Genomic DNA, 67500 nt, shown 5'->3' on the forward strand with positions numbered 1-67500 from the left:
AGTCTCAAGACGCTGAGTGGGAATGTCAACACGCTGAGTGGCAATGTCGAATCCATTGGTTCCGACCTGTCCAAAGTTGCTGATCGCGTATCGACTTTGGAAACTTCGGCACGGAGTGCCAACGTATCACCAGCGCGGAGCGCCTCCTGTATGTCCACGGCACGGAGTGCCAGCAGCTCGTTTGTGTCCCTCCCCGGCGATCTTGCGGAGCAAGACGATGATGCCGGTTCAGAAAGGGAGGATGATGATTTGGACGAAAAGCCTTGTGGCAAAGGTTACAAAATAACTGCCAAGACTGCCGATTTTCTACATGAGGCCTTCACCAGCTGCGCTCCGAACTCAGTTCAACGCCAATGGCGTGAGTGCTTTGGGCATCCAAGCTCAGATTTCACCATGGCTCCGTTCATGGATAAGCTGGTCAAAGGACGGCTTTTGGCGGGGACAAAGTCCCGCGGTCGCCAATTATCAAAGGGCCAAGCCCTTTTTCTTGACGCTACGGGACCTCTCGTACATGTCTTGGAGGAAGCCGTACGGGGTACGCTGACAATGGAATCGTCAGTTGCTGCTTGCCAGCAAGCCCTGCGTTTTTTGGGTAATGCAAGCGCCCATATCAATCGAGAGCATCGGAGAAACGCAACTCTCGATATGAACAAGGGTCTCGCCGACATGGCAGATGATGATGCCATTTTCCGGTCGGCTCCACCATCATTGTTTGGTGACGGGTTTTCCAAGAAAGCCAAGGAGAGAAGCGACGAGCTCAAATGTCTCTCGCAAGCCTCCGGAAGCAGTTCGAAGCCAGAGCGTCAGAACTCATTTTTTCGGCAGAGCCGACCCCAAAACGGCAACAATGCTCCGAGGGGCAGCTATTCAGGTCGGAGTCGACGCGGAGGAGGCTTCAAGCCATACCACCTATCAAATCCCTTCCGGCAACAGAAGTCCAGCAGCAACAGCAAGGACACCAAACAATAAACCCGCCAGCTGCAATAAAGTGCCCGCTTTCCAACTACCTGAAGTGTTCTGTTGTGAAAGTGTTGATGCAAATGGGCGTCAGAGACCTGACACAAAGTGTCTCGACCCAGTGCATGGTTGCGGGCAGAATTGGTCTATTCCTGGAGAACTGGAAAATGTTGACAACAGACCAATGGGTGCTGGATTGTGTTCAGGGTTACAAAATTCACTTTGTGCAAGAACCCTTTCAAACCGTCTCCCCAAGGGAGATTGTATTTCAAGAGGACGAAACGAAGAAGATCTCCTCAGAAGTTGTCGCAATGCAAAGCAAACATGCGATTTCCGAAGTAATGCATGCAGACCAAACGAACAATCAGCTTGTGTCTCAACTCTTCGCTGTCCCGAAGAAAGACGGAGCGATACGACCGATTATCAATCTGAAAGCTCTGAACCGATTTGTGGAAGTGTCCCATTTCAAAATGGAGGGCATACACATGTTGAAAGATCTGCTGAGACCAGGCGATTTCATGACGAAAGTCGACCTGGAAGATGCGTACTTCATGATTCCCATTGCCGCAGACCAGCAAAAGTTCCTGCGTTTTGCATGGCAGGGAAAGATGTATCAGTTCAATTGTCTGCCGTTCGAACTATTTTTACCAAGACCTCAAGGGCGGTGATAATCACACTCAGGTCCCTAGGACTGAGGGTGATCATTTATATCGACAATATCCTGATCATGGCGGAGAACGAGACAAAAGCAAACGACCACACGTTGATATGTTCGACATCACATTCTTCATATAATCCAGAATAGCTGGCAACCACTGCGTGGTCTGAGCCATTCTGTAATTTGTTCTGAAATATTTTTTTAACTGAACTTTTCCAACCCAGGCTTTTCTGAAGGAGAGTAATAACCAACTGAAAGGTAAACCATAAAATATACTGCATGCATTGAACTTACCTTCCGATGTGCAACTCTAAGCCCTGCATATGCTTCTCCGCATTAGGCAAGTCAAACTCCAGGCGAACTACAAGGTCTTCGATGACTACTTGAAGTTTGTCAAAAGCTGGATCGATGGAAATACAAACAGACATACAAGAAACTCGACTCTTCAAAGAGAAAGAGAGGGAGGAGGGGGAGAGAGAGAAAGAGAGTGAGAGAGAGAGAAGCAAAGGTGCACAAAAAATAAGACGGAGATGGAAGCAGAGATAGAGAAGAACTTGGAAGAGCTTGAGAAAAAAGGCATGTTTCCCGCACAAACAGGACTGGATTGCTGCACTGTATTTACGGCAGAAGACAGAACCTAAAAGAGGCTGATTAGCCATGAGAATAATGCAGTGTCTGCTACAGGGCTAGGTCGTCCGGGTCAGCGACTGGCTTGAGGATACTCAGGTCCATTGGAAAAAAAACTAAGATCTGGTTTCGGAATACTAAAGTGTGCGAAATCCTGATAAATCGAATCCCAAATTAATAATAATAATAATAATGACAGTTCGCATATCACTCATTGCATGAGGTCAACACATCTGTTAACAATTTCGAGCCAAGCAGCTCTATCAGAAGCAGATTGCACAGCATCCAGAAGCGACAGATTAATGCATTGTAAGTCTTTCTTGACAACGTCGATCCATCTCAGACGTGGTCGTCCTCGGGGTCGTCGTATGTCTGTTGTGTTGATTGCCATTAGGAAGGCTTGGAAAGAGGACGATTCTTCGCCTTCCCTCACTACATGGCTGAACCACAGCTGTATGGCACCGGAAGAAACTACGTACCATCATTGGTATCACGTACCCACAACGAATCTCGAACACAGCGCGGTATGCCAGAATCCCAAATTACCAGCGAAAAATGTCTAATTATCCAAACATGCAACCACAGCACCATATGTTTGTCAAAATGCTTGCATTGTCACCCAGCATTGCGATACACACGGTAGAGTATAGACACAGATTTAGAGCATCCTGAGCTGGCCAGCACAGCCTGCTCACGCCCACTGAACTTTGAATTACGCCTTGAGGACTTCGAATTACCAGCAGGAACCCCACACATTTTCTATGGAAGCGGATTTCGTGGGACTTCTAACTAGGTGTACTTGCTCAGTTCAAAGTTCGGATTATCAGACAATTACAGGTGGGAATCGTATTGACTGAAACTGGTCCAGGAAGATATTTCTAATACAGTCAAACCTCGTTAGGACGAACACTGATACGGCGAACTTTCCATTAGTACGAACTATGGCCCATCCTATGGTTGGCCAGGCATCATATCCAGTCAAAATTATTCGTTTACGACGAACTCCTGGATGGCGAACTTTCGCGAAGACGAACTATTTTCAAGTGTAATTTGAATAAAATCAGCGCGTAGTACGAACTTTGGGTGCGTGCGCGTGCGCTGGCTGTCTTTTTTTCTTTCTTTTTTCGATAGCCGGGTCCATACATACATTGATTGTACGTACATAGATCTACGTATTGAATCGTAGTAGACGCACTGACGTGCGTGCTTTCTAGGCCAAGCTTCAGCGTACACTGTTCGCGTCGTTGATCGCGTGAGGCAAAGGTGACTTTTATTCCGTTTATTTTCACAACAACGATGTTGTCCCTGCCAGTACCAGTGTTCGACGTGAGTTGTGAAGTGTTTTGTGAAGCAAAGAGCGTTGATCCGTAGAGGGTGGTGGCGTTCCTGCGGATGCGGAAAACTCGGCCTCCACTGGCTCCGACCGAGTCTCACACGAACCATGAACTTTTTTGTAAAGTGTGGATGTTGAGATGCTGTGCCTCACATGCACACTCGTAATCACTCATATTCAATCTATGGTTTATCGTAATGTATTTGTTTGTATATGGAAGCACAGTCACGAATTGTAGCACATTGCCTGTTTCTGGCTTATGCTGAGAATAAATGCTTCCCATTTACCACAGTATGCACCTTCACGTAAATACAATCCATATGATATGCATATCGATTTTTTTGTCAGATCTGGATAAGAAAAACTTCCGATAAAAAAATTTACGGTTCGCGTGAGACTTGGCTGGAAGCCCAGTTTTCTGCATCCGTCGTGGGAACGCCACCACCCTCTAGGATCAAAGGCGCAGATGCAGCGCCTAAACGGTGGGAGGTGAGTAGATCAGACCCACCACCAAGTGGTCAAAGACCGAAATCCCATTCGCTGCATCCATGATAACTCCCGATAAGACAAACAAATTTGTTCAGCCCCTTGAAGTTCGTCCTAACGAGGTTTGACTGTATATTCAAATTATCAGAATTCCACCTATGGTACACTTCATGCACTGGAAGGTATGCGTGAATAAACAGTACACAGACTACACACAGTGCACGCACGCACACGCATCACCAGGTGCACAAGTGCATGTGTATCCAGCTCCAGCCTGCTTGAAAGGGTTTGGCCAGACACCCGCAAACCCTGCTGGGTTTGACTCCTACAGCAGCAGACACTGAAAGCAGCATGACAACTCACCTGCTTGCAAGATGTTATCCATTTCGACTTTACCCGACGGCTCCTCAGACCCATGGCTACTGTCCTGCTGCATGATCTCGTCCAAAATGTTGAGATTATCCAAGCTGCGAACAAGACTGCAGGCACCAAACACACACGCACGTGCACACACACACACACACACACACTGAGACTCAGACAGGATCTCCTCGGCAGCGATAGTGAAGCCGTCTTGGAGCAAGCGGGCAAAGAGCTTCCCCAACAACATTCAATAGGCTAATGCCACGCCAGCTGTCACAATGATGACGGTTTCCTCGCCTAGGTATTGGGACTAATAACGCATTGCGCCAGTCATCCACAACGCCTCCCTCCTTCCAGACCAACGGCATGATATAGAGCCAACATGCATGTAGGTCGGCACTACCATGAATTGTCACCTCTGGTAGAATGCCTGATGGTCTGCCAGCTTTACTGGTCTTACGGCTACATAGGGTATTGGCGAACTCTTCTGGACCAGGTGGACGGTCCAGATCTAAACGCAGTGGCTGCTCTTGAACGGTTTCAATAACACACAAACAAAATTGGACAAGTCAACCATCACTTTCTTCTCACGCACATTAGATCTCAGCTTGCATGCGTACCAGAAAGCCATCCCAAGTTCTCATCTACACTGGAACTCCGTAACTTACTTGTCAGCCACGACTTCAATAACCGATTCCTTCAAGTCACCTGAGCAAAGACACACATATTGCAACAGTAAGAGAAACACAATCATCAGCAATACATGCAGCAACACATACGCAGGCAAGAGTAAAATAAGCAAGCAACGGAACAGCAGAACTATCCTTATCCGGGTACTGGCTGTGACTTAGGACATAATAACTATTTGCAATTTGCATGATGCAAGTAAACACTTTATATGCTGATCAATATTGTTTTACTCACAAGCTGGAGGGAATGAAAGGGGAAAAATATTGCATTACGCACATACAGAAATGCAATCGCACTCGAGAAGAGAACAACCTTCAGGCTCCTCACAATCAACATTTCCAATCTATCCCACTAGTACTTTCAATGCCTCCTCATCAGGTGGAATACAAGCAAAAAGAAACTGAACTAGCGCAATAAGTTATATACAGCAGAGATGTGATAGAAACAGTGCAAAGAAGAGTTGCCAGAAACAACATGGCAACGTGTGTAACCTCATACGCATAGCAGGAATGGCAAAAAGGTGCAAGTATGAAGCAAGCAAACAAGCGTGTGTTGTGTTGTGACAACAATAGACAACCAATGGATAAAACTAACGAGTTGTTGATGACCTACCACACAGCCTAAGAGTGAATTTACTGTTTCTGTTTACAAAGGTTACACTTGAGGAGCCTGTTCATTTCTTCTTTTCTTGGGTGCAATTAGATTTGGTGCCGTTGTTTTGGTTTTGTTGGAAAGGAAATTTTCATGACTCAATATGGGTCAGAAGGGAGTCCGACAAAGGGGAGTGCCCGTTTCTGGGCTCCGGATAAAGGGAGCTTTACACCTTCTTAGGGAAGAAAGGGAATATTTAACCTACTTTGAAGTATTTTCAAGCAATTGCAGAACAACAAAGCAAAATGTACATAAAAAAATTTTGTAAGCAGAAGAAACATGTACAGTCCATTCAGAAAAAAATGAACTTCTAGCTTTGGGCCATAAATGGGTCAAACGTTGAGTTTTTTTAGAATTTTTTTCTGCAATCCCATATGGAATCCTCTTCCAATTATGTTTCTGAAGTTTTTTTGTCCAAAAAGCAAGCCATAGCAAGAATAGGATTTCGGCCAGGTTTTGCCCCAAAAGCACTGAATTGGGAAAAACCATCAAAATCCAGGCCGTTTGACCCCGCCTGCAACAGTGCATTCTGCGGTTCGAACCCCAGTTCAGGCACCCTTTTTGGACCCTTTTTCATATTTCAAAGTTCGCAGCACTGCACTGTGTACGATGAAATCACGAAAAATCGCCAAATACGGGAGCTCGCCAGAGCCAGGACCCATCTTTTTATGAATGGACTGTAGTTGCGTTAAGATTGTTTTCGTAGGTGCACAGCATGATTGTTTGTCTCACTACACAGTTCTAGCGTTGCAATTAGTTCCTCACCCCTGTTGCACTTAGCTCTCACTTTACATAAAATTATAATTTTAAAAACGAACTCCTGGAAGCTTCAGGGGTACACGTGTATTTGACTAGTCAGCGTGTGCTGTGGCATGTTCCTAGCACATACAGTAGCCTACTACACAGTGCTGCCTCATGATAACAGCATATTCACCTGCTTGCGGCGGTGGAGGCTGTATGGGCCGAGGCCTGGCCGTCACGTGGACGTGAGATAGCTTGATGGTGATGGCGTCCGTACTGAGTGCTGCGTCCGTGTTGAGTGCCGCTCGAGGCATGACCACCTCAACAGAGCCGATGTGACTCTTGACCAGCCTCAGAGGCACAAGATATTTCTCGAACGTCTCATTGATGTTCTAGATTGGCGTAGACCAAATAACCCCAAAGGCAGACACAAAAAAAAGGGTACATCAGGGACTCATGAAACCATGACCTAATGAGAGTACATCAGGTACACATGATACCAGGGCCTAATGCGTTGGAACTGACCTTGCCTAGTACTGAAGTACACAACGTAAACATACACAATGGACAAAAATCTCACCATGAATCAAGCAACAGCAGTAGAGTGCTGGCATGCTGCTGCTCTACACATGACACTACCAAAACCAAGACTAAGAGGCTGCACATACACAGTGAAACTTCAGTGTAGCAGAGCATCGATTATCCACACACCGATTATCCACACATCGGTTATCCACACACCAGTTATCCACACATTCCACACATCAACTATCCACACATTGATTATGGACATTATAGGGGATTCACACTCACGGGGAAACCTGAGGTCACGGGACAAGGTAAAAGTTCAGACCTTTGGTCAACGGAGTGGGGCAGTTCACACCCGTGGTCAGTTTTCCCTTGGCCGCATGTTTGCCCATGAATTTGTGCGGGGGAATTTAAAAATATATCTGTACTGCATGTTTGTAGTACATTCTGTACTGTGTTTTGCATTCGCCAGACTCGATTTTCCAATGGGCTCTGTCTGATAATGCAGGGTGCGATGCACTCGTACAACTAGGGTTCAGAGTTCTCGCCAAAGGCAGGATCTACGCATGCGCGTCTTATAGCAATGGGATGTTTCCCTTGACAAATGCCCTGAGGCCCACGGCTACGGTTTTGCCAATTTTTTCCCGAGAGGTTCTTCCTTTCCCCCAGTACCATGGTTTCCATAACAATTTTCCCACAACCATGGTTTACCCGTGTGTGTGTGAATCCCCTATTAACCAAGACGTTTCTGTTCTGGGTTCACTTACGGCCTCGTTCAAGGAGAGATTCCTCAAGTAACCCTGGCCATTGGCCAGGCTCACGCCCAAATCTTCAGCTGAAAACTTGTCATCTGCGAGCTTGATGTACTTTCCCAGTACCCTCTCGATCATAAATTTGAAAACTCGCCTCGTCGGCGCCTCTATCTTACTGGGAAAAGCAGAGGACAGTACTCCACCCATGGTGTTGGTTGGAAACACTGCAACAGCTGCAGCAGGATGAAAGCAGGAAAAAAAACAATCAAGAACAAGGTGTACATAGATCTACACAAACACACGCAGAACAAAACAATCTACACGGGCCACTCCAAGAGAGCACTGAAAAACCTCTACACACCTGGACTTGGTAGGGAACTCAGTGAAACTGAAATGGGAATTGACCAAATACCAGCATCCAGTCGTTGTCTTCATTGATTTCAAGGAGGAAAACGTCTTGCGATGACGAATGTTCGCGAGCTGAGAAAGATGGCATATCAGGTCAGAATGGCTTCCAAATAAGCGTAAAAGCTGTTGCGTTCACCATGCACGCTCTAGAACACTGCGGGTGGCCCCATGGCCACGCGTTCTGTTGGAAATGTTCTGGCTCTTTGCACTTTTGATGATTTTGATCTATGATGCACGATGATCGATGAAGACGACGTCTGAAGTCCAACTCAAAGACCAGTTTGAACTGCGAAGTAGTTTCACGAGGAAACGTCATAGATGTAATGGTGACATCATCAAATGAGGTATTATGAATCATAAAATTAAAATCCAGGGAGTTTGACTTGCATGATTCAAGACTCAAGTACGTTCGTACCCGGTATGGTATGTTTTTCGATTTCGACAGCATGTAACAATAATAATTGTTACAAGGCGAGGAGGACGCATAGATTAGTGCTCCTCCTGACTAGTCGACTGCAACCATAACCCGGTTGTAGTCAGGAGCACTATGCGTCCTCCCTCGGCGGCCTTGTAACATGCTGTATATGAGATTATACCATGATTCAAGTAGTTTGTATTGTATTCGTTGAATGAACCTCGTGCTCCTCGTGAAGTATGGATCCCGTTTGTCAGTACATGGCCGATTTTCTTCAGACTGTAAGTGACAATACACCGAAAGAATGCATATTCAGTAATTATGTACAGTCATACACATACAGTCATGTAGGCTAGTACTATTGGTAGTAGTAGTAGTAGGCTCATAGCCCCTATTCGTGTACCTATCAACTAGTGTGGAAGTCGGTGAGTTCATACTGCATCAGTGCATGTACATTGTCATCTATACCATTACAAGCAAGAGTATTTAGTTACAAGTAACTAAGGGGCCTATTATATGTGCAACTCCAGCCCGGGCTGGAGCGAGCGGGCCAGCCCGCAAAAGGTGTTTACATGTGCAAGGCCGGGCTGGTCGCCAGCCCGCAGTGAGTTTGTATGCGCTGAGCACACGCCAGCCCGTTGTGAGTATGCAGCGAACACACTACGGCTGTAGTGTGCTGCCCCGGGCTGAAACGCAGGGCTGCAAGCCATACTCAGGTTATAAACCTAAAAACTTTTTTTCTCACACAATGTATTCTTCTGCTGATTTCTTTCCGCGCTGTGGCACATGCTTGGTGTGTTTTATCACCTCGTTTCTTTTTCCTGTTTTTCACATTTTTAGCTGTCCATATCAAAGTATTTTGCAAGTAGTTCCCCTTCTATTTTAATATAAATCATGCATGTCGACAAATAAACAGTGCTCACTGCACGTCCTTCTTGTTGCTGTACAAAAAGCTTCATAGATTTTCAAGACAATATCGGGAATCCTCTTTATAACTTCCCTTAAAAGGCAAAAGTACCTATTTTGTAGTATGAACGCAGTGTCGACACCATAATAATACAACTCTGGCCCGGGCTGATCTGTTTATATGTGCTTTTTCTGGCCCGCCTAGCCGGGATCCCGCCTCGCCGGGCCAGCCCGCTTGCCATGTAAACGCACCACGGGTTTTGTGTGGATTTGTGTACAACCCCGAGATCCCGTTGCAGGCGGGCTGGCCCGCCTGTCGACCAGCCCGGGCTGGAGCTGCACATATAATCACCCCCTAAAATAGTTACAACTGTTACTTAGGCTGTGTTTACATGAGGCGTTTCAACCCGGGTTGAGTTCGACCCGGGTCAGATTTCAACCCGCCATGTGCACAAAATGAATGGCGCGTTTGCATGACGCATTGCGCTTGACCCGGGTTGAAATTTCGCCCCGGGTTGATTTCAACCCTCCCCCCCCAAGGGGAGGGTTGAAATCAACCCGGGTCAAGAAAATCGTACAAACGTACGTCTGTGCGTATCTCGCGCCAGGTTTGAACAGCACTGCAGATGCAAATTTCGCGCGAACGGATTCACGTGACCACACAAGACTGTAGAAGTGAACTTTTGGCGGCATATCAGTATTTGACCCGGGTCAACTGTCTTCATGTAAACGCTCACCTCTTTTGTCTATCGTACAGACTTTCAACCCGGGCTGAACTCGACCCGGGTTGAAATTTCTCATGTAAACACAGCCTTACAGGCCTAGGCCATGTTCGAGTAATATGTATATAATACAACCCAACAGTACGCTTGTACGTGAAATATATGGTTTATATTTCACGTACTAGTGGGATGTACATATGTATTCTACTTATGCTGACCTTCATACAAACTGACAGTCAACTTCTTCCTGTTTCTATGGTGGTGGTCTATATGGGGTTTGTATGAGGTATGAGGTTTATATGCCCTGTATAAACCGCCAGCATGATGGGCAAGTTGACTGGAAGTTTGTATGAAGGGTCAGCATAAGGCCGTCATTTTTAATATCTATGTTTCGCGTCAGTTCAACTTCCAGAATCATATGCGAGAGGTGGAAAAAAATAAAAAAGTTGCAAAATAATAAAAAAGGCATTAATATCAGAGGTGTACAGTACCAATGCTTCGCTGGATTATTATTGTACTCCGACTTCAGTAGCGGTGCAAAGAGCTCCGGAACGACGCATCCTCTCAGCTTGAGGCGATCGATGCGGTCTGGTGTAAGTTCATAGAATACTGCTCGCAGATGCGGAACAAACGATTTACCAACGCTGGCCTAGAGGCCATTTCTGAATCCCAGCTTTGCCGCGCGCATGCAACCAGTCCGCACTGATGACTCCCACGATCGTTCACTCAGTCTGTGCATGTTCAATTTTTTATTTTTCTCAGAAAAAAATCAAAACGTATGCGTGCGGACGACGCGAAACACAGATATAAAAAACGATGGCCTAAGGATAATTTATTTTAAATTATATTTAATATTTATAATTAGGGTTCTACCCCAGGAAGAAAATTGGGGGGGGGGCAGAGGAACCATCAGTTACTGAGTACCCACCATGATGTTCCTGCCTCACCACCAGGGAGTCGTGCTGGCCACATATAAATGCAAAGCATGGGTGAGCACCCCAAACGATCGATTTGTGGCTGCCTTTTTTGTTGTGTAAGCTGAAAACATACACAAAAATTGAATAGAGTAGGGAGGAGGCTGCGTCACCCAGCCCACCCACCCACCTTTGGCTAGAGTATGAGTATGTGCCTCTCACAGTGGCCCAGGGGGGGGGGGGGGGGGGAGGAGAAGTCTGTTGCTGTGTTGGTGAGCCGGGACTGCACGGGGATCAGTCTCAGTCAGCCCTCCCAGGCTCGGGTGATCCGCTGTACGAGCAGGACCGCGGGAAGCAGTTTTTGATTGGTCCGGTATGATCATGATGGCCCTGTACATGTACACTACTATGAGGTACAGGTGAAATCCTGATAATTCAAACCTCAAAATGCCAGGAAAAAACTTCTAATTATCCAAACATGAACCCACAACTCAATATGTATGTCAAAATGCTCTGATGGTCACGCAGAGTTGCGCTATGGACCTTAGACACAAATTTTACGGACACTGAACTGACCGGCACAGCCTGCTCATGCAAACTGAACTGACCAGTACAGTGTACAGTGAACTAATTAGTAGTAGTACCGGTAGTAGTAGTAGTAGAATTTATTATTTTGATAGGGAAGGCCTTAAGGCCCTACAGACGTTGCCGTCTTGTTACTGGGAACCCTAATTACTTCGAATTATCAACACAAATCCCACACATTTTCTATGTAATTGTAAGTGGAATCTGTGAAACTTCTAATTAACCGTACATGTCCAGTTCGAGGTTCGAATTATCAGAATTTTTATGTGGGAATCGTTCGAATTAAGCCATATTCGAATTATCAGGATTCCACCTGTATAGTAATAGAGAGGTTCCGGAGTACGATTTTTCGTGCCAAATCCGTAGAGGCGCTGCGGATTTTTTATACGTTGTTTTCGAGCAGTGAAATGTTCCGGAGTACGGAACTTATGTGTTTGCCATCATTGCGTAGGTTACGATCGTAAACACGTCGCATTCCCGAGCTATGCCTTGTTATTTTGAAAATTTGTACCGAAATCAAAACTTCCCGTGGAAAATCAATGTTTCTCCTACCAAATTTGTACGCGAAAAATCTTTCTGCACCCGATGACGCAAAATCTGCATACGAAACATGATTCGTATGAAAGCCAGTCCACACGCGAAAGTCCTACCCAGTCCACACGGATTCTCCATGCCGAAAAATCGTATGGAGCACGCCTAAAAAATCTGTAGCGCCCATACGGATGTTGGCACGGAAAATCGAACCCTTGAGGAGAGCAATGCCCTCTCCACGCCGGTGCCTCAGGATGTATCCTGAGGCACCGGCATGAAGAGGGCATTGCTCTCCTGACATCAGGTACGCCGGTCCTAGTGTCATGGGTGGGAGTCCAGTGACAACAAATGTGATTGCTGTGATTGTAGAAGAAAAGCAGTGCAATTCTCACCAGGAAAGAAGGCGTTGAATGAGTATGATGTGTTAGTCAGAGGAGCCGGGAAATGTCCCCGGCAATGATCATGCAGTCATCATTGTTGTGATCAATAACAACATAAATACTATCGATAAATAGCATCGGTATGTTCATGTGCGAATGTGTGGTTTGTGCTGCTGCTGCTGCAGAAATCTAAAAAAGCCTACAAATGGTTTCATCTCCGATAAAAACTTTTAAAAAAACTTAAAAAATTTACATGACAGGAGGAATGTGTGAGCTAGTGCGTAGCCCAGAATTTCCTCTGTTAACAATGTCCAAAATTTAAAAAAAATTAAAAGAAGAAGACTAAAAAAGAACCAGTCATGGGCTGGCACTGAAGGGTTAAAATTTCGCGGCTGGATAGGTCAGAAAGCAATAGGCTATGTTACATCTATGGATTCCCGGTATGAAAGTGAGAACTCCGAATTGTGACTGGGTCCAAGGATCCCACATAAGAAACAGCCGCGGAAACTATTATAGTTTTCAGGTGACGGAAATACGCACTTGTGGGCATTGCACAGCTGCAACAGCAGCCGCCGCTCTTGAAGTAGCAGTCATCTCACCGAATAGAGCACAGTATATCTTACAAGGCATGTGATGATAGCAATGGGAAGGTATTCTATGGCCAGCGGGCCATAGCCTCGTAGCGTGCTGGTAAGGACGACATGTCGAGATCTTGGAAGTAGCTATGCATCAGTGCTGCTTTAGCAGTAATCCGACGGGATGGGTCGTACTGCAACATTTGCTGTGAGCAAGAGAGAGAGAGAGAGAGAGAGAGAGAGAGAGAGAGAGAGAGAGAGAGAGAGAGAGAGAGAGAGAATGAAGGAAAGTGGCTGAGTTGGCAATGTTTCACCAGCATGTGCTATACTTCAAGTAATACTAAAGCATGATCACAGTTCATATGCTGTGTGCTTGCCCAACTCAACGCATCGAGATACATCCACCTTTTCATAGTCCCTAATATAGTGAGCGTTGCTCGCCCTCTTTCCACAACTTTCTGAAACTGTGCTGTCCCCTTGGAAAGATGCAGACAGAAATTTCGCTGGGCGGCAGAAAGAGGGATTATTCTGCTGTATACTGACAAATCTTCGGCCCTGTTGGCTGATCAGAGAGAGAGAGAGAGAGAGAGAGAGAGAGAGAGAGAGAGAGAGAGAGAGAGAGAGAGAGAGAGAGAGAGAGAGAGAGAGAGAGAGAGAGAGATACAGAGAGACCGCACATGTATGCTGCCTACATACATGTAGGTGCATGATTGCCGATCAAGCATGACCAGAGGACACTAGTATTCACTATTCAGTAGCCGCTCTCCTACCTGAAGAAGATCGATGGCATCCTCCTTGAGTGCTGGAACCGTCTTGCTGTATGGTTGCGGCTTCCACCTGGGGAAGGTTGGCTTGTAGTCGGGCAGTTTTGTCACTCCAGGCCAGTCTTCCTCTGTTGGTGTACCCAATGTTCTGCATTGACAGTGGAACACGCACAACAAGACCAGTGGCAGTGGTTGCTGGTATAGCTCAACTTCACTCGCATGGCAATACGTGCGCAGCTTGTCAAGCAAGATAATAATGAAGTGTGCGTGTACAGTGCATACTGCCTGTAGCCTAGTAGGGTTGGCGGCTATTGTGATCACAATGGTACGCTATAGGCGCTACACACTGTGTATAAAGAAGATATCCACTAGGACGATCACCACTCTTAGCACATCTTGGTGCACTAGCTCTGCTGTTCTTGTGTGTTTAGCGGTCTGAACCAATCTTGTGAATCAATACCTCTGGGTATTTATGTGGAGCAGAGAAGGAAATCCAGACAACCAACTCACCTGAATATTCTAAAAAGCTGGTCAATTTCCGAATCGCCGTGAAAGAACGGCTTCTTCTGAACAATTTCCACAAAGATCGTGCCAATGCTCCAGATGTCCATCGGGCATGCATAGCGCTGTGAGCCAAGGAGAATCTCGGGTGCTCGGTACCACAATGTCACCACCTGCCAGGAACAGAATGGCATCAATATAAAAACTAAAGCAGGGGCTACTGTGGACATCTGTGCAGAAGTGGAGACTCTATACGCAGATATGGTGAACCTCAGTATAAAGGACCCCGCTCATAACATACAAGTATTTGAACTTGGATGTCGGAATTTGTCCTTTCGTTTAATCCATGGTTCTAACATACCATGGGATATAAAGTACTTTTGTTTAGAACCTTGCAATAGTGTGCCGTACCTTTCATTTGACCTTGGCTATAGGGTACAGACTACCATAGACCTTGGAGGTATGTTATACTGAACAGCTTTACAGTAAAACACTTCCTAAGGTGCGCAAGCTCCACCGCAGCCACTTCATTGCATGAAAAGCCCTACACACACAATCCTCAAATCAAGTGGTCGCTGTGCTGCAAATTACAATTATCTCCATCAAATTTCGGTCAGGAGCCATCTTCAGGATTGAGAAAAACGAGTGAGGTGGACCTATATCATGCAACACAAAGTGGAATGAAACTACACCACACGTGATAAAAGTGCACCATCCTTTGGGCACAGGCACCCCCCCCCCCCCACACACACACACACTCGCACCCACACTCCGGTAACTTGTTCTACACACGGCGAAAACACACACACTACAAACAACGTCGCCAGGACATACATGTACGTTTTCGTTGAATCATACGGAACTAATCACTGGATTCAAAAGACATACACCTTCAATTCATAGTACGCACCTCGTGTGTGTAGACCCGGACTGGAATACCGAACGCTCTCGCCAGGCCGAAATCAGCGAGCTTGATGACACCGTTGTTTCCTACCAACAGGTTCTGTGGCTTCAAATCGCGATGCAGCACCCGATGAGAATGGCAGTAGACGATGCCAAGGCAGATTTGATAGAGAAAACTCTAGAAAGTGAGCATAAATAGCAAAGAACATGATGTGACGTCAACAGCACATTAGGAGCAAGAGCGCACACTCTATTCACGTCAGTTAGGCCGTAATCATCGGGCACTTTCTTTCCCTTGCAAAGAAACGGTACTGTACTGTCCTAGGCAAGCTGAGCAAGTTTGGCCATGATCACTTCCATGCAAGTACAGTGGCGTTAGGTGAACTCCTACTTCACGAGCATTATAGATGGTGCAGGACACAGCCCTGCATATGTCAATGCGTGAACAACTCCATAAGCACAGGAAACACGGCGCAAAAGGCAAGCATGGGGACTAGGTTTAGAGGGTTCAAAGGTCATAGGTTCATGAGTTCACATGCGAAACATGCACCGTGCTGCTCATTAAAATCTGATCGCATGAGTCAAGTTTGCACATGGCACTGTTGCGCAGCCCAGTGTTCACAGGTCTAGGGCTGCACAGCGACCGACACATATTTGACTCACGAGATCAGATTTCATCGAGCCGCGGCACTGCTCTATTTGTCTCGACCTCTAGAGTTGAGGGTTTGTACAGGGGGTTCGACCGTGATTTATTTACCTTGATAGTAGCAGTGGGAAGAAAGCCATCATGGCGGTCCAGGTAATTCTTCAGGTCCGTGTTGAGGAATTCAAAAATAAGGTACAGTTTAGTATCCTGGTGGAGAACATCCTTTAGTCTGCAAGAAACACACACACATACATACGCAGGTACACAGACCATGAGACTGGGTATGAGGGGCTGTGGTGCACAGGTGCAGCAATGTACATAGACTGTATGTACTAAAGCAATTCAACAACAAAACTACCAAGATCTCATTTGCAGCTCGGAGTTTCATGCATTATGCAATCATCAGGCAAAATCTACAATGGAGCTACAGCACAGCATTTGGGCTTATAAGATGAAGGTGCCTCTGTGGAAGGTGTGGGTCCTAGCAGGTTCTAAATGCTACAGTGATAGACTGTATGTATGCATTGGAACACAACAACAGAAAATGGGAGTAAATGCAGCTGCCAATATCACTTTGTTCGAGTTACACACAATGTGCTCTAGACTTGGCCGACCCACACCACTTGCACACCACCGCCGTAGCGAGGACAGTTCTGTTGATATCGTGATATTGTAGCTCCTCCAAACAGCTGTTTTGCTGCCACGGAGCTCATCAGCAGAGGCTATCGATAATGATATTATAACGATGCAAGTAATCATGTAACTGCTTGGAGGATCTGCAATATCAAGATACCAACGGAATTGTCCTCACCATGGCGATACTGTGCCTATGGAACGGGCTGTCCGAGCGCACATTGTGGAGTGACTGGACGCATTGACTGAGTGTGTCGCTAGTTTCTCTTTTCTCACGTCTTCACACATGGGTGAAGTGTGCACGAACACTTCACACGTACCAAGGGCACTGAATTAATCCAGGCTTTCATAACCCACCTTCGACAACAGCAAATTCTGGCTCTAATAGTGTGATCACCCCACAGTGCAAGAAAAACAAGCATGCATCCCACAAGCAGCACATCTGATATCAATGCACCTGCTTTTTGGTAAACGACCACCGGGCACGTGTGTTCTTTTTGTTTGTTTGAAAACCCCACGGGTACGTGTTCTAGGCCGCGTCACTGGACTTGCAAACAGTGCCCCGTACGAGCATGCAAGACTGGCAAAGTGCAGGGCCCACTTGGTTTGGCTGCTGCCCGGGCATGCTATACAAAGCTAGTACAATCATGTACCCTCAAAACTGTATGGGTGACAAATGAGATGAATTTGACAGCACCCGTTCAGCGTCCTTGTGTTCATACCATACTCTCTTCCAGGTCATCCAAGTAAATGGAGGTCACAGCTACATTGTACTTTGCACTTCAGCTAGCTTTGCAAAATGATCGCCGCCAGTTTGTGTTTTGTGCAACAGCAGCAGCGCAGTGACAGAGTTTTCTCCCACACACCTCACCGTCCTGGGAAAGGAATGGTGAGCGGGAAGAATCATGCAGAGCCCCTTAGCTGTATGCAGCATATAGGCGATTCACACGGCTGGCAAATCTACGTGTACGGCAGGATCCCAATAGTGATCAGGCCCGCCGGAACGGGTCCGGTCAGGCTATCACCGGACCAACCTCATGGCCACCAACACAATCATGTTTACTGCTGTGGAGGGCATGTGTACTCCCCATTATCATACACAAACTGTATGAAACTACTGGAATAATCAAAAACTACTTCCGGCGGTCATGGTGATATACATGTAAGAGAAACAAACCTGCCCGTCATGGACAGCCTTGTTTGTGGCTGAGCTGAGAATTTGAAATGGACTGAACTGTTCACTCTTCTTTCTTTTCTTGCTCAGCTCTTGATGTTTGTGATGTTTTCAAATTGGAATGCGGAATTTCCCTCAGCCGCACCTACCGGCCGGCATGCCTGGTCCAATTGCCGATTGTGTGTCCTGCCCAGGGGGCAAGATTTCCTCTAAGTGTGAATTCAGTGGCTAAATGTACCCATGACTAGACTTTCTCATTATGTGAACTGTCATGTCTACTACAATCTACACACTACACCACTGCTGTTACCAGTCAGCCAGCACTCACTAATTGACGAAAGGGAAAAGAAAAAAAACACATTTTAGTGGCAATACAACATAACATGCCAAATGTTTGTGGGTCAAAAGCGATCCGTGAAACTTAGCCCGCGCCTCGTCGCGCTCCACAGAGCACAGGCGAACAAGCAAACAAAAATCACGAACAAAGCTTGGACGGACTGTCCTACTTACTGCACAATGTTCGGATGGTGGAGTTCCTTCAAAATAGAGATTTCTCTGATTGCAGTGCTTGGAACACCTTCATTAGCCGACGTCAATCGGATTTTCTTCATGGCCACAATCTCCCCTGTGACGGCATGCTGGGCTTTGTAGACGATACCATAAGCACCTTCTCCCAACTTGCCAATTTTGATGTAGTCATTGAGCGTGCTCCTTCCCATTGGCCCAGCCATGTTTTGCCGCACTTCCACACAAACACTGACTGAGACCGGAATGAAAGAAAACAGGATTCGAGGAAACTAAAACCGCTGACCAGACCTCATGCTTCTGAACGTCGACGAAGCAAAAAGGGTCGTGGCAAGACCTTTCGAGCTGTGGCAAAGTGGAGTTGAAAGGCCGCGTTCCTCTGCAACGTCTGGCGTCTGCCTAAACTGAAGGACTTTCACCAGACACAGATCGGCAGAGCTCAGTGATCAGGCAGTTGTCGCTGCGTGAAAACTGCGTGTGGCAACGTCGGTACACGTTGTGCATGCAACGCAAACCTTTCGACTTTTCGAAAAGACCTCCAAAATGATAATCGGCAAAATAAAAATATAAAAATAAGTGAACCACTTGCGGCTTGCGCTGGCTTGGCGCCTAGGCTAGCTACGGCCTTTTCAAGCTCTGTGGTGCAGTGATCATCCCTCACAGCGATGACCGTCCTTTGCTACGAGCTCGTACAGAGTCAGTACAGAGTCGTAGCAAGAGTCCATAACCCTGGGTTATGGACTCTTGCCTTGGTCGTGGGTGAATCATAGTTCATACATGTCACGTGCCTGTTGTCAGGTCGTTGCTAGCATTTGGCCAATCAGAGCAGCACCGTACCAGGGCATTATCAGACGATAATGCCTTTTTTTGAACTCCCATGCCCATTAGGAATGACCCCAGGCGTACTACGTACGCTGGTGCACTGCCAAATATGCACCAAGCCATGCCTTTTGGGCAGTGACCTGGTACATAATTGGCAGCACACCAGCGCACATAGAACACGTGGGACCATTCCTAAGGACACCACATGCACTCGCACACACCACACAAAACGAAACTACTTTACAATACGTGCACCGTCCAAAACAATTATATTTTACTAGCAATGTCGACATAGGAGAAGTAATTTATAACAACGTGACAATAACACACAGCATGTCATTATCATGCATTACTAAATTCAAGTCAATTGAGACGACCAAGTCGACAGGTGAACATGCATCACAAAGTTACCTATCTGGAAGAGATCAGATTGTATCTCGAACTCCTACAAAATATACAGTTACATCTACATGTACATGTACTTCAAATGTACCTAGCTACATGATTGTCCAGTGTACATAATGGACCTCAAGTAAACTGAAAGCAATGCGAACAAAATCTCAGATGTACATTTGTGTGAAAAAGTATCATTGTTCCGAATAAGAACACTTACAATGTACTCTCAAAGCTAGTCTATTTACTAATGCCACTTGGTCAAGGATGTTTGCGGCCAATGTTAACTCCAAAGCAGCAGCGAATCGGCTAACGTTCGTACCGCCCAACAGGCAACACTAACACCAAGATGCAAAGACATATTCCTGGAACTGCAAGTAAATCTGACACAAACCGTTCTATCATTCCACGGAGAAAGCTCCTTCCGATCTTGTTCGACCCTTCATACATATGACAGCTGATTGGAACCTTCCTCCTCCCTTGACCATGTTTACCTTATTTGTCTACAACTAGGTACGTGGCATGTATGAACTATAATAAACACATGGTGCGTCGTGCATTATGGCTGATTGTATGCCCTAGTGCGTAGCCCTCGGTCGTGCACCGTAGCCCGCGGGCCTGCGGCCCTTGGGCTACGGTGCACGACCTCGGGCTACGCACTACAGTAGGGCATAAATCAGCCATAATCAGTAGGGAGGTTCTGCTCTACGTTTTGGGAACGCGACGCAAAGAATCACGCGAACTTTCTTTGCGTTCCCGTAAAAAAATGCTGTTCTGCTCTACGTTCAGGGCTAGTAGGGAGGTTCTGCTCTACGTTTTGGGAACGCGACGCAAAGAATCACGCGAACTTTCTTCGCGTTCCCGTAACGTAAAGAAATGCTGTTCTGCTCTACGTTTCACCAAGAGTAGATAAACAAGAGTGTGCAACTCCGCATGGGTTGGCCCACGGCGGAATTTTTTGTTGACGTAATCTTTTCGACGACGCACGCGCTGCGAGCCTTTTGGAGAGTTTTCCCTCGTGCACTTGGCTGGGCTTTACACTGCAAGGTCGGTGCCCAGCACGTGCTCTCACACTGCTCTGCGGCAAAGCCGCGTTTCTCTGAAAAAAGGTGACGTAAACAAAAAATTCCGCCGTGGGCGCGGGGTATCTGCAGATTGTGCAGGAGAGATCCGGAGTTGCACACTCTTGTTTATCTACTCTTGGTTTCACCTAGAGAAGTCACGTGGAATGTGTACTGGGAATTTCCCCTTCCATATTTGGCAGTTTTCTGCATGCAGTTGATTGATACCCAGCAAATCCGTACGCATTTTCTCTGCGTGTGCCACAACGTAGAGAACCCCATCTCCGCGTAGAAATCTGGAGCCAAAACACGCGAAGCCGTAGACGTACACCCGTGAGACTCTAACCCAGACACCTGCTCTCTACGTGATTTCTCTACGTTTCACGTATAGCAGATTATTAGTGAGGTTCTGCCACACGGTATAACGTGCCAAAGTACGTATGGAAACTTCGCCGCGGTACGGGATTTAGTTTGATACGGATTTTTTCATACCGTTTTCCGTGTGAAGCGCGGTTCACACGGACCGGACTCCGTGTGAAAAGTGAGCGTACAGAGTACATGTGGCGGGGTGTTCGTGCATGCCTCAAGCATGCTACGTACAGCAGAACCGGTGCAACGTACGAAAAATCCGTGTCAAACTTCACTGCAGTTGACACGGAGTTTGGTACGTAGTTCCGTGTAGCAGAACCTCTCTATTATTTAGTCTGTCTGTCGTTTCACCGAGAGAAGTCACGTGGAATGTGTACTGGGAATTTCCCCTTCCATATTTGGCAGTTTTCTGCATGCAGTTGATCGATACCCAGCAAATCCGTACGCATTTTCTCTGCGTGTGCCACAACGTAGAGAACCCCATCTCCGCGTAGAAATCTGGAGCCAAAACACGCGAAGCCGTAGACTCTAACCCAGACACCTGCAGATCTACGTGATTTCTCTACGTTTCACGTATAGCAGAACCTCCCTTTGTGAGAGGACAATGTTTGATGTTCGGGTGTTCAACCCTTTTGTCCCCTCAAATCGAAACCTAACACACAGGGCCTGGTCAGACTGCGGCAAAATCGAAATAATCCTAGGATTATAATCCGAATCTCCATAGTAACTTGCCGCCAGAGCGGCAAAAGCGAGAGTTGACGCTCCAAAAAAAAAGCAAGAACGGACCACGCTTTTCCGCTCCAAACAGGATTTGACGCTGATGCGCCATTGACGCTGATAATCACTGATTTTTTCATCTCGATATCGAGGAGCTAATTGGCCACGGACAACAACAAAACTCATAAAGATGGTTGCAAGGATTGCACTGAAGGTGTTGGCGATCCCCAAGGTGAAGGAATTTGACGTCGTTCGTGGAGATTACCACTTGACGCTCGAAATGAAGTTTGAATTTTCACTCTCCCCACATGTGTAGTGTGATCGCGATTCAAATTCTGGACGCTGTTCTTTTTTCGTCAGGCAACCAAAACTTGCCGCAGTCTGACCAGGCCCTAACACTCCCGTCTGTCTACAGAAAGCATGAGCAGGAGAAGCGGAGGAAATATGAGCGGCGAGTTCTGGAGGTAGAGCACTCCTCCTTTGTGCCCATTGTCTTCTCCACCACTGGTGGACAGGGAAAGGCCTCATCTGCGCTGTTTGCCAGGATTGCCAGCAAACTGAGCGACAAGCGCAACGAGCCTTTTTCCGTCACCATGGCTTTCGTCCGGACCAAACTGTCCTTCAGCCTAGTGAGAGCCATGGTTGCTAGTCTGCGCGGCTACCGGCGCTCTTCAGTGCCACTTCCTGTTCACTCGGCTCACGGTTCTGGCGGCTGCTGAGTGTTCATTGTAAGCGTATGACACAAGTACGGTGGATGTACATGGAGTTGCTTACCTCTCTTTCTTTGTTATCTTTTCTTTTCCTTCATCTTTTTCTTTTTTCTCTTTTACGTTTACTTTATACCAGGCGTGGGCCATCGCCTGTACATAGCTAGCTATATAGGTGCCATCATTTTTCTTTGTTTCTTTTTGGTCAATTTACAAAAAAAATAATAATAATAAAGTTTGTGCGATCCCTGGTACACTGTATCAAGAGTACATAACAGCAAGCCCCCTACTCTCTAGTTGTTTTTCGTTGCGCAGTGCATCGTCACACACAAACTCCCGCACACGCTCTCAAGTTTCTAAAGCCCTTACTCTTCCCGCTGCTTTAAATCGGTATGGTCTTTTTTCTCTTAGTTTTCTAGGCTCAGATCGTTGGAACTCTCTACCTGCTGACATTCGCCTTTGCACATCTGTTTCTCGCTTCCGTTACCTTGTATTGGCACATTTAGGGTACCCTGTAAGAAGGCCTTAGGCCTGTGGGGATTGCCCTATCAAAAATTTAATAATAATAATAATAATAATAATAACCCCCCAGAGTGTGCAACTCCCACATACCCTGTTGTCCCGACAGAATTTCAAGTTGACGTCATTATTTATGACGCAATGCTCCTTGCAGCAGTGATTTACAACATGTACGGGTGTCAACGCATCACACGTTTTTCTTTGCAATAATTTGTACAGGATCTAGGATCGATCGGCTTCGGTCAACCACAGGTTCCGGATTCGTCTGATAATCCGTGTACAGTGCGCATTGCATATTGCATCATCAAAATGACGTCAACTTGAAATTCTGTCGGGACAGCACTAGGCTTTTCCGGATTATGCGTTTTTTCTTGGTCTAAAATGGAAATGGAAAGTGTTTTGAAAAACCCCTATAAATCAAATTTTTTTCTAAAGAAAATGCAAAAAATTACCCAAAAAGCACAAAAAATGCCACCGTTGCCATGGTAACAAAATGGCGACAGCTAGTCGCGTGACATTTGGCACCATGGTGATCATTCATGGTGATCATGAAGTACCTATCGCTTGCAGGGAGTCGTAAAATACCGGTATTTTACGACTCCCTGGCCCAAAGTGGGTCAAAATGGACAAAATGCATTTGGACCCTCAAAATGCAAAAATATGCAAACACATAATCCGGAAAGGCCTAGGGGCGCGTTTGGTTGGTACGAACTAGAACAGGATTCACCAGAACAGCGCGTTTGGTTGGGACTGCACCTGTTCTGGGTCGGCCAGAACATGTTCTGCTTGCTCCGGCCTCGAGGCCAGAGCAGACCGAGCAGTTTCACTTTTTCACAGTGAAACCTGGCGGGAACATCGATTTTGTTCCCAAATGATCACGTGCATACGCTTTTGGGTTGAACTCGTCGTACCGTACAAAGTGACCATGGTGACCCATACACATTTTGAAGAATGCACCAAGTTTGGCACATTTTTCCACAAAAATGTGCTCTGTTTCTGGAGTACCGTTTGGTTGGCATGAGGCTGCTCCATGTGCACCAGCTGTTCGATCCTGTTCTAGATCGTACCAACCAAACGCACCCCTAGACAGCACCCATAGTGGAGTTGCACACTCTGGGGGGTTATGTACTCTTATTATTATTATTATTATTATTTTATTTATTTTACTAGGGTGTTTCCCACAGACCTATGGTCTTCTTACGGGAGCCCCTAGAAAGGTTAAGCATGAACGAACAAATGGGCGATAATCTGTACAAGAGCGAACAGTGGAAGGCAGCATATTCCACCGATCAGAACCTATGTAGCCAAGACGAGAAAAACCAGCTTTAGTGTGGGCAGAAGGCAAGGCCAGAGAAAAAGAGATTTGGGACCTAGTGACGGAAGTAGTATGTGCACTGGAGGAGCGGGTATGGAAAATTTCTTTTAGGAGGGAGCTACATGTGCCGCTATGGACAGAGCGAAATACAAGAATAAAAAGCTTCAAATTGACTCGGACAGAAATGTGAGAGAGATTGTATAGGCTAAGAATATGAGAGGCACTGGTAAAGTTATCGAAACCAAAAACTATTCTTAGACACCTGTTAAATAGCCGGACATACTTATCGAAATAGTAAGAACTGAGGGTGTGGGCGTATGCGCTACTTGTAAAAGCTACGCCGTGCGTGGAATGGCAAGAGATGTCTTGACATGCGGTAGGCGCCGAGTTTCCTGTTGACAGACCCAATCAAACCGTCAATTTGTGGCCCAAAAGTCAGGTGCTCGTCAATGACAATGCCAAGATAGCGTGCGGACTGCGCTCGAAGAACATGGACGCCGTCAATGACGACACTGGCGGAACCAGGCACTGCTGTTGTCTTTCTGTGAAGGAGGAGGAACTTCGTCTTTGCTGGGTTCAGCGTCATGCGCTTCTCTTCCAGGTAGACAGACAGCTTGGCCAGATCTCCGTTCAAAGCTCCGATGACTTCCTCAGCAGAGTCACCAGCTGCATACATATTAACATCATCCGCAAACTGCAGAACTGTGGAACTGTTGACGCATGAGGGAAGACCACGGACATAGAGGCTGAATAGGATAGGTCCCAAAACAGACCCCTGCGGAACACCCTGCGTACATGGCACGCGTGGCAGGCCCTCTGGTGCAATGAGCTGCTGCGTTCGATCACTCAGGTAGCTTTTAAACCATGCCAGAGCCGAGTCACCAATCCCACAATCAAATAACTCATTCAACAGCAACTGGTGATTGACGCTGTCAAACGCTTTCCTGACATCAGCGAGCACTACGCCAACAACTTTCCCATTATCCAAATCTTTCATCCAGCTATCAATTGCAACAGCCAGGGCCTCCTCACACGAGTGATATCGTCTGTATGCAAATTGCTGGGGTGGAATAATGTCGGGATTCTCTCTCAGAAGAAGGCTTAATTGGTTGTACACGTGCTTCTCGAGGACTTTGCTAGCGATCGGTAAAAGTGAAACAGGTCGGTAGTTTCGCGGTTCAGAGCGGTCCCCGCCCTTGAAAAGTGCTCTCACGGATGCATGCTTGAAAAGCGCAGGAAACTTACTCTCCTCAATAGATGCCCTGAGAAGAGCACACAGGGAACCTGCCATCACTTCATGACATTTCTTGAAAAGGATCGGAGGCAACCCGTCTGCTCCGGGAGCTTTATGTGCATTGAGATTACGAAGGATCTTTACAACGTCGGTGACCGTAGGCTGCGAGATAGCCAACATAGAAGTCTGGCGATGGGGACCAGATGGGCAGTGAAGGTGTGTCCGAATGGGGTCTGAAACAGTTTGTGCAAATGTGCGGGAGATACCAATGTGATCAGTCCCTCCTAAAGTGTCCTTGGTATGTCTGCGAAGCAGGCCATTGAGTAACTGCCATTGGCCCCTGGGCTGTTTACGGACGGACATGAATTGATGTTGATAGTACTGGGAGCGGAGACGCCTGTTCATTAAAGTTCCCTCGCGCCGAACTCGACGATATTCTTCTAAAGCTGCTGGGTCACTCGCTTTCTTACATGCTCGGCGATGGAGGTACTGTCGACGTGCCAATAGAAAACGTAGCTCTGGAGTGATCCATGGCTTAGGCGATTTCTTGTGTAGCTTTATGTTCTTGACCACATATGGATCGAGGTCATCAAGGACACCTCCAATGCTACCGTGCCATTTATCCACGAGTTCATCAACGCCAGTGCTAGCAGTGACATGCCGTCCTGTCTCAGTGAGGGCCGAACCAATCCTGTCAGACAGATCATCAAAGTCCAGGGTGGAAAGCGGTTTCTTTCTAGTCCTAACTCGGAGGTGACCTGGTCTGTCAAGGTGGCATTCAAGGTCTAGACTAGCTTTCACGGCAAAGTGATCACTAATTGGATCAGGCATTACACTGACATCAACAGCTACAAGGTCGCCAGTGATACAAATAGGGTCCAAACATGAATCGGAGCGGAATCTGGTTGGCTCTGTTACAACGTTATGAACACAGTGGGTTGCACACATGTTTCGGAAGTGAGCGGGAGCTTGATCAGACAAGCAATTGACATTAAGGTCGCCGAGAATGCATAATGAGCTGTGCTTCACGCTTCGTGTTACGTTGTCTATGTAGGCGGCGAATATATCCCAGAATCCTACCCCTGATGAAGGGGGTCGGTAAACACATATCAGTGGTAAACGCCAAGTGACGTGTCCAGAGCTGCGAAATTCAAGCAGCGCACTCACTGCTTCTAGTTCACTGTCACACGGACTCAAATTGATATGCATGTACGTCATCGGTATAGTGCTACGAACATATATTAGCACACCACCTCCGCCTTTCCCTCCGCCTCTGTCTCGTCGAATGTGGTCGTAGCCTTGCAATGCAATAAACGAATCTGCAATTGAAGTGTCTAGCCAAGTTTCGGTAATGCATAGTATGTCCAATGTAAACAGTTTCCTCTGAGACAAAAATGCGATAATACTCATAAAAAGGACACACTTCAGGCTCATTACAAACATCTTGAAAGTTTTTGTCTTCACAAGTATACTTTCAAGCCTTCTCATCAGGTGAAATACAGGCAAGAGAAAAGGAACAGGAACAGTGGATTAAATACAGTAAGAAGGTGGTAAAACAGCGCAAAAAGAAAGAAAGAAAGAAAGAAGATAGCTAAAGTAAACAGCGAAAATTGCAATAATGACACAAAGGTGCAAATGCGAGAAAACTCAATAAGCGCGACATGTAGTGCGACAACAAGAGACAACCACTGGACATACATGTAACTAACGAGGTTTTGACGACCTACCTAACAGCCTAAGTGTGAATTTGATTTGTTTCTGTTTGCAAAGGTTGGGTTTCCTTGTGTGGATGTATACAGCTTCCAAAACATTCAGCAATCTAGCACTGCGTACACGTGACACAATCGAAAAACAATCATCCGAATACACAGCACGACAATCAGGATGCTCAAACAAATGACTAGCAATGGACGACTCATACTTATCAGAACTAACATCAGAACAATCAGCATGTGCGGTGGACACATCCGATTTCACATGGCTAGTCGAGTGGACCCTAGCCGTTGCCTCTGTCTGTGCTTTAGTCGCTGCCATCGCCGCCGTTGCCGATCTTGTTATTCTTCTGGTTGATGTGGTTCCTGTCACTGCCACGCACGTAGGTGTCTTGTCCGGTTGTTTTTCTGGTGGTCTAGTTAATTGTGAGGTGACGTTCCTTGGTGTTGATGCCGCTGCGTTGGACCATCTTTTGGACCATCAAGATGGTCCAACGCAGCGGCATCAACACCAAGGAACGTCACCTCACAATTAACTAGACCACCAGAAAAACAACCGGACAAGACACCTACGTGCGTGGCAGTGACAGGAACCACATCAACCAGAAGAATAACAAGATCGGCAACGGCGGCGATGGCAGCGACTAAAGCACAGACAGAGGCAACGGCTAGGGTCCACTCGACTAGCCATGTGAAATCGGATGTGTCCACCGCACATGCTGATTGTTCTGATGTTAGTTCTGATAAGTATGAGTCGTCCATTGCTAGTCATTTGTTTGAGCATCCTGATTGTCGTGCTGTGTATTCGGATGATTGTTTTTCGATTGTGTCACGTGTACGCAGTGCTAGATTGCTGAATGTTTTGGAAGCTGTATACATCCACACAAGGAAACCCAACCTTTGCAAACAGAAACAAATCAAATTCACACTTAGGCTGTTAGGTAGGTCGTCAAAACCTCGTTAGTTACATGTATGTCCAGTGGTTGTCTCTTGTTGTCGCACTACATGTCGCGCTTATTGAGTTTTCTCGCATTTGCACCTTTGTGTCATTATTGCAATTTTCGCTGTTTACTTTAGCTATCTTCTTTCTTTCTTTCTTTCTTTTTGCGCTGTTTTACCACCTTCTTACTGTATTTAATCCACTGTTCCTGTTCCTTTTCTCTTGCCTGTATTTCACCTGATGAGAAGGCTTGAAAGTATACTTGTGAAGACAAAAACTTTCAAGATGTTTGTAATGAGCCTGAAGTGTGTCCTTTTTATGAGTATTATGTCCAATGTATGAGTAATAATTAAATCCTGTATATACAATAACTTGTTCCTGATACTACATATATTATGCAGAGCTCACTGACTTGTCAGTTTGAGCACTCTGGCAAGGTACGTTCGCGCCTGATTGGAAATTTTTATTTTCATTGCTATCAGGTTCGGCCTCATTTTCTCTGTGCTGCGCTGATGAGTTCAAAAAGAACGAAACAGCATGCTGTCCGCAGATTGAGTATATTTATGTGACAAATATTTAATTTAGAATGCCAGTGCGTTGTTGGGGTATCGGATGCTGGTATCAAGAGTACATGAAAACCCCCGGTTTTCATGTACTCTTGCTGGTATCAGTCCATCCTCAACTTGGCTCAAGCGTGCAAAAAACATATCTCTGCCACTATGGGTGCGTTCTTATATTCTCTAGCTTCTAGAAGAAGAAGAAAAGAGAAGTCGAAGAAACTGGGATTACTCAAGAACGGGCCTCGAAGAATTCGGAGATATTTTGCACATGTCAAGCAAAATGAAGCGTCAAAGGGGCCGTGATCTTGAGTGATGAATGTATGTGCGTATGCGAAAAGGGAAATGCGTACACTCATGATGAACACGTGGCTTTTAGTCGTAGTTCGCATGCGCTGATCCCAAACCGCGGGAATCTCCAAGTTTCAACCACCTCTGAAGCTTGGAGAGCTTGGAGAGCTTTGGAGAGCCTCCTAAAAGTCGGAGAGGATATAAGAACAGCTCTCGAACTTTTCGGAGAGTCTCCAACTTTTCCGAGAGGATTTAAGTTTCATCGGTTCCGACCGTTGGAATGCCCTCCCCGCTGCAGTCCGCTTATGCTCTTCCCTGCATCTATTCCGTAATTCAGTACTTTCATTTCTAGGGTACCCTGTAAGAAGGCCTTAGGCCTGTGGGGATTGCCCTATCAAAAATTTGATAATAATAATAATAATAAATAATAAAGAACGCACCCTATATATGAGTCTGTGCAGCATCTTGCTGAGCTCTGTTCTTTCCCGAACTGAACTCGTGAATATCAGGAAGTATGACGTCACGTGTAAAAAAACAATTGTAAAATTTTAATGTTCAACAAACGCTCAAAATATTTTGAACCAGACCGTCAGACGACTTGCATGTTGTAGACTTGTAAGTTGTAGTCCGACTTGAAGTTGAAAGCAGTTTTTTGGCTGGTCATGAGCTGAGTATATTAGTACGAGGCAGGAGAGAAATAGAAAATTAATCAGAAATGGCATTGATGAATTGAATAGAGGTACATTCTATGATTGTAGCTGGCAAGGATGTCTCGGTTAGTTCATCGCTGCTGCATCAGTCAAGTCCGAGCGTATGCACATGCTCACCTCGCTGCCAGCAGTCACCAAGGAGTATCTGCACGCACGAAGCACTATGCCTCGATGGAAGCTTCTCCTGCGAAGCAATTCGAGGTATCACATACTAATTTAAAGTGGCTGGCAGATAGAGTACGTGGAAGTGGTAGTAGGGTTGACAGTGACGGTAAAGAAATTGCTGATGCGTTCAGGACACTTGTGGACGTACAGTCCCGATTTCGCAAAGCCCGGTCACAAGCACCAAGCTCTCCTGAGTGGGACATTGCTGTTCTACAAGACATAGTCAACAGTATGGCTACGTCTAAGCTGCTAGCTATGCATGCTCCTGCTATACACTCTGTGTTCCGCTTTGCATCACAGGAGCCCAAGTTAGACGTTTCTGGTCTGATCGAAAGCATTGATGCTGATCTATATGTGATCGGCAAGAAGGTACAAGCAAATCAGCTGTATCATTTAGTTGTAGGTTTGTCATATGTTCACTCAATGAGGTATGCACGTCTTATATTGGAAGAGATGTTCGGCTGGTTTCAGCAGCGGATGACGTCCATGTCGCCACATCATGCTGTCCTGACGATGCAGGCGTTCAGTGCCAGCAACCTGCGCATTGATGTGGGCAGTGTGGAGCGACTAGGCTTGTTCTTAAACGAGCATGGCCTGTCGAAGATCAGAGCGCAGACGCTGGCTGCGTTTGCCAAGCTGTTGCTCAAGTTGCACATGGAGAAGTCGTGCCCCATCGACTTTGCCACGGAGATAGTGGCACGGGCCGGAGACGGTGCGGAGACATTGCTCACCTTTCACGACTTCCTGCATGTTTTACTTGTGGCACGTATGTCGGACCAGCTGACGCCCGAAGTCCTGGAGGCAGTGCGTAGGTTCTTTTTGCCGAATTCCAATGTCAACCAGCACTTGCAGCTCATCCGTTTTCTGTTCTTCGCTACCAGTAATCCTCACGTGGAAGCTCTGGCTGTGGAAACTATCAAGCGCATCATACCTCACTTGGAGAAAATCACGGCATTTGAATGTTGCTCTTTGGTGCGTCAGATAAGCAAGTGGGATTACTCGGACAATGAGTCTTTGTATACTATTTTGCGTCGTGCAGCGTCCGGGTCACCAGTGACAACTGAGAGTCTAGTTGATCTGCTTTATGGCTTGAAAGTGGCTAAACTGCCCGCTGTCCGTGATGTGAAGGCTTGTCTGGTGACTCTTGTGGAGAATAATGCCATAGAAGTTGCAGACCTTAACCCGCGTCTAGCTGTCCTCTTGGCCGTCGCCTGTGCGCATTTCAACATCGGAGCGGAGCAGTGGTTGGATTCTTTGTCAGCGTATTTGGAAGCTCACCTGGCTGACATGGTAAAGTACGACCCGTCGAGTCTGGTGATAGTCCTCGATGCACTGGTTCACCTCAGCTACCCAATACCTGACAGCATATGTGGCCAGTTGCCGAACGTGGTGAGCGGCGAGCAGCTGGTGACGGACGGTGTACGCATGCTTCGGTCGATATGGCTGGGTGGCGACATGTCCATCTTCAGCCGCCTGTGTGACATCTATCGACTGAGTGAGCCAAGTCGCTTTGCCACCGTGCAACTGAAGTCAGTCTATCCCGCCGTTGACTATCAGCAGATCACGTCCGGCAACCATGCGTTTAACCAATCACTGCCAAAGCTTCCCGACGAGACTGTGCTCTCGTTGGCTTCGCGTGTGCGCGGTTCGTGCTGCAAGAAACGATGGATGAAAACGTACGTGAACGATGTGGTGCTGGCGCTCGGCATTGATTATGTTCAGACGCTGGTCGTGTCACAGTACGGCAATGTGTGCGACATCGCTCTGCTTCTGGATGAGTTTGGCGAGCTTGCACCCTGGCAGCCGGGCTACGTGTCCAAAGTTGAGGATCTGCCAGTGGTGCGCGTGCATGCTTTACCGCCAGGCACTGTCCCCGTGTCCGTGTGTATTGCACCGGCGGCGGAGCTCTGTATTGGAACGCTGGACACCACGAGGCGCAACGCCAGAACACCTAGCCGCGCCAAGGCTCTGCACATGGAAGGCTGGCGGTCGATCGTCATTGACGTATATTCGGCTCGCGCAGGTGTAGACTTCCTGTTGACATCTCTCAAAGCTGATAGCCAGTGAGTTTCACCGCACTGGAAATGAATAACCCAACTGGTCGCTGATGTGGGTGGTGTGCCACCAACGTCCAAGCCACACTAACATATCTGCTGTCTGCTGGCCAGATGGCGGACTTTAGTTTAGGATTTGTATAATGTGTGGCATGACTTTGTTCCCATTGAGCCATCTTGAAATGTCCTTTAGTCTCTGATCCAGCCGCTTTCATGTTGCATTTTTTTCTCTGACGGCTACAGGCTAGGCTGTGTGGAACGCTACGTTTAATAATACAGTTTTATGTTCAGTTTTCCCATGAGTGTTCGAGTTACGTGCTTTGTGCTTTCTCTGTACCTGCCAGTGCTTCGTGACATGGCACCATTTCCTCTGTGTACGTGAAGTACACATGGAGTGCTACAGTGTAGCCAGAGTGTATTGCTCCGCAAGAGTATGCAACTGCGTATGCCATGGGGTTTCCGACTGCGAAAACTCACACCGCGGAATTCCAAGTATGTTTTGTGCTACGCACAACGAAGACTAGCGTGGGCTCAGTCTGGAAACTATGATGTTGATACCTCGCACAAATTGAGTGTGTTTCTTTCAGGGAGTGCTTTTTTCTATTCTTCTGCTCGCTATAAGTAGGTTGGGGACATGCAATGTGAACACTACGCCACAATAATCACGATCAGAGTTTTCACTGCGGCCAGACCCCATAGGCAAGCCATGCAGAACTGCACACTCTTGCCATGCAGAACTGCACACTCTTGCCATGCAGAACTGCACACTCTTGCCATGCAGAACTGCACACTAGACTTGCCGTCTTGGACAGATGCATGTACAGTATGTATATTCTTGCCATAATTCTATGAGGGCTCGAAGCGAGTGTTGACTAAAAACCAGTTCTGCAAGCATCCTCGGCCACAGCTTAGAAGATAGTAGTACAGTGTGTTGTCCAGTGACCTGGACGTTTTCGTTCTTCACCATGTCTTGTAAAACATGTGTAATAGAATATAGATGATACACGGCACAAGTTTAGAGCACTGATAGAAAGTGTGATATAATCAGTTGCCATGGACAATAATAATAATTATTACTGTTGTAATAAAAATATATGTACACAACAGACTTGCTGAAGCCAAGCACTTTAAACATTGTAGAAATAATGTAATGGGTAATGTGTTCTTGTTGTTTCAACGGCAGACAAAATCTAACGACAAACGCAAACGTAGCAATAAAGTACCAAGTTACTGGCATAGTTTGAAATCAGGATATCGATATTGGCTTCAGTGCATCAACTTTCCTGGGCGGATGGGGTCGCGCCATAAAGATAATGAAAAACTTCTTGAAATAGGCAGATTTAAGGATGTTGTCGTTCTTGGTTTGGCTTCACTTATCTTTGCAATTCCACACACACACACACGCACGCTAAACTGGCAACGAAAGTTTCACTCTGGGTTTACCTAGCTTGATTCAATTCTGTGATTGTTTTAGCGTCTATTTGTAGCATGGTGACGAAGTAACGATAATGATTGTCTTCACAGCTGGGTAATGCTCACACCATGGATATTATCAGTGCGATAGGTTTGCAGGATTTCTTTGGGTACATATCCAATTGCGCCAGTCTGCGGATTGCGTACATATCGCCAGCCCTTGGCGTATCCGCACCACACGTCGTTGTCGTCTCTTATCTCTGACGAGCAGCGTTGCAGCACATCGCCAGTGTGGGCGTTGAGCAAGGGTTTCTGCGTCGCCGGGAAGTCAAACAGCGCGATGTACAGTGGCTGCAAAACAGCTGGTACTGAAGAGGACCGGGCGACAAGACTGTGTCCATTCTTCCTGTTGATCCCAAGTGTGTTGGGCCGTGTCGTAGCTGCTGCTGCTGCCGCCGCCGCTGCTGTGGGAGCATGGCTTGTGGGCCTGTAGTCTAGCTGGTTGCTGAAGCTGCGCTGTGCAAACTCTCGGTTGGGTGCGTCGGACATGACACGGCCCACCCGTCTCTTCCCCGCCTGGTGATGTCGCACGACTGCGCTGTCGGGCTGCTGGTACACGTGACTGTCACATGGCTGCTGAAATGTGCTCATGCTTGAAGCTAGCGGGTCGCTGCCGTCCGCTTGGCGGTAGTCCAATGAGCCCACGATAGGCCTGGGCCGGGTCCGCTGTCGTTCAGTTACACCAGGCCGTCTCCGGCAGAAGTCCGGTGAGGTGGCCCTGGTCGTGGGTGCACTGTGGTGAAGGTATGCAGGTAGGCGAGGTTTCGGGGCTGTCGGTCTGCACAGCTCCTCTGCATCGCGCACTGTGCCCATTGTATTGGCCTCATCCTCTTTGTCCTGCATGAAGGGCTTGACAGGCGCTAGTCTAGCCTCAAAAACACCCTCTTCTGCTTCTTCCTGGTCATTCTCAGTCAATCCGTCTCTTCCTTGCAAGCCATCATGTTCACAGTCGGGCTCATTGACTCCTGGTCGCGATAGGTTTTCGTACCTTGGGCCAGCGTCGCTAGTTTCGCCAGGAATGTTCTCATACTCGTGTGCATCTGTGGATGTGCAGACACTTTCGGAGAATGTCACGCTGTACCCTCGTCGTCTGCCTTTCTCCGCGGCGGCTCTGAGAGATGACAGGCGTCGGAAAGTGCTGACGCTTCTAGGAGCTGGGGCCGGGCAGGGCTGCTGCACGGGTTCATCTGGCGAACTAGCTGCCGCTTGTATCTTCTGGTTGGCATGCTCTTGTACGGATGGCATGCCCAAGCGGCCAACAATCGGAGATCGTGCTTCCAGTTTCGGAGCATGCTGCTGCTGGCCAGCTTCAGTCTTGTTCTGGTTCTGACTGCTAGTCTGAGTGCCCTCGCCAGTTGAGTATACGTGTGAAGTCTTACTGGTGTTTGCTCGGCGTGCAACCTTCATCGCCTTATTGGTGGCTCTGCGATACGTCTCCCTCAATGTGGAGAATGGCGCTCTGTTCTGCTTGCGCAGGAGCTGTTTTAGCGGACCGCACGCGCTGTTGTCTTTGATCTGCTGCTGCAGCTGACGATGGTCCGTTCCACCGGGCCTGGTTTGCTCCTGAGCGCCATTGATCTGGCAGTCTGTGCCGGTAGGTCGAATATACAAGTTCTCTATCTGATGATTGAGGGAGGCTCTCAGCGATAGCTTGCTGCAAAGAGATGGTTTCTGGATGGCACCACGTAGTCGCTCGGCCTCCGCTTTCTGAAAGGCAACGATGGCATCGGCATTGAAATCTCCCGTCCACTGCAGAACACTGTCGCTCGTCTCTATCCGACAGCACGCTGCTGGTACGTAGCCAGCTCGACCATGGACATCGGCCGCCAGCACCCATGTGCCTTTCTGCTCTAGGTACCTGAGAACCTGGCCTTTACTAACGGGAAGCGCATCCTCGTCACGTGCGTGAAAGTCCTCTCCGATCGTGATGAACAGATCAATTTTCCCGACAGGACTAGCGCTGTGTAACTCCACATCCGATGTCTGTTCTTCCGCGAGTCCTGGCATGGTGGTTTCGATTGCTGCTTCTCAAATGTTTTAGTTCTTTGCAGCAAGCGGACGGCGGACGACTGACCTTCCCTCCGTGGACAGATCTTCCATTTACGCTTCCGACTGGGAGTTGCGCGCGTTTTATCCCACGAAGCTCCATGCTTGTGTTTATCGTGTCCATGTTGGAAGGCTTCAATCGAAACCGAGACCGTGCCTCTTCAAAAGACGTCAGAACTAGTCAGAACTAGTCAGAACTAGTCAGGATGGGCTTTCTGCCTCGTCATTTCGCAAGCAGCTGATGTTGCTACTCGACGTCCACTCCTGTAACACAAGTCACACTCGTTGCTGCCGCCACTCCGCTCCACTTGGCGCCGCATTAGCGCACAGCCGACAACAAGAGAGAAGTTTGTGTTGCCTCACTCGCGTTCCTAGTGTCAGTGCGCGCGCTTCTACTAGTTCTAGTGACCGCTCGACTGCCGACAAGTGGTTGGCCGGTTCGAAATTTCACCGAGCGGAAACGGTCGACGACGGCTGGATCGAGCCGTCTAAACGCTCGCGCACCAACACAAATGAGCAATGACTGGTTATGTGACGGACGGCGTAGGTTTACTTGTGCATGTTAGACTGAAGGTCATCGGCCGTGTCTCGACGACTTCATTCGACTTGGAGAAAACTAGGTGGTTGGTCCGAGGAGAAGAGGCTGCATCCTAGCTATATCCTCTACATCTACAGCTAGTAATAGTAGTCGTGGTAGTTGTGAGCGGATATGATACGTTTTGATTTGTAACACGTTTGCGACGTAAATCTTGCGTACCACAATCGATAAATCGTGTCTCGTGTTGAGTTGTCGATGCATGTTTGTGTGAAACTACAAATACGGGCAAAGCACCAGCTGTGTATTTCAACCCTTGCTAGTAGTAGATCTACTAGTAGTATTAGTATTGGTCTACCAAGTAGATCTACCATGCCAAGCCATCCACGGCGTAGATCTACTTCTAGTAGATCTACTAGCGTGAGATTTGGCAGTACAATGACTGTACAGCACAGGTCGGTGCTAGCAAGTAGCAGCCACCACACTGAGTTTGTCCAGTTTTGTATCGACCGGTGTCGACCATCTCCACCATCAACACTCACAGATGTCTGGCCTGGGAGACTTGGAAATCGACCATAGTACGTATACATTTTGAGACGATTCGTCGATTTCAAGGATCCTTGAGACGTTACCGCTGCCCCAATTGCCAAGCTCAAGTCATGGCAACAGTTACGTATGTGCATGATCATGATGATGCCATTGATGGTGTGGCTGTGGTGGTGGTGGGGATGGTGATGCCTGATGGTGATGGTAGTGTGTGAGGTGACCTGTGTCAACCTGGTAATGCCACTAATGCCTAATAATAATTATGGGTTGTGCTGCTGTGACTATGCTGGTCTATCGCCTTGTCAGGATACAGGGTGACATTATTATCTCCTTTGCTATCCTCTTCTGAAACCACCCTTACCTGTCCTTGCCATGCACCAAGATTCGATGACTATGGTCTGGACTCGTGTTGGCCCGTCGCATACACGTACTGACTACTGGTGCCGAGCCTGCTAATACGATGGTGTTCTGTATCGAAGTGGCAGCAGGCAATACTCGACCGTAGACGCACATAAACTCGGTAGTCGTGTAGATCTACAGTTCTACATTCTTGTAGTTTCGCAGATCAGCTGCATGTCTGCAAGTGGTCAGTCCAACCTAACTTACTTACTTCTAGTTGAGTTCTAGGTTTCTTAGTCTTTACTGGGAGACTCGTAGATCTACACCCTCTAGCGGATGCAATCAGTCACGAATAGAACTGCTGAGCTGTTGAAGGTAGCACTACAAGGAGCAGCATGGTGTGACCCATGATCATGATGATGATGCTGACTCCGTGAGACCTCCTTCCCTTGACTGGACGTGTTTGCATTAGGAATTTAGGTAGAACTACTGCATAACCATGATCATGATAACAGACAGAAGTACATGCCTGTGCACTACTTGCTGTACTTGCTATGTTGAGATGTGTGATAGGAGGAAAGACAGCCATCCATGCCATGCACGACCGCAACAAGTCAGGAAACGCCTCGTAAAGATACACAGTTTGCATGAGCAAAATTTGGTTTGATTTGACGCTCAAGCCTTTGTCAGTAGGTTGGATGGCTGACCTCCTGGCTCCAACATCTCCGGGCTGCCACTCGGAGCCTCCACTCAATAATTGGCATGTCTAAATCGGACTTGATCAGGCTCAACGCTATCATGACCAATGAAGACTGCCCAGGTGCTGATTGGATCGTTACCGACCAGTCACTCGTTAGACATGTATCACAGACCAGCGCCTGTGTCACAGTGTGTGGACCTGGTAGTGACATACCAGTACAGTATGATAGTATGCATTGTAGAGTCTACACGTATCTGAGTGAAACACATGCCATGTGTATGCGACAGATTGGACCGTACACGTTTCCTAAGAAGGGAATGCCCGCAAGGATACTGTCCCAACGTGCAAGTAGATTAAAGTGAACCATCATGATGCATGTACCTCCGGCCTACAGACTCTCTCTCCCTCCCTCCCTCCCTCTCTCTCTCTCTCTCTCTCTCTCTCTCTCTCTCTCTCTCTCTCTCTCTCTCTCTCTCTCTCTCTCTCTCTCTCTCTCTCTCTCTCTCTCTCTCTCTCTCTCTCTCTCTCTCTCACACACACACACACACACACACTCCCTCCCTCTCTCCCTTCCTTCCAAAGTCGGGCGATGGTGGCTGTTGCTTTCTTCCGGCATGATAATGCAGATGAATGTCTTTATCAAGGAAGTGAAGAAGAAGCGTAACAAAGCTGGAGAATACGACATTCTTGCTAAGATCTGACATGGATCATTCGATATTGCAGTCAACCATACTGCCAAGCAGGGAGTCGTAAAATACTAGTAGGTATTTTACGACTCCCTGCTGCCAAGTCTACCAGGATGATCAGTGGCAGTGGCCCAGCAGTACCGAAGTAACCAGTGTTAACCGGCCCCACGGGGGTTAGGTACTCTTGAGCTTACTAATACTAGTAATACCATGATACGGCACTACTGCAACTTCCCCAGGCCCAGGGAGACTCGAGTCATACCAAGGCTGTTTCGGCATGGCTCCCTACATGGCTACAGAGTACAGTAGCTGCCAAACACATCATCATTGTATGGCAGTGACACACCACGTAGTTATTGAAATCGCATAAATCGGACGGTTCGGCACCACTGTACATGACTGTATAATTAAAATTTATGACTGATTTTCACTATGACTCTGAGGTTGGCATTAGTCTGTGGAAGCTGCTCAAAGGGAATCACCACGTACACACAGAGTACCGCATGCTGCAATGTAGGAGTACCCCCCCCCCCCCTCCATCAAGTTACCCCTGCTCAACAAGTTACTTCAGATAATATGAGCCAAACGTAACCCAAAACTTACGGAAGTTGGAGCTTGGAAAAACATGGTACAAGTACACTAGTACAAGTAGTAGTCACACGAGTCTATCCACGGTTCCATAGCTATAGCCTAGGTGCCATGGATACATATTACACACCAATCACCGGCCAAACGCCATAATTATAAATTTATAATGAATAGTCAGCGGTCTTTGCGCACTGAACGGGATAGTAAAAAGAGACCTCAGGTCGGCCGAGTGCACTAGCCTAGGTCTCACCACCCTTTCACTCCTCAATTCTAACCACCGAGATTGGAGTCCATGGGCACTTGCAAAAAACGTGACCAGGAGCATCTACCGTACTCCGAATGTTGACAATCAAATTTCACACACAGTAATTGCTTCTCTGCACATACACACAAACACATACTTCAGTACATGCACACACAGAGCACAGTTGCTGTCATCCTGTTGTTGATTAGTTTTAGAAACAAAAACTTGAAAGAGATAGTGCCACAAAAATGTTCTGTATAATTATCTGTAGGCAATCTTCAATAATTATGTGATAAAAAGGATAGCTCCTGAAGCAACGGGCATTTGATAAGCTGAGAAACACAACACAACACTTTTCTGTATTTCTGTGGAAGCGCTAAGCTCTGGCACGCAACACTTTTAAGAAGTATAAATAAAAAACAAAAGCACAACAAAATCAATGTGCTATACAAGTACAATACAATCCGCCCATAGACATGTGAATACCAACACGGAGGTAGACATTGCGAAGAAGAGTGTGAAGCGTGAAGCGCTATCTGTTATCACACCAAATTGTGGGCACGTTGTGAGTGGGTGGATAAACCAGAGATCACGGCTAGTATTAGGTGGTATCCGTTGGCTGGCTGCCTAGAGTAGGTCCATGACCTGGGAAGTGTACAGTGTGGATTCTGAACGGCTGTGGGTTAGAACTGAGCTGATGGTGTGTGGGGTGATGGATTCTAAGTAGTAGTACTGACTGGGCCATGGTGACTATGGTGTTGCACCAAGGCTAGTAGGGGTGGGTGAACACTGCGTGATTGCAGGTGACAAGGCCGCATGCATTAATATAATATAGCAAAGAAAAGCAACTCAACACGGCACCCAACATCAACGATGAAAATAAAAAAGAGATCACAAACTCACCGCGTATGGTCACGCGCTGTGCTACATGATATCACATCACACACGCGTGCCTGCACACACGCACACACACATACACACATTTCAAATACTTTTGCACCGATATTGACACGGCTGTCGACAACTTGAAGCACTAAAAGGATGCCGGGCTGGCAGAGAGAGAAAGGAAGCAGGTTGCTGTCACATAGTATATCATCAGCTGGATAGAACACTTTTTTTGTTGCTATAATCACACCAGGAATTTTCAAACTTCTTACTGGGCTGTCCGGAGCAGGAGAGCACAGCGGTGCTGGTAAAACTTGACAGCAGCTGTGTGATCACCGTGCAAAGCGTCTTGTCCAGTCCTTGGCCATACGGTCATGCTCGCTGCGATCTTGCAGATACTGGCGCGCAATGCCAGCGACTAAAGGGTCATCTTCGGGATTGAAAACGAACAGCAGCAGCACACACAAATGGAGAATCCACATTAGGGATTTTCCACATCAAGAGTAAAATACCCCCCCCCAAAAAAAAAAAGAGTGCAATTGATTGCACAATCTCTATCCAGCGCTGCGACTGCGGAGTTTCACAGCACACGGCATGGTTTAATAGGTTACGCTGGACAACAGGGCAAAAGGACCCACCCCAGCCGGGAGTTGTACCCAAACCGTAGCCGCAGAGGTTATCTACAACAACCCAGTGACTAGAATGCACAGGATGCAAACAGCGTGTTTGTCACGTGATGTGAAGTTCTGCCGTCGCAGATCCCTATACTGTAATTGCACGCTCTTGGCAATTGTGTGCTCTTGATAGTATACCGCACTAGGGCTTGAAACTCAATGCCGATATCGATTATAATAATTCCACCGAACATAGCACATTGCCAAATATGGAATATATAAGAAATGTGCATGAGTACACTGGGATCAGGAATGTACTTCACAACAGCCTACACTAGTAGTAGTCAGCACCATTCCCAGGTGGCTGTGAAGGAAACTACATGTACCTTCATTGTGCCATGGGTTCTACACAGCATGTGATGTAGATTCACTTGGATTGCACATGATCAAAGTTGGACAGAGGTCAAAGTTCATCATGAAAGGTCAAAGTTCACGACCTACCATTTCTTGTGGGAAGCTTCCGTGTACCAATACACACACATCAGTATTCTATGTTTGTGATTCCCCGCTGATGAAGTGTGCGAACGGACTGGTGCATTGCACCAAGGCTCTTGATGGCACATATACATGTCCAGGCGCGCGCCCCGTATGGGTTCCTGGGTGCCCGGAACCCCCCTTTTTTTTCTCGCTAAAAATGCAGGATTTTGCTTCATTTTTTGAAAAATTTCCCGGGGACGCCCCCCTTGAAGGGCACCGGCGCACGCGCCCGTGTCAACATCTTACTTTATCAATAGACAATGCAGTGGTGGACGACTCTTGTTCACTGTACATGTAGACTGTACATGTAGTAAACTAGCAAAGCATGCAGTAAAATCGAGTTGATTCCAGTATGGTCTACTTCGAATATTCGCTTTTTTCAAATTTAGTATTCGAAGTTCCGTTCTGGATGTAAGGGTTTGAAATAATTTCACTTGCGATCGTGGTGGTACACCTTTTTCCAATCACCCTGGCACAGTCTCCACTACATTCTAGCAATGACTCAGAAGGCTTAGGCCAAACATCTGCCACCCCATAATTAAATACATCAGCACTATGCGAGGATGGAGGTTACGCGAAGGACATCGTGTCATGTACTAGTATACTGTATGGTGTAAAGCATCTCAAATGATGATGCAATCGCATAACCTCTATGATGTACTGAATACCAGTGTAGAGTGGGTGCGATGTAGGTAGGTAGGTAGGTAGGTAGGTTTCTAACTGTTCACCTGGATTGCAGTCAGTGAGAAGAGAGCAGACGGAGAGAAGAACTGTGCGGATTGTCATGGCAGGACTCCACGTGTCCTTCAGCACGTCAAGGCAGATCTCACCCTGTAACAGCAGAAGCAGTTAAAGACATGTACAAGCTCTGATCAAGCTAATCACATAGGTGCAGCCAGAACACCAAAGTGGTGATTTGTAGATGCTAAGCAATGCAGTGCATGGGCTAACTATTACCCCCCCCCCCCCTTCCCAGTGACCCACGGCAAACAGGAAATTGTTTTGAGGACGTGTTTATTCAAAAAATTGCCAAAAAAGACTCAAAGTCCTTCTTGTGGATGCACAAGTGACAAAACGCGGGAATCTTCCACCTCAAGAGCTGGAAGAGGCAGCAGAGCTTGGCAGAGGATAAGTGAATGCTCTTCCAAATTTTGGAGATTTGGCAGAGGATAAAAGAACGCACCCTCAGCAGCATGTCAGTGAGTCGAGAGACCGGGAGGTGCACCTCCAACGACGCATAGATGAGCTCTCTGCACAAATCGTGGAGTTCAAGGAGGACGTTTGTGTGTCCCTTGGAAGGAAGTCCGCTATTACGGCCAATGATTTCTCCTCGGAGCTGCCCGGCAGTACTCTCAACAGCCAGTGTACACGCCGTACTCATAACAAGGGCAACCGTGCAAGCAAGAGGCAGGAAACAACTGGAGCGCACGTGGAGGCCGTATCCCGTAGCGTCACTTTCAAAACGAACGAGGACAGTGGGCCCTCAGGCGCGGAGCACTCGGATGCAGACGACTTTCAGCCCGTTGGAAGACGTCGATCCAGACACATGCCAGCCAAGCCTGTGCCCAACGCAACCCCTACATTGGAGGCCATCCAGGACGATTCTTGGCAGTTGGTCGCTCAAGAGCCTCACCGCAAGAAACGTGCAGTTGTATTTGTTGGCAATCTCAGTGCCAGGTGCAATGACCAACAGCTAAGCGAATTCATTACAACATGCTCCAACGCAGTGCACCATTCAGCTGTTGTTCATGACTGCAGTGTCCGTGCGAGCAAGAATGGAATGATCACAGGAAGACGAACTGCTGATGCTGATGCCTTCCCCACAGTCACCTCCATAAAATGTACAAAATGACGATCCTCTGGGAAGAGATAGTGCACTATGTGCATGGTGCAATAGTTCAACAGCAGCTGATGAACTCAATTTATCGAAGAATGCAGCTGCTTCTCGCTGATTTGTGGAGAAGAAATGATCACCCCATGGAAGAAACAGGGCTATGTATAGTGCAATACTTCAGAACAGCATAGTCATTCTAGTCAAATCTGTTTTTGTTTTTTTGAGTGCTTCATCATCATGCTTTACGTTGTCCAAGTCACCCCTGTGGGCAATAGCAAACTGGTGTCCAGGCTATCGAGAACAAGTGATGATGCACGTAGACGAATTCTCGAGCGTGCCGAACAAATTAGAACGGCACGATTGCTGAGTGCGAATGAGGCGGAGGAGATCAATGATCATCTTGGCGGAATGTAACATACCGGGCTATCACCAGCCAATCCATCTCCGGTGACCGTACAGCCCACAGCCACGGCGGCGGAGTGGCAGTGTGGGTAAGAGAGACCTTAGCATAGGAGCAGACAAGCCAAACTGCCAGCAGCAAGAGATTGTCTGGCTCAGCATCCAGCTTCAACCAGCCAAGAAACTGGCCATTGCTGCAGTATACCGTCCTGGCTCCTGCCCAGGAAATGCCATGGTATCTCTCTACTGGAGTACTTTGATGCAAACTTAGATGTCACAAGATGCCTGGGCTCACATGTACTCCTTGCTGGCGACTTCAATGTCCTGAACACGGCATGACTAGGTAGTACAACGACGACAGTAGCTGGCAAGTACGCTGGGGAGCTCTGTGCTGCACATGGACTTGAGCAGCATGTGTCCAGACACTAGAGTAACATGCGGGGAGAAAAACCTCGATCTGGTACTAAAGGAACTTGCATGGCCAGGTGCCTGTAGACATCCTCAACCCGATTGGCAACTCGGATCATGCCACAGTCTTAGCAAAGATAGACATCCCATGAAGTCGTGAAGCACCCACATCCCGGAAGGTTTGGAGGTACTACCAGGCTGACTAAGGGACATCTGGACAGGTTTATGTAGATGAAGACTGATATCTGTCCATGACCGGCTTTTTGGTCTCCTATTCGTCACTCTTCCACTCCCTCACTCCGATTTAGAACACTGCTAGCAACCTGATGATCAACTGAACTTGTTCCCTCCATTCCCTCTCTGGCTATACTACTGGCCCTTCTCCCTTACTCCCATTACCAATCCTGTCATTTGCTCACTATTATCTCAACTACTGTGCACATGTGCCAGGGGCGTAGCAGCCGGTCCGGCCAAAGCCGGACCACTTTTCACCCGACCACGTTTTGCACCCTAATTCCGAAATTCCGTGCTATGTGCCTGTGTGCGAGTGTGTATATCTCTACGGGCCTTAAAATACTACAGTGAAACCTTGTTAAGAAGAACGCTGATAACTTCCGCTTTAGAAGAACTAGTATCCGTAACTCTATTGGATAAATCACAGTGTATTCACTGGGTATATTATATGGATAAGAAGTACTCCTGTTATTGTGAACACATACCAGCGGTCCCTTGGTGTTCGTCCTAAAAAGGTTTGACTTTAGTTCTCTTCTATTTTCTTCCCTTCACTTGGTGCACAGTCTCGTGCTACTGGTTCTTGTCTCTTTTCTCTTCACTTGGTGCACTGGGCGTACATTACGGTCGAGACCTCAGATCGACTAAGTGCTCAGCCCCAACACCATGGCACTCCTCTATTCATCATAATTATCTCAAGGTGTTTGGAGTATGGAGGTTCAGTAAAAACGAAGAAGAACACAGAACAAGGCATGCGGGGCTGTGATAACTGTCATCGGAGTGGGTACAGATCGAGACACAGGACATGATGACCACATACCTGACTGTTGATGTTGCAGTGATAGATTCTGGTCTTGAACACAACCTGCCCACGCACCACAGCCCACGTACAACAACATCAGCAGCAGCAACCGCATCAGCATCAGCAACAACCCAAACAAACATTTATGTACTATATCGATACCAGGTAGACAGAGGTAGATCTTAGACTAACTTACTCTCAAGCCTTCGCTAGATCTGAATGATGGAAACAGCTGCATGGAGGAATCGATGACGGTGAATAGAAAGTACTTCAACTTAAGGTTGTACTGCTGGTGCGGTGACCGAGGGTGGCAGGGGCCGGGGAGAGCATGTGCTTGGGAGTGGGTACTAAATCCGTAATACAGAGTCGTCAATATAAACCTTAGACTCGATTTTTGGACTGATAGTAAGGCGGATTGGAAGACATAGCCGCTATTGCAGAGATGACACGGACAAGCAAAATAACGACCGTGCTTGATTTTGATAGCGTACCTTTGGTGGTTCAAACGGGTAGTTTGTCGGGAAGTGTATCTTCAGGAAAAACACGCCGCTATCGTAGACAGAGTCTGAAGGTCCCATGATCGTTGCTATCCAGTCTGTCAGTTTGTCACCAACTAGCGATGCACTGCGAACCGAAGCAGCAAGTACATACACACATGCACGCCCGTGTACACACACATATGCAGAAGAATGCACCACAGTTGTGTGTCAGTTATCCGGCACACTCGGGACCAGACGCTGTCTTTTGATGCTCTTTTACTAGTATTATCCAGAGAAAGTCGCCATGCTCATCGAGAGACTGACTTATACGTGACTTTGCACAAATGCAATGTTCATGGTGCTCACTATCCATATCTACTTGAGTAGGACTAATTTAGTGTAAACATACCGTGTATGAACTGACAGTGCGCTGCTGGATAACCGACGTGCCGGATAGGCAACATTCAACTTAACTCTACTACATAATTACACTGCAATGTGATCCACTTAGCAGACCATAAGACCGTCAATACAGTGGTTTCACAACTTTGTCACATGACTACATTTGTGTAGAACGTGATCATGTGATGTGGACAGTGGAACCAACATGGCCGACATCATGTGACCCATAGATACAGGGGTTGAGTGGAGTTGTAATCAACATGGCTGCCCTGTATGGTCATGAGATAGATATGAAACAGCTCTATAGATAGATCGGTAGTGAGCCATGCTGACACATAGCAATAAACCGGCGTACCGGTAATCAAGGTCATAACCCACAACTCAGTCTTAGGCAATAGAGTGTGCAACTCCAGTCTGTGGCCATGGGGAGAGGGAGTCTGCAACGGCAGAACTTCACATCATGTGGTAAACCCGTACACATTATTTGCACCCTGTGCACGATAGATACATTATAGTACCGGTACAGGGTTGTGTGCAACCCTTATTTGGGGTCAAGTCTCTGGTGATCACTTAGTTCTGTTTGCTTGTTACAGTGTAACCTACTGACTATATCACGCTATGTGAAGCTCTGCGGATGCAGCAATGGATAGAGGTTGTACAGGCAGTTGCACACTCTTCAGGGCTATTAAACACTCGGGTGTAATTGCACTGCTACCCCAGTAGGCATAGATAGTGAGCGGTGCGACGGCCATTTACCTGCAGTTCGGTGGCGGGTCGGACAGGATTTCGGCGAGCTCCTTCTGCAACCTGTGTGTGTATAAGTCCGCAGGCAATGCCAGGCACCATGCATGCATGTACACCCATATACATAGACACACGCACACACACATACACACCGCTATAAAAGTATGCCATAAAAAGCAGCTGCATACCTAACTAAAATCACCACCATGCCATACATCATGCGATCACACTGCTCTGCATGCAGCACAACCAACATGCCATACATCATGCAATCACACTGCTCTGCAGTAGTAGTGCAATCACCATGCCATGCAATGAGTGATGCCGGCAAGGCAATGTGGTTGTGCTGAGTACTGACCTGCGCTGTAGAGTGCTGTTGACCGGCGAGGGGCGAGACGATCGGCCAGTGCTAGCTGAACCGCCAGAGCTGCTCCGCGCGGTGGCTGCCGTGGCGGCGGCACTGGAACCAGAGCTAGAAGCAACACCGCCGCTGGCACTCATCTTGGAATCGGCTGGCTGTGAACTTCAACACTGTATGATACTGGTTAGTCTGCACGGCAGCTACTATGCAGAATACAAACTAGTGCTGTTGCTGTAATGCAGCTGAAATGTTGCCGGTATATCGTTGGGTCTACTGGTGATTGGAGAGTACTGGGCACTGCAGTGGATGAACCTGTAACCTGTAACCTGCACAGTTTGAATGGAAACAACATATACATGCAGAAAGCCGATGAGCTGACAGAGAGGACATATCCGCGTGATGGTGTCAGTAGTCAAAGTATTCACTAGCAGCCGTTTGGTCCTAGTGCTGCCACCACAGCTATCACCCGATACTGGCATCATACACGGCATCACTGATAGCACGACCGGCATAGGAAATAGACCTTGCAGTTACCATGGTTACGGTCCAGAGCCAAGGCGCAGCACTGAATACAAGCGTCCGACTAGTAGCTGAGTGATTTTTGAAGCAGGCATATGATATAGCCAGCGAGGAGGCAAGGAATTCCTTCATACTCTCGGCTTTACACTTCTACGATCAATCATCGGGCAACCCTGTGGCTTGTATGCGCGCCATGTAAACACTGAGAAATACATGTATTTCCCTATCCGTGATTGCAGGGAAGGTCTGTGGACTCGGGGATTTCCCTTTCCGTGATTGCAGGGAAGGTCTGTGGACTCGGCTGCGCAGTAGAAAGATGATGCAATGCGGCTGGGCACCACTGAGTCGGTGTTGGGCATTCAGGACGCTCGGTACAACAATGACCCAGCCAATTCCAGTAGAGTACGAGCAAAACTGCCCCCCCCCCCCCCGCAACATATACAATACAGGAACAGACAGACAGACACATGCACACACACACACATACACACACACACACATACACACCATTTGACGCCCATCGCCGGAGGCGATGATAGCGATGCTACAGCAGAAACCATAGCAACTTGTGCTGGGATTGCACCATTCAACAGCTTGCAAGGCTGAAGAATTGACCGCCACTATTCAGCCTGGTCTACACCACACAGCCATGAAGTGGCTTTTTCTGGCCAGTGAATCCCTACTTTTTGGTCTTTTTTAATTGTTTTCCTGCACACACATCACACCACATACTCCGGTATGCACTGGCTGTTGGTAACCACCCAGGAGAATGAAAGAAAAGTTAGGAAGAGTCTGAGAAAGAGAAGGAAGACGTGTGTGACCATAATCGTCGGGAATCGAATCCGCAACCTCTCGATCGGAAATCGCTGCACATACCACTGCACCATATGGGCACACACACACACACATACACACACACACACACACACACACACACACACACACACTGAGACTCAGGATCTCATCGACAGCCATGGTGAAGCGGTCTGGGAGCACGCGGGCAAAGAGCTTCCCAACAACGGTCCAGATCTGGCAGTGCATGAACATGTACATGACTTGTACAAGTATCCCAGCCCATACACGGTGTACATTACCAGCAGATTGCCATCAGCATAAGTACAGTACTGCACTGACCCTGCAGTATTCACGGTGGCAGTTCTACACCCTCCCCTGTGACTCTCAAGTTGCCTGGCACACCCCCCCCCCCCCCACACCCACACCCACCCACACACACTGCTCCAGCCAGCAGGCAGTTCATGACTCTACCAGTGTACTGGACCAACCTCTCCAGTTTCCTGTTCAGCATGCTGCATGATCCGCTCTGGCCCCAACCCGTACTCTGCCATACCAGAAACATTAATCCGGACAAGGCTACCAAGGAGACCAGCTACGCGACGCTGCCCATAACGGAAATGCCTTAGCAAACGGTGCCTTTCTGCTGTGATTGCCTCTGCATGTTGCCACCGGCACGAGTGCGCAATGCAGGGACCAAGTCTCTGAGGTCGCGTGCCCGTACCATATGAGGCAGCAAGACTCAGCGGCCCCGCACTTAAAGACCTTCCAGATACTTCCCGCTGCACACAGCATTCTCCGCGCCCGGCCTAACTGCCAAGCACATTCGCACAGTGGCGTGATGGTGATATCGTGCGATGAGTTTGTGGGCATGCGCGGCCACTGAGCACTGCGGCTCCAAATCGGCCGATTTGATGCCAAGTAACCATGTGCGTGTACGCAACTTGACCCCCGCACGCCGCCTCAGCGAACCACCACCACTGCGGAATCTAAATCAAGGTTTAATTATCTTGCTTAGCCGCGTGGGCCACGGTGCGGGAAGGGAATAATCATGACTGAAGTAACATTTGTCGTTGAGCTGCCTGGGAGTCAAGTTTCACAAACAGGCAAGAAAAGTATTGTGTTGACACCTGGTTCATTACTCATGTCAAATAGTGGCTGTCAATTTTCCAGTCATCCACCCAAGGCTGTTCAGTCATATCCAGCGTGTCTACCTCACACAAATACGCACCCACACATACGCACCTCTGCAAGAAATGCAGTGAAACGCAATCCGCACGCCACTCCCAGCCGTGACTCCAGCACAGTCCAGACCTGGGGACTCAAGTCGTGGACGTAATGTGATGTCAACTGGATGCCGCACGCACCGTGTCCGTACCGGCTTCCGCAAAACCTTTCCACGGACAATTCCTGCGATTTACCGTGACTGCATACGGCCAAGTCACACTGCCACACAAATCCTCTTTCACACAGCGTGGAGAGCCTGAACGTGAAATTGTCCAGATCGATCAGCGCTCAGTTACAACAATGGAATTAAAAGCACGGCGGCTGTTTGGAATAATGTCGCCACCAGAACAATCCCAAGCAGGATTAGAAGGCACCCCACTCACACACCCGGCCGTGACGGACTGGCACACATGCAGAACAAGCTGCTTTCTTATTGCTAGACGTCATTCTACAGTGACCGCATGCCATCACATACCCAAACCTTGCAGCCCAAACTCAGATGATTGATTACCTTCTTTTCTTTGGACGCGATCCGTCGCTCGGCCCTGTAGCAACTCCACGCTTGGGATGAGCAAAGAGACAACTCGCCACAAGATGCCGTCGGGAGATTGTCTGGAGAGCTTTGAACACAAAGGAGGAAGCTTGACTTGCTTGCTAGGCCAATCCAACATGTATGCTTTCTGCGGAAAGTTCATGAACGACCCCAGCATACTGCACTGCATAGACGTACATAGAATGCAGGATACACGTGACAAGGGATTTGCGCATGCGTCTTGATGACTTCACGCACTAGTTGTTACTGCACTGCTTGCTGCACGGGACGCGGACGGCGGCGCATTTGGGTAGCGATCGCCGAATCTGGCACTGCACTGCATGCATGCAAGAAGCTGGTTTGTCGTGTTGAGTGTTTTATGAGTCGACCCTGGAAGACCGTCGGTAGATCTACCCGCGCCCGTGTTCATTGTCCTTGATGGCGTGCGTGGTGTCGTTGTTGTCAGTTGTCTTGACCAAATACATGATGTACTAGTAAATGACCAGATAATGGCCTCGTTCGTAGCTCACCAAAATAATAATAATCCCTGTATGCATTGGCACTTCTGGTAACTGACCGTCGACGCCATGCGCCATGGCATCGGTTCGAGGGCGCGGTGCCATGCCGGATGCCGGGCCCGACGCCTGGATTGTTCTTTTCACATCAAAAAACATGCATATCAATGATCCAGGCCAGCAGCGCTGCAGCATGCATGGTACATAATAATTATTATGTACACATGGTGGCAACATGATATGACACTTTTGACAGCAAGAACTACACTTTGTAGAAATCCTCACCAGAAAAAAATTATCGCTTTCAAATCCAGCATCGATGCATCATCAAGACATCATGCCAGATAAGGGACTTCTGAAAAGTGTCGCCTTCTGAAAATGATGGTGTATTTCCGACTTTGACCAGTACTGCCCACTGGCAGCAGCTCTTACTTGGTGGCCGCTGCACATCACGTCCAATCTTGCCGGGCTGCTGTGGGGCAAATGGCGAATGGTCCCAGACCTAGTACCTAAGTTACTTGAGAAGTAAGGGTCACTCAGATGGTGCAGAAGGTCGTCCACCGACGGTCTCAGTCCGGCACTCTTGCATGTCGGCGCGGCACTGCTGAGCCTAGGCCTAGCTCGAGCCGAGGAGCTGAAGCCAAGAGAAGGGAAGTGACCACGCCGGGAAGCCTGGTCTGTCACATGATCATTGTGCCACTGTGTGCTGATGTCGTTCAACGACTTGCCTGGCTTGGTGCCTAGGCTATGGTCCAGTATGGATGGAAAGATATCATAATAAGTAAGTTACCGGTACTGCAGGATGTACATGTACGTACTCGTCCATCATGACGACCAATTTATGGGCAGTACCGTAAAATGCAAAGTGCCCCCCCCCCCCTTCATGAACACACCATTGACCATTTGACGCCCATCGCCGGAGGCGATGATAGCGATGCTACAGCAGAAGCCATTGCAACTTGTGCTGGATGAACACCCACACACCCACACCGAGTGTCGCTTTCCAGCTGTTTTTTGGGCAGGGGACGCCGACGGGACTTACAGTCACTGAGTGTATATCCAGACTGTCAAGTGCAGAAGGATTATGAGCAGCAACGCAAAAGATCAGGGCGTACTCATTGCTTTGTGCAGTTTCATCCACAGCCTACCTGCACCGGCACATGTGCCTGTGTCGGCTCACCGCAGCATATTTTGACTTGTACGCTGAAGTCGCTTTCCAGGTAGAAATCGACGGGTGTGTGTGTGTGTGTGGGGGGGGGGGTGTAGAGAGGGGACGGATCAACGGTTCTTTAGAATAGTAGGAGCCTTGCTACTTGTAGAGTGTGATGCTGTGCATGGTATCCTCTGTGTCTGTCTCTGCCTCTGTGATGACCAACGAACAGCTCACTCTAGTTCTTTTAAAACTAAGAACCGCCCGAATTGGAAGGCTGTTAGCGTGCGCATTCGAGATGTGATGGAGCTAAACGTCAGGTCCGACCGTCGTTGAATGTCAGTACCATAGCAGTTATTGTTGTGCTAACTGTTGCACGGTGCGACTCACCAGTAGCTTGCTCATAATTGTCAGTATTGCGGGACAACTACGGATAACATTTCAATCTTTGGTCCTTTCTTCTTGAACTATAAGGTTATTATTACTTAGTGATGCAACAATCTCTCCTCCTCTTCTCCTTCATGCACTCTTAGCCGATATGTTGCTACCCTCGGTAGCCATTACGCACGCCAAAAATCCCCGGATGTTTCATTATTGAACAGCCGAATGGTACCATTCACCATTTTATAGATACAGTCCACTCCTGATATAACCAACACCATTGTGCAGGATAATTAGTTCAAGTTTATAGCTGAAGTTCGTTATAACAGAAATGCGCTCACACCATAGAAGCAGCAAGTCATGACTGGCAAGTGGCCCCAAACAGTATGAGAGCACTTGGTGTACATGCAGCCCTCCAAGATTTGGTTCGTTATAAACGAAAACTGTTCGCTATAAAGGGTCAATTTTGTGCGGGTTCAAACAGGGACATGGACAAGGGTTCGCTGTATCACGAAATTCGCTATATGCGAGTTCGTTATAGGTGGAGTCGACTGTATTATTATAGCGCTATAGAGTACAGTCAGACCTCGCTTAACCGCACACATCCGTTTTCTACATAAATATCCGGATAGGCGAGGGAACCGGATAATCGAACACACATACTGTATGTGTGCAAGGCATATGCTGTAAATCGGTAACCAACGATATTCTTCCGGATGGCGAGGGATCCAGATAAAAGAGGACCGGATAAGCGAGGTCTGACTGTATTACACTCCCTCGCCTCTGCTTGGTTGAGCACTCCTTTCTGGTTAGAGTTCAAGTTGTCTGCCCTGGTGCAAAGCTCACTGTGTTTATCGCCGCTAGAGCACTCTGAGTTGTCTGCCCTGGTGCAAAGCTCACTGTGTTTATCGCCGCTAGAGCACTCTGAGTCTCTGAGTTTTGCGCTTTGCGCCAGTTTAAAAATGTTTTTGTTGTTCAGTAGACTTCATTGTGATCTCGGGTTCGGCCAGTAACTCTGAGCTCTGCTGAGAAGACCTAAAGCGGTCGACTCTGAAGTCTGAACAGCATGCTGTCCGGAGATTGAATAACTAAAAGATGTAGTGGAGCAGAGTCTCGACTCACAAACGAATTTTGTTGTTTGTTGATTTTCATCCAGTTCGCACTGTAACGGGAACTTGACGCAGTAATGCTGCATCCAGAGCTAGCAACCCAGTGTCTAGGGTAAATAGCATCTACGTCAGGTCCCATGATAACAGATCTCGGCATTGCCCCAGCGAATTGAGTTCTTTCCTCAGTGATCTACTTTGAACTTAGCATTCATTGGAGGGCCCGAGTCTCCAGAATTGGTAAAAGATGGCAGGCTGGCTGTCTTTGGGCTCAACCTGCCAAAAAGTGTTGGTGTTCAAATACAATGCAGATACTCATGCAACGCCAAGTGCACGAAAAACCCACCATGCTTCGGGCGAGTATGTTTCAAGTTCAAACCAATCCCTAATCTGTGCATGCTTTAAATGACCGATATCTCCATTTAGATTTGGGACGCATCACAGTCCTTCTGTTCCGTTCCAATCACCTTACCTAACTTACGGTGCCTGTAATTATTACAAGTTTACAATAGCAAAGCGTAGTTGTAGCTACAAAGCTTGCAAGGAAAAGTCATCAGATGACGCACCAAGTCAGTATTTTTGCCGCTTCACCCTGCACTCGGAGTGTGTAGTGGTATTCCCTTCTGTTTGTACTGCAGTCTTCTTTTGCAATATGTTGTGGGTACACAACCCAGCCACGCCATTACGAGCTATACACAGTACACGTGCCGCACAAACGCATGCGTGCACCCTTCCGACCCGGTGTACACAATTTCTTACTTCACCACATTCACCACCATTAAGCTCTACCATTGCATCATGCATACTGTTACAAGCGTCCCATACTCGGCTGTGCGAACCATGTAGAAGGGAAACTAAACAAAACCCTTTCATTTCCCTTCCAAGTTACACATGGCTAGCTATCGCCTTCATCTCTATAGCGGGATTCTCCTCATATGTAAAGTTACATTATAACATTGGTTTTGACCGATTTCTGTGTGACTAGTACTGTATGTGATTTGGTCAAGACAACCAGCAAGGGTAGGGCACGGTGTTTCTGAGGTTATCTCAAGTTAGAACATAGTGCTCTGGTGAGGCAGACATGGTGCTCTTTTGAGGCAGCTGGACGGAATAAGAATTAAGATCACGCCAGTGCTGAGGGTACCAGCTTGATTTGCTAGCTATAAAGCAAGACCGGGCCGACCTGGTGTCATTACAATTGTTTAACACTAGTGAGAACAGCACCTCTACCAACACCACCGACACCACCAACAACAACACCATACAACACCATCATCACCAACAACAACTTCATCACCACCAACAACAACAACTCCATCACCACTACCAACAACAACAACACCACCAACACCGCCACCATTACCAACAACGACCGCGACAACGAATCTTATCATGATTGTGTACTTACCAGTAGTTTCTGCTGTCTGTGATTCCGTTTCCAACCACGGCCTTGTGGCTACTTAGTGACACTGTGCTATTGCTAATAACCACAGCAATTACCAGTATTACTATTAGTGTAAATGATGCACATGCACAGAACCAAGGCAACCTTACTTTCCACAAAGGTGGTTACCATCCCGTGACGACTACATGTACTGCTGACAACATGCAGACTTACAACTAGACTGCATGAGCACAGTACAACCGACTAGGGACCGGGTGGTATGCCAGTACATACATGTATGCCACCTGGGGTGTTTACTGACTCCGGCGGACCAGAACCTCACCGCTAGGTCTGCTTGGTCTCCGAGCGTAGCCTCAGTACTTCAGACAGGTTGGGCGTCATACCGCAAGAGGACTCGAGGTCGGAGTAGCCGCTCTCACAAGGCCCGTCTACTGGAAAAAGAAGGCTACCAAAGTTACTCACGAGACGGTATGATAAGATCTGCTCATCAAGATGTGAATTTGAACTTTTCTTTCAGCTTCATACCGGTGCCTACTACGTATACGTAGTATGGCTATATACATGTAGCTGCTGTTCTTGTGTAACTAAAAGCTTGTCCATGCACCAGTATACTTATATCTGGATGCAGGCTTTGCCAGAAAGCCTCAGTGTAGTCCTGTAGTCTCACTCGGAGTGAGAATACCCTGATGAAGTGTCGGATCAGTGATAAAAGAGGAATGCATCTCACAAATGAGCCGTGTGTGTGTATGATGATGATTCACGCGGTAAGCGATTTCAGGAATGGATGTGCCAGTTTTCTCCCGAATCCTTCCTGGTAACTATAGTATCTCGGAATCATGCATGGGACGATTGCCAAAGGTAGGAGTGCCATGGGACGATTGCCAAAGGTAGGAGTGCCATGGGACGATTGCCAAAGGTAGGAGTGCCATGGGATGATTGCCAAAGGTAGGAGTGCCATGGGATGATTGCCAAAGGTAGGAGTGCCATGGGATAATTGCCAAAGGTAGGAGTGCCATGGGATGATTGCCAAAGGTAGGAGTGCCATGGGACGATTGCCAAAGGTAGGAGTGCCATGGGATGATTGCCAAAGGTAGGAGTGCCATGGGATGATTGCCAAAGGTAGGGGTGCCATGGGATGATTGCCAAAGGTAGGAGTGCCATGGGATGATTGCCAAAGGTAGGAGTGCCATGGGACGATTGCCAAAGGTAGGAGTGCCATGGGATGATTGCCAAAGGTAGGAGTGCCATGGGACGATTGCCAAAGGTAGGAGTGCCATGGGACGATTGCCAAAGGTAGGAGTGCCATGGGACGATTGCCAAAGGTAGGAGTGCCATGGGACGATTGCCAAAGGTAGGAGTGCCATGGGATGATTGCCAAAGGTAGGAGTGCCATGGGATGATTGCCAAAGGTAGGAGTGCCATGGGACGATTGCCAAAGGTAGGAGTGCCATGGGACGATTGCCAAAGGTAGGAGTGCCATGGGATGATTGCCAAAGGTAGGAGTGCCATGGGACGATTGCCAAAGGTAGGAGTGCAATGGGACGAGTGTTATGGATATCATTTTAGCTTCGTACATCCTGGAACATTTTCATCGATAGAATATTCGCTTTGTGTCCCGGCGTTACCGTATTTAGCACACGGGTAGGTTAGGTAACGTCATCCCTTCTGTAAATGGTGCCGACTACACTCTTCCACACTTCAAATAATTGCTAGTACAGGCGCCATGGGAGAAGACAATGGCGCACTGACATGTACATGGCTACATGGCTAATGTCACGCCCATATACAATGTAGGTGGAGACATCATGTGACCAATCCGAATATTAGCATGCACGTACACGTAGGTCGATAGTCATGTATGACAGGCACAGGTGATGATTTGTCATGATACAGCATTGCCTGCCTTCGAATCTCTCTTCCTATTGTAGCGATAGAATAGCACCAAGTGGGGTTACGTACTCTTGATAGCACCTGCACTGGCGTACTGTGACGACTTACAATGTAGTCTAGGATTTGTGTAACGTCAACGCCACCAGCAAGGCAGGTACTATACTATGTCTCAATCATACAAAATATTATTCAATACAATGCTCAAAACATATCAGAGTGTTCCAGTGTTGAGAAGTTGCGAATGCAGTGAGATTCTTCAGTATTCACACCTCACAGTGCGACAGTTGCGCTCCAAGATTTTGGTATAACTATAAGCAACAGTTCTTTGCCTGGCGCTGTCATTCAATCAAGTTAGTTCCCGGAAGAACCCAGTTTTGAGTCATGTCGTCCTGATGTGGATAATTATCTTCCCACTTGTAGTTTTGGACTAACGGCCTGTTGAAGTCAGAAGTTGGCTATGGAAAAACTTAGTGGAAGGGAGGTAGGGATGATGCTGGGCTGTGCTAGTTCATGTTCTGGCCTGAATGTCTTCCGCAGTCTTGGACCGCATGTTGAAGTAAGAAGTTCACAATGGCAGAATGGAAGAAAGGAATGACGGGATGCGTGAGTTGAAGCGTCCTCGCCTGGATATCTTGCCACAGTCTTGGACCTCCTGTTGAAGCAATACTATGTCCCAAGGCCACTGAGGGCACAGGACCGGCGGAAGCAGTTTTTGATTGGGCCGGCCATACCCTAGCCTAGTAGCCTTTCATACAGTTTGAGTAGGATACGTACGGAGGGTATACTGTATCATACCATGACCTCCTCACCAGTAACACACATGGTGGCCAAAAAGTTGGTCCGGCCATGGCCTGACCAACCGGACCGGTTCCGCCGGGCCTGCGGGCAAACAATAGTGGTAAGAAGGTGGAGCGGCAACTGCAATACCAAACATCAAGAACACATAACCATCGACATGCCTGTACTACTTACTGCCTTGATCTTGCAAGTAACTTACAGTGTTTGTCCTTCCAGTTCCATACACGGACATGCACATACACTGTACAGGTACGTGTACCGTGATTGGGTGATATAGATGCGCCTTGTTTTGTTGGTTGACAGCGCTGCATGTAACAAAGCGGAGGACGCACTGTGTTCGGAAACAGTGACCTTACTACAACTTCCACGGTTGGCAGAGCCCCGGTCGTGCGACCATTTGAACCGTATGGATGATAGCCCTGGTTCTGACCATCATTATACGAGGAATTGTTTGTAGAAGAAAAAATGGACCAAGGAACTACAAGTTACGCTATAATGTCCACTAATACCACCAGTTACCATGGTTACTAAATAACCAGCTCATGCGATAACATTGCACGACACTGACCGACGGTACTGACGTTCTACAACTAACTGGCTAACAGCTCAAGCACATCTTGGATGCGCACTCCAACAGCCTTCCAACTTGGAAGGTTCTATTAGAGTTATGGAAATAATTGGAATTGTTTCAACGGTCTTCTTGTTTTTGTCATTGTACTGTCAGTCATGTGTCCTCCGCCTTGTAACATGCTGTCAACCAACAACATGTGTTCTATCACCATCCAAGAACGAGCGAGGAATACACGACGAAACCCACCACTGCGATGATTCGGGAGAATACAATACATGTACATGCCTAATGTGGGAGACCTCTTTTGCGGGCAAAAGCAACACAAAAAAAGACTGGGGTGTAACGTTTTCTAAGAACTCTCCAACTCCATTGCAACGTTTTCTTTCCACTTGTAAACACCTCCATTTTCGGCACAGGCTCTCATTGCCCTGATGATGCCCAATAGGCGAAATATTGGCAGCTCTTCTTATAATTCATTTTGTGCAGCTGAGAGCTTGTACCGGGAATGGAGGAGGCGTTTGCAACAAGGGTAAAGTTATAATCGGAAGAAAAGCAAAATCACACAAGTGGCGAGAGTTTTCAGGTATCAAGTTACAAACCCTGCTGCAGACACAGCGCACCACGCATCGTCGTTAGTAAGCTGTAGCAAGAGTCCGGACGACGCTCGTTGTGCTTCGGTGTCTTTTGACCGTGCTATGCTGAGGGCTCAGTGTCTGTCTTATTATACTAGTAGTCATGTAGAATGACTTCGCTTCCACTGTTATTGCGAACGGGTTCCTGTCGGTAAATGCCACATCGCTCTCTCGGCGATCACTACAGATACTGGTTGATAAGATCTTCTATAACACAATCTACATGTACATGAAGGATCAGCGAAACGTGCATACTGGGATACCATCGAGGAAGACCTGATCAACCACGAGGAGTAGAACTACGTAGGAAGGGATTGCCGATTGGGTCTTGGGCGCCTATACTAACTGTAATGGTACGGAACGTTTACCCAAAGACTACTTGACACTGTTACATTGGAATAATTCGACCACTGCAAGTGCAGAGTTTCGAGAGTTGCTACTCAGATTGTCTTCCAATGGATGTACTAGGTACTAGTATGTACGATGTCACGGTAATCATTAGACAACTGATAACAGTCCAGCAACGGGGAAGATTATCCGACCATTTCTACCCGCGAAAAGTGGTGGGGGAGGGGAAGGGAAGGGAAAACAAAGCTTACACAAAGCAGGTATGAGAACTGGAAGTATGGTCATGTACCGGGTACAAGTACAATTTCAGAGAAATGGCAACAGACAGATAGACTTTACTCCTACAACAGTGACACAACCAAGTCCCTCAATGCGTACTGGCTTTGTCCACGTGAAACAGAGCACTATGCGCAGGCTGAGGAATAGACCCCCTGTGAATACAATAATTAATTGTGCACATGTACTTGTAAGTGTAGAGTCTACATGGCTATGCAGTCAGTATGTAGTTGAAACAAGGGCCATCATTCATGTCTATGGCCGGGCCTATGCCATGGCCATTATGGCGTGTAGGCAGTTTCCCCGTGCATGTACATAATCATTGTAGACCCATGCAAAAATAATACAAGTGAAAACCTGTCATCTGTATCGCGCGCCCAGCTTCCGGTGAAATGGTTTTGTCAGTACCAGCACTGCTATTAGCGATAGCTGAAGAAGTGGCTTGTGGATGCCAGGACTGAGGTTATACTGTTGCCCAGTGTTGACTGTTGGTGACTATGTCTGGTCTCCATACATGTACTGCTGCCAGCATTGTTACCAGTGTAGTGTATGAAGTTTGAGAGTGTTAGCAGTAATAATCATGATAGAACAACACGCTTAGCACTTATCCGTCACTAGAATTTCAATTGGCTTATGTCATCATGCAAAGAGTGAGTGAGAATGCAGCACATCACCAGTACTTTTGGTTGAGTCAGTTGATGGTAGTACATGTACATGTAGACTGGTATGGCTGTACAGTCCGATCCGTGGCTTGCGAAAGTGCAAATCATGCGCGCGTGTGTGTGCGTGTGTGTGTGTACCGGTATGTGTGTGTGTGTGTGTGTCTTCCTCCGAGTCTTGGCCCTTCCACCCCTCTCCCCTGACGGGAACTACATTGTGTGTAACCTACCAAGGCAACGTGTATAACTGGTCAAGGTCAAGACGCGCGCGCATGTGTGTGTGTGTGTGTGTGTGTGTGTGTGTGTGTGTGTGTGTGTGTGTGTGTGTGTGTGTGTGTGTGGTGTAATCCCAGCACAAGTTGCTATGTCTAACATAGCTGTTCGCTATCCTCGTTTCCGCGATGGGCAGGTCTGAGGTCTGAGGTCTGAGGTGTGTGTGTGTGTGTGTCTGTGTCTGTGTCTGTGAGTGCTCGCCCTCATATTAGCTACATAATCACTATGGCCTCTTGTTACGTAACATTGCAAGCACCTGCGAATCCATACTACAGAAGGTAGATCTACTGGGTAACTTACATCGTAGTAGTGGCTAACTACAGTTGTAATGTTGAAGTGCATGCTCGAGCCCGTTCGTGCTAAGAACTGCATGGTCTTCACAACATTCCCGGCAGCAGGTTTCCTTCGCATGTAACCCCAATGCACCCAACCCAGTTTGGACAACCATGAGATGTAAACCATGACCTAACAAGAACGTAGATCTGCTTCGTGGACATGGTGCCTTGTGGCCCATGTAGTCACGTGAAGAGTATGTTTTCATCAGTACTCGGAGTCGTATGCAGTCACGTAGAAAACACAGGAAACGGCGCGTCACTTCGGTTTGACCCAAGATATACCATGGCATCGGTCTACGGTTTAGCTATCATCACGCAGCGGTGCTGGACATGATAAGTGGCTCGTGCAGGGTCACACTTGGCCTGAACTGAAACGACACTACAATATGTACATACCACATGCATACTCCTAGTACTGCCACTACTGGTCACTAGGCAGCTACCCATTCGGTTCCCGGGTAACCCTCGTCCAGAAAAGTAGAGAGAAATCCGTGTCTGGCGTCGGTGCTGGGAAATTGCCGACTAATCACCGCGAAGTTCGTCGTTCACCTGTGGGTTCCGAGGAAGTGCGCCATGGGTACGAAGAACTTTGTTTCGCTATCAATGGACAGTGCGTTTTGTTTGCGTTACCTGTACAAGACAGCCTGCTGCAATCACCGAGGAAAGCGGATAAATAGTTGATCGACAGGCGGAAAAGACGACACAATCCCTCAGCCCTCCAGGAAAAGAGCTAAGCAGTCTTTTGAAGTTTTGTCGCTCCCGGCCGGAAAACAAGATGGCAGTGAATGTACCCTCCTCCTCCAGACAACTTCTGTCTGCATTTGCATTGGCAATGGTGATGTTTGCGCAGCTAAGATCTTCTAGTGCGTCGCCATCTGCAGCATTGCATCCGAGAAGGCAGAACGATGACGGCCTTCCGGGCCACTCCGGCCGGTCACGCCGCTCAGATGCGGCAGCAGGATCGTCGACAGGCAGTATGTGCAAGTCACTGGGTAAACTTTACAGCGAGGTGTTCGCGCAGAAGCCGGTCGCCTGCTCGCTTCTCGACTCTTTCTCAAACGTAGAGGTAAGCTTCGTCACGGTATTGGTGGTTTCGCCTTTTGTGCTGTATCTCAACGCAATGTTACAGTCATAATAATAATTATTATTTAAGTACATAATATAGGCAATGTAGAACTCGGATAACACGTACTCCTCTGGGGAAGAGAAAGGTGTACAATGTACTTAGTATCCGAGGTACTTCTAATCCGGACATACTTCAGTATGGCGCAAACACCCGTGCCCTGGGCCATGTCTGCACTATGCAAGTGTATGTACTATCAGAGCGTATCAAGTGAGTTACATTGTACATGTACCATTCCTGTCGTTTCATTCTCGTGGCATGCAATTCTAGGGTACAACGTAGGTTTTTAGACTTGTAGTGCCGCCAACCAATTTTGATCCCCTCGTGAGGAGAGGTGGACTATCCTTCCAATGCATGGCAGTCTGACTTTCATTTGTCACCCAGCTAGTTCAACGGTTGTAATGGTGTCTTGTTTTGCTGTTTTCTTTGTGTGCATACAGGCCCCGGCTAGGTCGCTCGCGGAGCATTTGTTCCTCGGCTTGTCTCGCCTGAGCATATCGAAGAAACCCTCGCCTCTCCTGAAGGTTCATGTTACTGGCGGAGGAGAGAATCCTATGGTACGTGCGGACGTGTTTGTTTGAGACAGCACTGGTCACGTACATTCTGCCATTTCTGCATGGCATTCCGATATTTGAATCTTTCTTAGCTACCAGTACATATAGCTACGCAGCAGGTGCCCCTGGAAACCTTGTCGTCAGCATGCAACGTAGAATGAAGTAACATGTGTTCCTCAAGGCCTATGCCCTGGTTCACAAGCAATGTAATGAATAATCTTTGTATTGGGCAGTGACTACTCATACGAAGTGGATGCTGTTGATGGAGAACATTCCTTCTGAGGCCATAGTCACATGCAGTATCTCCTACGTGACTGCGTGGCGGGTAGCTTTATTACAGTCAAAAGTAAACTTTTGTCTTGCATTGTCCTTACAGGTCGACTACAAGAAACAGTCTCTCTACCTTGCTGGCATACTTCGTCACATGACCACGGAGGAGATACCGGTGTTGCTGGCCAATCACAGAGCAAGACTGGAGGAACACAGCGGCTCTGCAGCCAATACACTGGCCAAGCGAACACACCTTCCCGTCATCAAGAGACTGCTGCAGAAAGGCAGACATCTTGCACAGCACTCCATGCGTAAAGTAAGTTGTCAACTGAGGAACTGCTGAAACTTGAAAGTGTACTCTCCCCTTTCATATATAATGGCTCCCTAACTCATGCCTGCACCGGCACCCATCCTGTGCTGTAGTCGGTTCTAAATATCCCATCTCTCTTTCGTCTCTGTCTCCGTCTGTCTCTGCTCTCTCCTTTTTTCTTCTCTTTTCTGTCTCTGCTTCTTTCTACCGAGTCTTTCTGCCTCTCTCGGTCTCTCTCACTTCTGGGGCAGTTACATGTAAGTACATGAACACATGTCCCGCAAGTCCACAACCACCCCTCTGCACATGCACCTGTCTGTAATGGTGCCTGGCTAACTTTACAATCCTCCTAGACTGAAACACATCAAACAAACTAGCTTGTCGCAATGATGACTCATGAGGCATGTTTGTCTCCCACTCTGATCTGTATTTGCAGCTTTCAATTATGACTGGAACATCACCGGCTGAGACTGAGAGAGCTGCTGTCACGTTAGCCCGGGATACAGTTCAGCAGGTGAGATAACATTAGTCACTTTGCAAGGACGTACATCGGTGCACGTGAAACTCTACAATTGTGTACTTTCAAGTTTACCATGGCATACGCCGTACATCTCACAGGCTGGGTGCAGGCTCCGCCTTTTAGACGTTTTTAGGTGTCTATCTCGTTGCACCAGTCCTCTTTTAAGCACGATATTTACCACCCGCTCTGCATCATGCCGCATTAATGCTGCTACCCACCGTCAAGCTTCAGCCGCTCTGAACCTACCCAGAGCTACGTCTCGTTACGGCCTGAATGCTATTTTATTTTTGGCAGCAGACAGATGGAACATGCTTCCACCTGGATGTCGTCAAGCTAAGCTCCTTTCTGCATTTGTTACAATCACCGAGTCATTCCTAGGCGGGCTCCCAGTAAAAAGGCAATGCCTGTTGGGAGTTCCCTAGCAAAATAATAAATTCTACTACTACTACTACTACTAGACACTGCATAGATATCGGGCCTTGTGCAAGTCACAGACTGTGTAACAACTTAGAGTCCGGCAACAGAATGTAAGGCATATGATACTCTGCTCGGATTTATAGTTCATTGTGGGTACATATGCATGGCAACATTATTATAGCATAGCTGATGATACAATTGTCTGAAGCTGACCATGGTCGTCTTTGTTGTGATACGCGGCTCTTGCTTTGCCGGCAGGTGATGGCCCGTCGTCAAGACAAGCCCAATCTTGTGCAATCCCACTCTATTCTTGTGACGTACTGCTCCACTCTGAGCGCTATGGCGGAGTCACTGCAAGGCGTGATCGCCGGTGCCTGCTGATGGAGTCATGAATGGCGCGAACACTCAGTGGCCTTGACTGTCAATTTGAACTTTGTGCCGCGTATTCCTAATAATTCCCTGGCAGTGTTAACTGCTGAAGTTGCCAGGCCTTTCTCAGGATTTTGGCGACTTCTCCGGCATCCGGAAATGGCCAATCGTCCACTTGCACCAGTACAGTGTGATGTCATTGGGACTGTGCCGGGCCGCACAACTACAGTGTACATAACGCCTTGCAGCCCTGTCTAGTGTCTGCTCAGTCGGCTGTCATCATGCTGGGTGACCAATGCCACACAGAATGCCGAGCCCCACTAGTGCAGTGTACTTCAAGGCCTTGCTTGGTGGCTCCCTTCAAAGATTTCCTGTCATGGGCGACCCGGTTCAGAGACTGATGTGAAGAGTCAGTCTGACCTCAGTCGACTGTAATCGGTAGCAGTTATCTTCTGTACATATTCTAAGCTGAAGGATGATGAGATTTGAAGCGGGTCACGTTTCTTGCATGCTGCTGCCCGGCTGCCGCTGTGTGTGTGTGTGTGTGTGTGTGTGTGTGTATGTATGTGTGTGTGAACTGCCGGAGCCTTGATTTGCCATAATATTCCGGCACTTCCGAACTTCAATGATTCAGAATCATGATGCCATATCCCGGTCTCTACTGTGCACTCCTTCACCATCAATGCCTCATGGTGTAGCCCGGCGTAGCTCTATTTATTGCAAACTTGATTCAGTAGGAGGTTCTGGTTTCAAGCAAGCGCTCTTCAGTCAATGCTCACGGCTGCATTTCACTTTTACAAACACTAACTCATGTCATCTTTCTCTATAGTGACATTACCGGCAATGTTATCCTTGAATGATGATTGAATTTTATTGGATCTGAAAGTATTGTGCTGCTATTGTCAGTAAACAGCTTTTCACGGTCGTTAGCTTCAATGTAAGCCGCAGGTACTAGGTAAGACCTGTAATAGGGCTACGCCAGTTTAAATCACAGTGTACTGTGACACTGGCAGCATGGAAGCCTCGGGTTGAAAGCACCAGGGTAACTACATGTAGTCACCACTCTTCCTCCGAGTCAAGTAAGGTTGTACGGTAAACAACTAAGCCCTCTCCATCAGTGGAGTTGTAATTTCTTAGGCTCCGGGCCAAGGTCAGCGTCCGCGCAGTGGTATGTCCGCGGATACAACCGTCAGACTCACACTCCATAAATAATAGCAAGAGTACATATGTACTCTTGATATTAGCGAGGTTTCGCTCTACGGAATTACGTATGAAAATAACGTAGGAACTGCACGGAATTTTCATACGTAAAACTCAGAGCTGTTGGGTTTCGCTCTACGTGATTTCTCCGCGACTGCTAAACATGCATTGTTGCTTTGGCAATTGGAGACGTTTTGGCTGCATGCGCCCACCGCATGCACCATGAACCGAAACCGCGTTTTCCATTATATTTTGCACGTGGTGTACCAGGTGTACGGTGTGTGTACCTTGTGTTTCGCGCGGCTTGAATGTTGCATGCCATGGACAAATGCGGAAAATGCGAAAAAATATTTCAAAAAGTCCTACGGAGGACCCAACGTAGGAAAGAGCTTTCCTACGGAAATCCGTAGAGAGATTTACGTATGAAAGTTGCCCTCGCTCCCCGGCGCGTACGACATACGGATTTTCATACGTAATTACGTAGAGCGAAACCTCCCTAATAGCAAGAGTTCACACGGTTCATGGGGGTCACGGATGCCGAACTGAACTGTGTCGACTCGAGATGCATCGATGAGAGTCGCGTCGCCAGGGCTTCAAAAAAGTCGTCGCGGTAACCATGCATGATACAATTTTTTTAACGATCGTCACCACGGAAACGAACTAAGCCCTTGAGCTGAGCGTGGTGACTCTTTTGGCAGCTGGAGTTTGTTTTCGCCTTGTTTTTTTTTTGGACTGCTTTGATTTCTCGCCCAGCAGCAGCACTCTGTGCATGTGACTCAAAGTGTGGTAGCAGCGAAGCCGACAGTTTCTTTGCCAGTACAGCCTTCAACTAACTTTCCGAAGCCTGTTATATCTTGCGCTAGCTATTGTGCGTTGGAGTCTCATTTGCTGTTGAAAATAGCATCAGAAATTGTTTTCAGCCTCTTCATAGTAGTGATTATGGTTGGGGAACCAGCCTCTGCCACGTACTTTCCTGCAATCAAGAACAACGTATAGCTGCACAGCTGGATGTTTTGCAATCAGTTGCCGGTGTACAGTCATGTTTTCAGGCCTGCCTATCCAGCGTGAGTGAATTTGAATGTAGCAGAAGCAGCGGAGCAGCGTCACAGAGGACTGCATGTCCGATACTAGCAGGAGAAAGAATTGGTCTGCAGGGATGGTTCGTTTGTTTCGTGCGCAACAGTTCAAAGGCCAGGCTGTCTTCTCCAGCGATGGAGAGCCAGTGGCCCTGGCGTGCAGCGATGAGTGGTTGTTCATAGCCACTGCTCGCTGTCAGATAGAAGTCCATCCATTACTATCAGGCCTGGAGGATGATCTGGACGGTGGTGATAGCAGTACTGACTGCAGCACAGTGTCGTACAAGTTTCAAACTGTGTCACCAGTCATCTCCATGGCGCACAATACTCGTGTAGACTGCATTGCTACACTCGAGAAACACCGGCAAAAGCGCAAGAACGTGACCGCCGCCAGAGTCTATTTCAATTGGAAGCACGGGAACTTGAAGCAGGCAGCGCGCATACTGCTGGCCGGTGGACCCGAAGGTATACCTGTAAGCCCGTCGTCATACGGTGACCTTGGCATGTCGGGCCAGGCGGCTCGTTTGTCGGTGGTGGAGCTGCCGTGCCCTGGTCATGCGTCGTGTATCAGCTGCTGTCCTCGCACTGGTAGCATGGCTGTCGGCGGTGGCACTAAAGTGCGTGTGTTTGTGCTGGGCCTGCGTGGCTTATCGTCCAGCCAGTCGTATTCCGTTGAGCACCTGCTGGACGTGGACGTAGGGTGCACGGTGACCAGCGTGGCTCTGTGCGAGAACTACCTTGCCGTGATGTCGGCGCGTGACGTGCGCGTCATGTACATCGACGTGGCAACGGCCCTGGCCGTCACGCTGATACCGCCGGCGCTGAGTCAGCAGGCGCGGGCTAGAGGCGCTGATGCCGATACAGCCATGCAGGTGTGGAGGAGTGCCGCTGCCATGGTGGACACCGACAACGTGATTGAGCTGACGGCGACCAGGAGCGAGACGGGTAAACGCGACGAGACCGAGAGAGCGCGTGAAGTTCTAGGACCAGTGCGAACCGTATGGGGGAGACCCGTTGAAGTGGAAATGGCTGCTTCGTTCTCGTCTTCGGATTCGTCAAGCACTGCTGGAGATAGTGCAGCTCGTATCCGCAAGGGAGGCATCACAACACTCCTATACCGACAGTTCAGTGCCGACGAAGTGCGAGATGGTCTCCACTCATTACAACTGCTTCCTGTCTATGACGAACGTAAGTACACTGTAGACTCTTTGTACGCACACTCACTCCACTGTCCTGTCTATCTGCAGCTTTCCCTGGGCTTATTGTTCTGTGTGTGTGTGTGTGTGTGTGCGCGTGTGTGTGTGTGTGTGTGTGTGTTTGGAAATTTACGCTGCTTTCGATTCATGAATATGTTGCTGTTGCTTGCACAGTGGGCACCGGTTTTAATACATGGATGTTTGTAGGCATGACCAGTGCCAATATGAGCTAGAGTCGAGAGACTAACTTTTTCTAGAAGTGAAAATTA

The 67500-nt window shown here is 47.8% G+C and overlaps 5 protein-coding genes across 6 annotated transcripts in view; 2 read left to right on the plus strand and 3 right to left on the minus strand.

Moving 5' to 3' along the window:
- Window positions 1-12621: 12621 nt before the first annotated feature.
- On the minus strand, window positions 12622-18840 carry LOC135813819 (cyclin-dependent kinase 1-like). Its single transcript, XM_065326830.1, has 6 exons — window positions 18354-18840; window positions 16148-16265; window positions 15398-15568; window positions 14497-14660; window positions 13993-14134; window positions 12622-13428 (listed from the first exon to the last, which is right to left on the minus strand). The coding sequence occupies exons 1-6, from the start codon at window positions 18572-18574 to the stop codon at window positions 13303-13305; spliced, it is 942 nt and encodes a 313-aa protein (XP_065182902.1). The 5' UTR covers window positions 18575-18840; the 3' UTR covers window positions 12622-13302.
- A 14016-nt stretch (window positions 18841-32856) lies between these two features.
- Window positions 32857-35638, minus strand: LOC135813820 (uncharacterized). Its single transcript, XM_065326831.1, has one exon. It carries the CDS (start codon window positions 35412-35414, stop codon window positions 33453-33455), a length of 1962 nt encoding a protein of 653 aa, XP_065182903.1. The 5' UTR covers window positions 35415-35638; the 3' UTR covers window positions 32857-33452.
- A 3643-nt stretch (window positions 35639-39281) lies between these two features.
- Window positions 39282-50010, minus strand: LOC135813821 (uncharacterized). Of its 2 annotated transcripts, none has more exons than XM_065326834.1 (7): window positions 49837-50010; window positions 46785-47106; window positions 46439-46489; window positions 45293-45425; window positions 44820-44864; window positions 41856-41958; window positions 39282-40406 (listed from the first exon to the last, which is right to left on the minus strand). In XM_065326834.1, exons 2-7 carry the CDS (start codon window positions 46925-46927, stop codon window positions 40309-40311), a joined length of 573 nt encoding a protein of 190 aa, XP_065182906.1. In that variant the 5' UTR covers window positions 46928-47106; window positions 49837-50010; the 3' UTR covers window positions 39282-40308. The 2 variants fall into 2 exon arrangements, with proteins under 2 accessions (XP_065182906.1, XP_065182904.1); XM_065326832.1 differs by having other exon boundaries at window positions 46785-47113.
- A 10604-nt stretch (window positions 50011-60614) lies between these two features.
- On the plus strand, window positions 60615-64637 carry LOC135813584 (uncharacterized). Its single transcript, XM_065326675.1, has 5 exons — window positions 60615-61262; window positions 61760-61876; window positions 62250-62459; window positions 62890-62967; window positions 63649-64637. The coding sequence occupies exons 1-5, from the start codon at window positions 60972-60974 to the stop codon at window positions 63769-63771; spliced, it is 819 nt and encodes a 272-aa protein (XP_065182747.1). The 5' UTR covers window positions 60615-60971; the 3' UTR covers window positions 63772-64637.
- Window positions 64638-65674: 1037 nt separating this feature from the next.
- The window catches only part of LOC135813822 (BLOC-2 complex member HPS3-like), a 27648-nt gene continuing 25822 nt past the window's right edge, over window positions 65675-67500 (plus strand). The window contains exon 1 of the mRNA XM_065326835.1: window positions 65675-67223. Coding sequence (XP_065182907.1) covers window positions 66077-67223 — 1147 coding nt within the window. The 5' untranslated portion in view covers window positions 65675-66076. The remainder of the gene's footprint in view (window positions 67224-67500) is intronic.

Source organism: Sycon ciliatum, chromosome 4 (assembly GCF_964019385.1).
Source record: "Sycon ciliatum chromosome 4, ocSycCili1.1, whole genome shotgun sequence".
Classification (NCBI taxonomy): domain Eukaryota; kingdom Metazoa; phylum Porifera; class Calcarea; order Leucosolenida; family Sycettidae; genus Sycon; species Sycon ciliatum.

Bases quoted from the DNA above. Each gene is read 5' to 3' on its own strand.
- LOC135813584 (XM_065326675.1), top strand. From the start codon at position 60,972: ATGGCAGTGAATGTACCCTCCTCCTCCAGACAACTTCTGTCTGCATTT. The intron at 62,460-62,889 runs GTAAGTTGTCAA...CTGTATTTGCAG, and splicing joins CACAGCACTCCATGCGTAAA to CTTTCAATTATGACTGGAAC. The intron at 62,968-63,648 runs GTGAGATAACAT...CTTTGCCGGCAG, and splicing joins CCCGGGATACAGTTCAGCAG to GTGATGGCCCGTCGTCAAGA.
- LOC135813821 (XM_065326834.1), bottom strand. From the start codon at position 46,927: ATGAGTGCCAGCGGCGGTGTTGCTTCTAGCTCTGGTTCCAGTGCCGCC. The intron at 44,865-45,292 runs GTACGCTATCAA...GTGCGTGGGCAG, and splicing joins ACCCGTTTGAACCACCAAAG to GTTGTGTTCAAGACCAGAAT. The intron at 41,959-44,819 runs GTATGTGGTCAT...CTGCTGTTACAG, and splicing joins ACTGCAACATCAACAGTCAG to GGTGAGATCTGCCTTGACGT.
- LOC135813819 (XM_065326830.1), bottom strand. From the start codon at position 18,574: ATGGCTGGGCCAATGGGAAGGAGCACGCTCAATGACTACATCAAAATT. The intron at 15,569-16,147 runs GTAAATAAATCA...CTCACTTTCTAG, and splicing joins TTCCCACTGCTACTATCAAG to AGTTTTCTCTATCAAATCTG. The intron at 14,135-14,496 runs GTGAGTTGGTTG...CTGTCAATGCAG, and splicing joins CAGCTTTTTAGAATATTCAG to AACATTGGGTACACCAACAG.
- LOC135813820 (XM_065326831.1), bottom strand. From the start codon at position 35,414: ATGCCAGGACTCGCGGAAGAACAGACATCGGATGTGGAGTTACACAGC.